At 32.7% G+C, this 72,089-nt stretch overlaps 5 protein-coding genes and 1 non-coding gene across 7 annotated transcripts in view; 3 read left to right on the top strand and 3 right to left on the bottom strand.

Moving 5' to 3' along the window:
• The first annotated feature begins 25,165 nt into the window (after nucleotides 1-25,165).
• On the top strand, nucleotides 25,166-26,528 carry LOC107954080 (uncharacterized). Its single transcript, XM_016889558.2, has 2 exons — nucleotides 25,166-25,349; nucleotides 25,515-26,528. The coding sequence occupies exons 1-2, from the start codon at nucleotides 25,314-25,316 to the stop codon at nucleotides 26,340-26,342; spliced, it is 864 nt and encodes a 287-aa protein (XP_016745047.1). The 5' UTR covers nucleotides 25,166-25,313; the 3' UTR covers nucleotides 26,343-26,528.
• A 5,459-nt stretch (nucleotides 26,529-31,987) lies between these two features.
• On the bottom strand, nucleotides 31,988-33,430 carry LOC107954082 (60S ribosomal protein L23A). Its single transcript, XM_016889559.2, has 4 exons — nucleotides 33,291-33,430; nucleotides 33,136-33,179; nucleotides 32,659-33,016; nucleotides 31,988-32,252 (listed from the first exon to the last, which is right to left on the bottom strand). Exons 2-4 carry the CDS (start codon nucleotides 33,146-33,148, stop codon nucleotides 32,168-32,170), a joined length of 456 nt encoding a protein of 151 aa, XP_016745048.1. The 5' UTR covers nucleotides 33,149-33,179; nucleotides 33,291-33,430; the 3' UTR covers nucleotides 31,988-32,167.
• Nucleotides 33,431-38,297: 4,867 nt separating this feature from the next.
• Nucleotides 38,298-43,258, top strand: LOC107954083 (zinc finger BED domain-containing protein DAYSLEEPER-like). Of its 2 annotated transcripts, XM_041097521.1 has the most exons (5): nucleotides 38,298-38,529; nucleotides 39,558-39,605; nucleotides 40,982-41,157; nucleotides 42,820-42,945; nucleotides 43,035-43,258. In XM_041097521.1, exons 3-5 carry the CDS (start codon nucleotides 40,995-40,997, stop codon nucleotides 43,076-43,078), a joined length of 333 nt encoding a protein of 110 aa, XP_040953455.1. In that variant the 5' UTR covers nucleotides 38,298-38,529; nucleotides 39,558-39,605; nucleotides 40,982-40,994; the 3' UTR covers nucleotides 43,079-43,258. The 2 variants fall into 2 exon arrangements, with proteins under 2 accessions (XP_040953455.1, XP_040953454.1); XM_041097520.1 differs by having other exon boundaries at nucleotides 40,982-42,945.
• Nucleotides 43,259-45,041: 1,783 nt separating this feature from the next.
• LOC121219410 (protein SODIUM POTASSIUM ROOT DEFECTIVE 2) lies at nucleotides 45,042-47,335 on the bottom strand. The gene is made up of 2 exons (XM_041097522.1): nucleotides 46,877-47,335; nucleotides 45,042-46,692 (listed from the first exon to the last, which is right to left on the bottom strand). Exons 1-2 carry the CDS (start codon nucleotides 47,205-47,207, stop codon nucleotides 46,580-46,582), a joined length of 444 nt encoding a protein of 147 aa, XP_040953456.1. The 5' UTR covers nucleotides 47,208-47,335; the 3' UTR covers nucleotides 45,042-46,579.
• Nucleotides 47,336-49,097: 1,762 nt separating this feature from the next.
• On the bottom strand, nucleotides 49,098-49,171 carry TRNAR-UCG (transfer RNA arginine (anticodon UCG)). Its single transcript has one exon. It is a non-coding gene; the product is annotated as a tRNA-Arg (tRNA).
• Nucleotides 49,172-71,111: 21,940 nt separating this feature from the next.
• Nucleotides 71,112-72,089, top strand: part of LOC107954084 (exocyst complex component EXO70H1) — a 2,612-nt gene continuing 1,634 nt past the window's right edge. The window contains exon 1 of the mRNA XM_016889561.2: nucleotides 71,112-72,089. This exon is cut by the window's right edge and continues 1,634 nt beyond it. Coding sequence (XP_016745050.2) covers nucleotides 71,670-72,089 — 420 coding nt within the window. The 5' untranslated portion in view covers nucleotides 71,112-71,669.

Here is a 72,089-nt window from a genome sequence, read left to right as displayed (position 1 = left end):
CTCTGAAGCATATCTTTTGTAAAGGGAACAAATGCTCCGATGTATTGGCTCGGCTAGAGAAATTTTCAACTTTTTTCTCCCTCATATGGTTATTGCTTTTTTACTTTATTTAGGCAATGTTTAGAAAGCCACCTAGTAATTAGATTTGGGTGTAATTGTTCATAATTAAATAAGGGTGGCATGTTTGGTTAAACATTGTAATTTGTGGGTCTCACCGAATTGGGTGTAATTCGTGTCACATCCCAAAAATTAGGTTAGTAGATCCGAATTAGTAAATAGAGGGTTAGTGAACCAGAAACAGTAATAAGGTTAGATAATTAAATAATTAAGAATAATTAAATAAAATAATTAATATTTAAAAAAAGTAGGTTAAGAAATTTAAAACAGATTTTAAAAACGAGACTTGATTTGAAAATAATTTTGAAATTGGCTTTAATTGAAAAACAAGGACCAATTTGGAAAAAGGGGAAAACTGTAGGTGGTCAAATGGGAAAATGCCCATTTTTTAAAAATCTGGTTGGCTATTTAAAACCACCCGCATTCTTTCCCTCCCATTTATCATCTCTTTCAAAAATTTTGCCAAACACAAATCAAAGCTTTTCTTCCAAAATTAGTTCTTCCTTATTTATTTCTAAACTCTCCAAACACAAAATCTTCTTTCAATTTCAAAGAATACTTATGTTTTCAACCTCAATTTCTCTAAAGTTCTTCACACATTCAAACTCGAAATAGCTACATAGCACGTCGATTTTGCAAAATTAAGGTAACAATCTGACTTTTCATCATCAAACTAAGTGTGTTATCATTTTAAACTGAATTTTAATCGATTAAATCACGATTTCAATAAATCAATTGATTTTATGTTGATTTTAAGCTTGAAAATGGTGTATCTCGTAGTATTAAGTTAAACTACTATTTTCAAAGCTATTTTCAACTTATTTTGGTCCTATTAGAAGATTTTTAATCCTAATTTAACAAGTCTTTAAGTAAATTTGAAAGATATGAAAGATGAGATCCACGTAATTAGACAAATTGAAGGTTTAAATTTGCAATTAGGTGATATTTAGGAAGATTGGGATCTAAATTAAGGTTTAGAAACAAGATTTGAGTGGTGAAATCATATTTTCGGCAAAACTAGCTAAGTTTTCGGTATAGAGATCTAAAGGCTTTGATCTGTGATTCAAAATGTATTAATCTTCTTTGATACTGTTTGTAATGCCTTTGCATTGTATTTGATGTGTATGTAAAGTGCCAACTCATTTGGGAGCCTCTACAAGCAAGGACAAAGGCAAACAAAAGCTTACTTGAGCTTTGTGGTGGAAGCTAGTTGTTAAGGTGAGTGATCTTGTGTGCTATAATTAATGCACAAAACAATGAGTTAAAGTGGGCTTAGGTGATAAAATCATCTAATCTACGTCCTATAAGTAAGTGTTCTTACTTTAGTTTTGATTATTAAATAAACAATATTATACGTGTCGTGAAAGGCTAAGTGTGTGATGTAATTATATAAGTTGAATATGTGACTGAATATGTCTTGTGAATAGCTGGATTCATGTACACACCTCTAATATGAGAGTGAGTTTATCTCAATGAGCAATATGTAAATTTGATATGTTGAGTAATTTGATTTGACATATCCTTAAAGGAGATCTTTTGCTTCATGACATCCTTCATCTCTGAATCCACACTCTCATTATTCTCAATATCTTTATTCCTTACCTTTTTTGTAGCCCTGTAGCGACCTAAAAATTGGGCACGGGCGCTAGTCGAAGTAATTATTAAAAATTTGAAAACTGAATCTCGATTTTATTTGAAAAAGGAGTCGCCACCGATCTTTTTTTTTCTAGGTGTGATCGGACACCTAATAAATTCTCTTTTTAGAAGAAAATTTTATTTTTAAATTTTCTAAAAAAGAGGTAATTTTAGGTCTACGTAAGAATCCAGAGAAAATTCGAGTTCGGGAGTCGGTTACGCGCGAGGAAGGTATTAGCACCCTCGCGACGCCCAAAATTGGTATCTTGTTAAACGCGTTTATCTTAATTTTCAAAAATACGAGTTCAATTTAATATTTAATCGTGATCCGATTGAAACACGAGAATTTCTTGTTTTGAAAACACGAGAATTTTAAGACATAATATTTTTTTTAAAACCAAAATTTATGAAACACGAGATTTTTTTTTGAAAACACGAAAATTTTCAAAACACCGAAATTTTTGAAAACAAGAGGATTTTTGAAATACGAAAAATTTTGAAAACACGAAAATTTTTGAAACACGGAAATTTTTGAAAACGAAAATTTTTGAAACACAAAAATTTTTAGAAGACACTAAAAATTTTGGAAAATGGATTTTTTTTTTGAAAACACTGGATTTTTTTACACAAAATTTTTGATTTTTTATTAAACACGTATCGTATTTAACACGAATCAGTGATATTCACTCAACACAGCAATGAAATCAACGAATTAGTGTCAAATCGATTCATTGTCTTATTTTTAAAAACACGAATATATTTTTTTTGAAACACGAGAAAAATTTTTGAAGGCACGAAAAATTTTGAAAAATAGAATTTTTTTTTTGTAAATATGAGACTTTTTTTAATATTTTTTATTTTAAAAAGGGCGTATCGATTTTAACGCGAACCGGTGATATTCACCCAACGTAGCGATGAAATCAACGATTTTATGTTAAATCGATCTGTTGCCTTATTTATTAAAATTATCTAAAATAAAATAAAATTAAAATTGAATTAAAAATATAAATACCAAAATATAAAAATATAAAGATGCATAAAATGTTAATAATATTATAAGGAAACAACATAAAAATACGATGGTTAAATTTAAAATAAAATAAACGAAATTACCGAAAAACTCCCGAAACACGAGCTTCGTCGAACGGGTTACACGAATTGAAACTCTTTTTTTTTCTTTTTTCTTCTTTTTTCCTTTTTTCCTTTTTTTCTCTTTTCTTTTTTTCTTCTTTCTTTTTTTCTTTTTTCTTTCTCTCTTTTTTTCCTGGCCTGCTTCAGATTGGGCTGGGACTGCTGGGCCTGCTGGGATTGGGCCGTGCAGGCTGCTGATGCTGGTGGGCTGCTGTGGCCTGCTTCTTTTTTCTGGGCTGTTTTTTCTTTTTTTTTGGGCCTTTTCTTTTTGGGCTGCTTTTTTTTGCTTTGGTTTTTTTTTGGGGCTGATTTGTTTTTTTTTGTGTTGTTTTTTTTAATTAAATTTTTTTTTGGGGTTGTTGGGTTTGGGTTTGGGTTGCTGCTGGGTCTTCTTGGGTCACGGGTCGGGTCGGGTCGGTTTGACCCGATTGTTAAATTTTTTTTCTTTTTTTTCTTTCTTCTTCTTTCTTCTTCTTCTCCTCCTACACGAACCCTAGCCGCCACCACCGCTTGCGCCGCCGCTACCTCCTCCGACGCCGGTACTCTTTCTTTTCTTCTCCTCTTTCTCTTTTCTTCTCTTTTCTTCTTTTTTCCTTCGAAAAATCTCTCTTTTTGCAAGTTTTTTTGATTTTTTTCGTGGGTGTGGGTTTGATTTTGGGGTTTTAAACCCATTTTATAGTTGATATTTGCTTCTTTTTTTCAGGTGGTAGGTGAAGAAGGACCAAATCACAAATGCAGCAAAACTTCTGGGGCTAAATGTAATTTTTAGAAAATTTAGGATTAAAATGAAATTTAATGAAAGTTTAGGGGTCTAAGTGAAATTTAAAGAAAGTTTAAGGGTCAAAATGAAATTTAAGAAAAGTTTAGGGGTCAAAATGTAATTTTTATTTTTTAAATTTTTTTTTGAAATTTTGAAAATTAAAAACAAATTCTAGTCGGACAAAAATTTAGTGCTTACAACTGCCCTTCTTTGCTCATCATTGTGAAACAAGGATAGTGCAAAGACTTAAAAGCACTAAATTTTGTTTAATTGTCCAATCTTTATTCTTTACTCGGCATGTGATCCTGAGCTCAACTCATTTCTCGCAATATGAATTGACTCTTTAAAACTAGACATTAAAAATAGAAATTGAAAATAGCTCAGCACGTGAGCCAAGGCTCAACTCACTTCTCGCAATATGAGTTGATTTTTGAAAATAGAATTTGCAAAAGGCTCAACTCACCTCTCGCAATATGAGTTGATTTTTTGAAAAATAGAAAAAGGCTCAACTCACCTCTCGCAATATGAGTTGGTTTTTGAAAAATAGAAATTAAAAGGCTCAACTCACCTCTCGTAATATGAGTTGATTTTTGAAAAACAGAAATTGAAAAGTAGAAATTGAAAATACCTCAGCGTGCCCTGAGGCTCAACTCACCTCTTGCAATATGAGTTGATTTTTTTTGAAACACAGAAATTAAAAAAACAGAAATTAAAAACAGAATTTGAAAAGACCTCAGCGTGTGGCCTGAGACTCAACTCACCTCTTGCAATATGAGTTGATTTGAAAAGTAGAATTAGTAAAGCAGAAATTGAAAATACCTCAGCGTGCCTTGAGGCTCAACTCACCTCTCGCAATATAAGTTGATTTTTGAAAAGCATAGATTGAAAAAAACATAAATTGAAAATACCTCAGCATGTGAGCCGAGGCTCAACTCACCTCTTGCAATATGAGTTGATTTTTGAAAAACAAAAATTAAAAGGCTTAACTCACCTCTCGCAATATGAGTCAATTTAAAACATAAACTAAAAATACCTCGGCGTGCCCCGAGGCTCAACTCATTTCTCGCAATATGAGTTGATTTTTTTTTTAAAAATTTAAAAATACCTCAACGTGTCTTGAGGCTCAACTCATTTCTCGCAATATGAGTTGATTTTGAAAAACAAAAATTAAAAGGCTTAACTCACCTCTCGCAATATGAGTCAATTTAAAACATAAACTAAAAATACCTCGGCGTGCCCCGAGGCTCAACTCACTTCTCGCAATATGAGTTGATTTTTTTAAAAAATTTAAAAATACCTCAACGTGTCTTGAGGCTCAACTCATTTCTCGCAATATGAGTTGATTTTGAAAATCAAAAATTAAAAGGCTTAACTCACCTCTCGCAATATGAGTCAATTTAAAACATAAACTAAAAATACCTCGGCGTGCCCCGAGGCTCAACTCACTTCTCGCAATATGAGTTGATTTTTTTAAAAAATTTAAAAATACCTCAACGTGTCTTGAGGCTCAACTCATTTCTCGCAATATGAGTTGATTTTGAAAAACAAAAATTAAAAGGCTTAACTCACCTCTCGCAATATGAGTCAATTTAAAACATAAACTAAAAATACCTCGGCGTGCCCCGAGGCTCAACTCACTTCTCGCAATATGAGTTGATTTTTTTAAAAAATTTAAAAATACCTCAACGTGTCTTGAGGCTCAACTCATTTCTCGCAATATGAGTTGATTTTCCTTGGAAAGCATGAATATTAAACATCAAAATACCAAAACCAGTCCTTTGGTAGAACTCGGGTATCTTTTCCTTTGATTCAGTGCGACTCTCATTCAAGATTTCTTGCTTTACTGGATTACCTGTATATGCCATGCATGATGTCATCATGATATGCACATGTTTGTCTTAAATGCCTTTATGCCTACATGATTATGCAGTGCTCCTTAAGCACATTGGTCGTATGTCATTTTCGCCATGATTGTTGAGGATCTGCGTTCATTGCTTTGATTCTCGACCTTCTCTTCAGGCCTCATACCTGTCTTCGAGCTTTACGAGTAATCGACGTTTCTCAGATATCACCCTTTTTGCCCTTGGTTAAACTTTGTTCTTGCTTTGAAGATCTTGCACTTATCAAATTCTTATCCGGGTAATGCTTGACATTTCTTTTGTTTAGAGTATGCCATTTCACTATTTATCATTAAATAAACACATAATGAGATGCATGAAAATGGTCAGGTAGGGACACAAAGGATATCTCATATTCCTTTATTTCAAGTGTGGCAAACAAAGAAAGTTAACCAATGAGAGTAAAAATGTCAAAAAGAAAGAAAAGGTCGTATTCAACGGATACAAATGCTCTAGATATTCAACACATGAACTCTTCCACGTTCCTCAATCAATAATCTTTTCGAGCATGGCTTCTTGCGTAGAAAATTTCGAGCTTTCAGAAGTGCTTCAAATACTGTAGTCTCACTACTTGACCTATCGTTCGACCGCCAGGTTTGTTTCATTAGGACGCCCTCTCGGGTTTTCATCCTAATCTTTTTGTACTAATCAAGACGCCCTTTTCGGGTTTTCGCCCTTTTTTTTTAGATGCCCTTTTCGGGTTTTCATCTTAAGCATAATATTTCTTCACCGCATCCGAATTCACCGGATTCGGTAACTCCTTCCCATCCATCTCGGTAAGGATTAAAGCTCCTCTTGAGAATGTCTTTTTTACAACGTATGGTCCTTCCCAATTTGGTGCCCATTTTCCTCGCAGGTCTTTTTGTATTGGGAGAATCTTTCTCAGAACAAGTTCTCCTTCATGGAACTCTCTTGGTCGTACCTTCTTGTCATGGGCTGCGATCATTCTCTTTTGGTACATTTGCCCATGACAAATTGCCCTTAGACGTTTTTCTTCAATGAGGTTCAACTGATCATATCGAGCTCGAACCCATTCTGCTTCTTCTAACTTTGATTCCATCAATACTCGCAGAGAGGGGATCTCAACCTCGATAGGTAGCACAGCTTCCATTCCATAGACTAGAGAGAAAGGAGTTGCTCCCGTAGATGTTCGCACAGATGTGCGATATGCAAACAAAGCAAATGGAAGTTTCTCATGCCAATCTTTATATGTCTCAGTCATTTTCCCAATGATCCTCTTAATGTTCTTGTTAGCTGCTTCAACAGCCCCGTTCATCTTTGGGCGATAGGGCGAGGAATTATGATGCTTTATTTGGAACTGCTCGCACACTTCTTTCATCATCTTATTGTTCAGATTCGTGGCATTATCTGAGATGATTCTTTCAGGCAAACCATATCGGCAAATGATTTCCTTTTTCAAAAACTTGCACACTGCAGTCTTCGTCACATTGGCAAACGAAGCGGCTTCAATCCATTTTGTGAAGTAATCGATAACCACAAAAATGAATCGATGTCCATTTGAAGCTTTTGGAGAAATTGGCCCTATGACATCCATGCCCCACATAGAAAAAAGCCACGGAGAAGTATTGACATGAAGGGGTGAAGGGGCTACATGAATTTTATCGCCGTAGATTTGACATTTGTGGCATTTTCTGGCAAAATTGATGCAGTCACTTTCCATTGTCAGCCAATAATAACCGAGTCTCATGATCTTTCTAGCCATATTGAAACCATTGGCATGCGTTCCGCAAATTCCCTCATGGACCTCTTCAAGTATTTTTCTGGCTTCAACATCATCCACACATCTCAAAAGCATCTGATCCTTTCCTCTTTTATACAGGATATCCCCATCAAGAACAAATCCCGCTGCCATTCTTCTAATTGTTCTTTTATCGTTCTCATTCGCTTGTTCGGGATACCTTTGATTCTTGATATATTCTAGGATATCATGGAACCAAGGCCATCCGTCTACTTTTTTCTCAATGCTACAACAGTGTGCAGGGACCTCGTATATGCTCATTTTGAGGGGCATTATTTCTGCTTCTCTACTTACTTTGAACATTGAAGCCAAAGTGGCCAGGGCATCAGCCAGTTGGTTCTCTTCTCGTGGGAAGTAATGAAAAGTTATTTCTTTGAATTCCTTGATCAATCCAGCCACTAAGTCGCTGTACTTAATCAATTTTGAGTCTCTCACTTCCCACTCTCCACGGATTTGGTAAATCACTAGGGCTGAGTCCCCGTACACCTCCAAGATCTTGATGTTTCGTTCGATAGCTGCACGAAACCCCATGATACAGGCCTCATATTCTACGATATTATTGGTACAGAAGAAGTTCAGTCTTGCAGTGAACGGATAATGATTCCCGTCTGGTGATACTAGGATTGCTCCAATTCCATGCCCTAAAGCATTTGACGCACCATCAAAGCACATCTTCCATGACTTCTCTTTTGATGACTCGGATTCTATTTCTGTGATGCACATTAAGTCTTCGTCTGGGAAATCGAATCTTAAAGGCTCATATTCCTCTGTCGTTCGAGTTGCTAAGAAGCCAGCTATTGCGCTCCCTTTTATCGACTTCTAACTTACATAGGCAATATCATATTCCGAAAGGAGGATCTGCCATCGTGCCATTCTTCCTGATAGTGCCGACGATTCCATCATGTATTTTATTGGGTCCAGCTTTGAAATTAGCCATGTCGTGTGATACAACATATATTGTCTGAGTCTCTGAGCTGCCCAAACCAGAGCGCAACAATATTTCTCAATAGACGAATATTTTGCCTCATATTCAGAGAACTTTTTGCTGAGGTAGTAGATCGCTTTTTCTTTGTTTCTTGACTCGTCGTGTTGCCCCAGTACGTAACCCATTGAACTTTCGAACACAGTCAAATACAATATCAATGGTCTTCTAGGAGTTGGCGGTACTAGCACTGGAGGACTGGACAAATATTGTTTTATCTTATCAAAGGCCATTTGGCATTCCTCGTTCCATTCTCCCGGGTTATGTTTTCGAAGAAGCCGAAAGATTGGGTCGCATTGGTTGGTAAGTTGAGTGATAAATCGGGCGATGTAGTTTAATCTCCCTAAAAATCCTCTAACTTCCTTTTGCGTGCGCGGAGGTGGTAATTCTTGGATGGCTTTTATTTTATCTGGATCAACTTCGATACCTCTTTCACTGACAATGAAGCCTAGCAACTTTCCCGAGGTAGCCCCAAATGTACATTTGGCTGGATTAAACTTTAGCTGAAACCTTCTCAGCCTTTCGAACAACTTCTTGAGGTTCACTACATGCTTTTCTTCCCCTCGGGATTTAGCAATCATATCATCGACGTAGACCTCTATTTCTTTATGCATCATGTCATGGAATAACGTCACCATAGCCCTCTGATATGTTGCCCCAGCATTCTTTAACCCGAATGGCATCACTTTGTAGCAGAACGTTCCCCACATTGTTATGAAGGTAAATTTCTCCATATCCTCAGAAGCCATCTTGATCTGATTATACCCCGAGAATCCATCCATGAAAGAAAATAATGAATGTTTTGCTGTGTTGTCCACCAACGTGTCAATATGTGGCAAGGGAAAATTATCTTTTGGGCTTGCTCGATTCAGGTCACGATAATCCACGCACATTCGTACTTTTCCATCTTTCTTTGGTACCGGGACTATGTTAGCCACCCATTCTGGATATTTGGAGGCTTGTAGGAAGCCAGCGTCAAATTGCTTCTTGACTTCCTCTTTTATTTTCAACAGCATTTCGGGCCTCATCCGTCTTAATTTTTGCTGGATGGGCTTGCATTCTGGCTTTAATGGGAGCTTATGGACCACTAAATCTTCATCTAGCCCTGGCATGTCCTGGTATGACCACGCGAAAACATCTTTGTATTCGCGGAGTAAAGTGATCAAACTACGCCTGGTACTTTCTGAAATAGAAGTCTCAATCTTCACTTCTTGTTTCCTCTCTTCAGTGCTCAAATTTATTGTTTCTACAGATTCTTCATGAGGCAGAACCTGTTTATCCTCTTGTTCCACCATTCTTAACAATTCAGGAGACGAGACATAATCTTCAGCATTTTCTTCGGCTTCAAATTCTCCTAAGCAAACAGCCTTCTCAACATCAATTTCAAGATTCGTAACGGGCTTATTCATGTCGTCAATATCTGAGCACCTGAAAGTTGAATGGAAAAGGAAGCTATCGGGGGACATCCAAGTATTGAAAACAACAAACAAAATGTTATGTCATGGCAATGAGGCAAATGTAAGGATAGGCTATGAAATGAGAAAATGATTATGAAATTAGTGATAATGCGAAAAATCATGACAAAATACATCTTCATTGAAATTCATTTAAATGATAAAGAGCGAATACAAACTCTTACAAAAGAACTCTATTATATCTAAGGACACAATAGAAGGTTAATGTTTGGCATTACTCTGAAGGCTTATAAACTACAAGAAGCTCCTCAGCAATCCAATTGTTCAACATGAAACCAGGAGGGCAAGGGCGTATCCTCGAGACATCTTTACTTGCACCAGCTTCTTTGTCAATGACATTTATACTAGCATTCTGAAAATCCTTTTCAATTAATCCCAGCATGTTTCGTGGATCCTCTTGTCCAGGGTACATCATTCCCGCAGATGTAAATGTTTTTGACAAAGGAGGGTACTCTATTGGTTCCCATTCTGGTTCTCGGCCCAAAGTTCTTGCAATTCTTCTCTCTTGATCCTTCTTCCACTGTCTTCTTCTTTGGCGCATGTCAGGCTGGAACCCCAAACTGTATCGGGCCTTGTGGTGCACTGGCTTTAAAGCCCTCACTATTCCTTGCAGATGTCTCCCTAAACCTCTTCTCGCACGAGCTCCCCTTCCTATGGTCAACTTGACACCCATTCTGGTATTTCTCGACAGTTTTGGCATCGGAATTCTATTTCCCTCAGCGACGAAAGTGGCATTGATGAATTCAAGGGATCGAAAGGAACATTCCACTGCATCCTTGCTTACTTCCAGGTATGGCGCATCAGCAGATATAGATGCGATGATGTCTTCTTCACCCTTGACTGTGACCAAACAGCCATCCATGATGAATTTCACTTTTTGATGGAGGGATGATGGGACTGCTCCAGCAGAATGAATCCAAGGTCTTCCCAAAAGGCAGTTATAAGAGGGTGTAATGTCCATGACTTGGAATTCGACCTCATAGATGTAGGGGCCCACTTCCAAAGGGATTTCGATCTTTCCCATGACTTCACGCCTCGTCCCGTCGAATGTCCTTACCGTGGAATGACAGGGCTTTAAGTAGGACAAATCTATCGGTATTCTGGAAAGTGTAGCCAATGGCATAACATTTAATGCTGACCCATTATCGATGAGTACGTTCGGTATTATGTAGCCCTTGCAGCGGGTCGTGATATGCAGCGCTTTCACCGAACCTCTACCATTTAGCGGTATCTCATCATCACTAAAAGAGATGAAATTGTCCGCATTTAGATTATTTACCCACCTATCAAGCTTCTCAACGGATATGTTGTTGGCCATATAAGCTTGATTTAACACCTTCAATAAAGTATTCCGGTGTGGCTCTGAATTTAACAGTAAAGATAAAACTGAGATTCGTGCTGGCTGCTTACTCAATTGTTCCACCACACTATACTCGCTGTGCTTGATAAATTTCAAGAATTCCTGAGCTTCTTCCTCATTCACAGGCTTTTTAGTTTCTTGCACGGGTGGAATTTCTTGCTCGACTTCGACTTCGTGCATCACTGTTTTCCCTTCGTGCATCACTGTTTTCCCTTTTTACTTCAAGTCGCTACTATTCTTTACCGGTTAAACTTATTTAGAATAGAATCGTCCACTTCGAGTAGAATGACCTACCTCCCCAACATCTTTAGTTATGGCTTTGGACTTTTCAACTTTCGGTGTAACGATATTAACATCATATCTCCACGGTACTGTTTTGTTGTCCTTATACGGGAAAGGAGACGGTACTTCAATTACCATCTGTGGTTTCAATGGCTCTCTCATCGCATCGTAATAAATTACCAACGGTCGATCAGCACTATAAGGGGGCCCTGATGATTGGCTATCAGAGATGCATACTTCTCTTTCGTTGGCATCTTCCCTCTTGTTAAGGACCTTGATCTCCTTATTATCCATCCGGTCTTGAAGTAACCTTTTAAAGTCCTCACATGACTGAATGTCATGTCCAACAATCCCATGAAAATTGCAAAAACTTTGACCTTCTTCTCCAAGAATTCTATCAGAGTGACAGAGCAATCCTTTCTTAACCAATACCTCCCAGATTTTCTACAGAGGCGTCCTTATTTCTGAAACACATCTTCTGACCTTCCATTCATCCTCTTTCCTAACTGTGCTCACATTCCTTTCGGTATGGTTAGGGAACGGGTTCCCCGTGGCGTTACTGGCACTATCAAATCGTAGGATACCCGCGTCAATGAGTCCTTGAACTCTCCTTTTGAAAGCAAGACAGTTCTCAGTAGAGTGCCCCTGGTTCCCTGCGTGGTATGCACAACTAGCGTTTGGATCGTACCACTTTGGGTATGGAGGTTTAAGGGGTGCCATGTAATGGGGAGAAATTAGCTGTTTTTCCAAAAGTTTTGGGTACAATTCCCCATACGACACAGGGATGGGGGTAAATTACGGTCTCTCGAGATTATGCCTTGCTGGTCTTGGTTCGTTTCTGGGTTGGCTTTGGGCGGGTATCGTGTTTTATGAGAAAGTGGTGACGGGTGTTTGGTTGTTCGTGGCGTATACGGGGTAGGACGGATGTGGTACTTGGTAATAAGGGTTTTGAGGGGGATAATAGAAATTTGGAGGTGGATAATTTCGAGGTCGGGGTTGGTTCGGATATGGATTAGAGGCATAACGGCTTCCCATTCCCACCATGTGGGCTTCTGGTTCTTTCTTCTTCATAGGTGCTGCCCTTTTTGAACCTTCTGAGCCTTCCATTCTACCGCTCTTGATGACATTCTCTATGAGCTCACCAGATATTACAATATCCGCAAACTCTTTCGTGGCACTTCCCACTAATTTGTCATAAAATGGCGCCTTTAAGGTGTTGATAAAGAGAACGGTTATCTCCATTTTTGTTAGTGGGGGTTCCACTTGGGCCGAAACGTTTCTCCATCTCTGTGCATACTGTCTGAAGGTTTCTGATGGCTTTTTCTCCATCATTTGCAAGGTCATCTGGTCTGGCACCATATCCGACACATGCTTGTACTGCTCGCAAAATGCTGACGCCAAATCCTTCCAGGATCGAATCTTTTCTCTACTGAGTTGGTTGTACCACCGAAGAGCTGACCCTGTTAGACTATCTTGAAAGCAATGTATAAGTAGCTTATCCTCGTTCACATAACCGGTCATTTTTCGACAGAACATGATGAGATGTGCTTTTGGGCACCTTGTCCCATCATACTTTTCAAAATCAAGTGCCTTGAATTTCGGAGGCAACATTAGATCAGGTACCAAACTGAGTTCTTTGGCACCTAGTGCGGAGAAGACTTCAGTGCCTTCTATTGCTTTGAGTCTTTCCTCTAGACTTCTATATTTTGCATCATGATTATCCAATTTCAACTTGGCTACCTCTGCTGGGTCGTCCAGATCTGGAACTAGTGGATCAGCAGGGCTTGCCCCTGGGTTCGACACGAATATTCCTTGCCCCAGATTAGTGGGTGGAGCAGGTGGCATAGGTCGTTGTTCCAAGACTGTGGGTTCCCCTTGAGTATACCCTCTTTGTGTTGTATATGCGGGTGGTGGAGTGAATCCCGGGGGATAGAGTGGATCCTGATCGTGGTGAATTCTTGACTGAGGTTCCATAACATCGGGGTTCTGCACGGGTCCTTTTCCTTTGACCAAAGTTGTCATCATCTCCATCATTTTGGCCATCTGATCTCTTTGCTCGAGTGATTCCTCTCGAGATCTCACCATTAGGTCTCTCGTTTCTTGTTGCGATTTGGCCAGTTGCTCTTGTAATTCCTTTTGAGCCCTTTCCATCCTTTCAATTCTCTCATTGAATTCAGCCTCCATTACTCTAGCTTGTCGGCGCGTTTTATACGGATGACGTGGTTCCAGTCTTGTGGTATTACAACTGCGAATTATATATTTTATCTTCAGCGACCGAGTATGGGATATGCAATGTATGAATGAATGCATGAATGTCAAATGAATGTCAGTCATGAATGAATAAGCAAAAATTTGGTGTTAATTTCAAGATAGCCCCTATTTAGGCATTTCCTTAATCAAAGGAGTATTACACAACGTTTCGGTCACTCGTATAATTGACTCCTCCATTAGAAACCCGTTTTTGGCAACCAATCTCTAATCAACACCTTCCTAACAAGATGCCTTCGATGCATGATGAAAAATAAAAATACAGATAAACGACTTTGGTTAGCGCAACACATATAAACAGAGAAAAACTGTGGAAAATCTAACAAATTAAGCTACTTGGTCCAGTGGACTCAATTCCCTTGCTTAGAAAGCACAAATGTAAAAGAAATAGAAGGTAAGATGTGCTTTTCCCGTGTACTTATTTCGGTGACTACTAAACGAGCGGAGGTTCGGCATGGCTCTAGTTGGGTGGCTCGTATGGTTCACTATATGCGGTTTTGGTTCTAGACAGGTACTCGAATTGCTCGTACTATCATCTGCTAAGATTAGCACGAAGCCTCGGTCATAACCCATCACAGGCTCACGAGTTCAATTCGAGGGATTACATTTACTTATGCCTATGCGGAGGGACAAGTTAACTCACGAAAGCATAAGTCATATGTAACCCGAAAGTATTCACTAGCCTGTGCGGAGGGACGAGTTAACTCACGAAGGCATAGCGTTTACTTTCACTTAAACGGACAGAGCCCGGGTAGAGAGCTTATGTTATGCAAAATGCAAGTGCACGGTGTGTGGGAGAAACTTGCAATCCTTCCATTTATTTTAAAATGACAAAACTAAAACGAAGGATAAAACAAATTAGGAGATACGTATGTATGATTTTTTCGAAAACCAAACTTAAGGATCATGATTAAATATTAATTTGAACACGAAAATTTGAAAATTTTGACAACACGCGTTTAATTCAACTCGACTCTCAAAAATGGAGGTCCCCAGCGGAGTCGCCAGCTGTAGCGACCTAAAAATTGGGCACGGGCGCTAGTCGAAGTAATTATTGAAAATTTGAAAACTGAATCTCGATTTTATTTGAAAAAGGAGTCGCCACCGATCTTTTTTTTTCTAGGTGTGATTGGACACCTAATAAATTCTCTTTTTAGAAGAAAATTTTATTTTTAAATTTTCTAAAAAAGAGGTAATTTTAGGTTTACGTAAGAATCCAGAGAAAATTCGAGTTCGGGAGTCGGTTACGCGCGAGGAAGGTATTAGCACCCTCGCGACGCCCAAAATTGGTATCTTGTTAAACGCGTGTTATCTTAATTTTCAAAAATACGAGTTCAATTTAATATTTAATCGTGTTCCGATTGAAACACGAGAATTTCTTGTTTTGAAAACACGAGAATTTTAAGACATAATATTTTTTTTAAAACCAAAATTTATGAAACACAAATTTTTTTTTTGAAAACACGAAAATTTTCAAAACGCCGAAATTTTTGAAAACAAGAGGATTTTTGAAATACAAAAAATTTTGAAAACACGAAAATTTTTGAAACACAGAAATTTTTGAAAACGAAAATTTTTGAAACACAAAAATTTTTAGAAGACACTAAAAATTTTGGAAAATGGATTTTTTTTTTGAAAACACTGGATTTTTTTACACAAAATTTTTGATTTTTTATTAAACACGTATCGTATTTAACACGAATCGGTGATATTCACTCAACATAGCAATGAAATCAACGAATTCGTGTCAAATCGATTCATTGTCTTATTTTTAAAAACACGAATATATTTTTTTGAAACACGAGAAAAATTTTTGAAGGCACGAAAAATTTTGAAAAATAGAAATTTTTTTTGTAAATATGAGACTTTTTTTTAATATTTTTTATTTTAAAAAGGGCGTATCGATTTTAACGCGAACCGGTGATATTCACCCAACGTAGCGATGAAATCAACGATTTTATGTTAAATCGATTCGTTGCCTTATTTATTAAAATTATCTAAAATAAAATAAAATTAAAATTGAATTAAAAATATAAATACCAAAATATAAAAATATAAAGATGCATAAAATGTTAATAATATTATAAGGAAACAACATAAAAATACGATGGTTAAATTTAAAATAAAATAAACGAAATTACCGAAAAACTCCCGAAACACGAGCTTCGTCGAACGGGTTACACGAATTGAAACTCTTTTTTTTCTTTTTTCTTCTTTTTTCCTTTTTTTCTCTTTTCTTTTTTCTTCTTTCTTTTTCTCTTTTTTCTTTCTCTCTTTTTTCCTTGCCTGCTTCAGATTGGGCTGGGACTGCTGGGCCTGCTGGGATTGGGCCGCGCGGGCTGCTGATGCTGGTGGGCTGCTGTGGCCTGCTTCTTTTTTTTGGGCTGTTTTTTCTTTTTTTTTTGGGCCTTTTCTTTTTGGGCTGCTTTTTTTTGCTTTGGTTTTTTTTTGGGCTGATTTGTTTTTTTTTGTGTTGTTTTTTTTAATTAATTTTTTTTTGGGCTGTTGGGTTTGGGTTGCTGCTGGGTCTTCTTGGGTCATGGGTCAGGTCGGGTCGGTTTGACCCGATTGTTAAATTTTTTTTCTTTTTTTTTCTTTCTTTTTCTTTCTTCTTCTTCTTCTTCTTCTTCTCCTCCTACACGAACCCTAGCCGCCACCACCGCTTGCGCCGCCGCTACCTCCTCCGACGCCGGTACTCTTTCTTTTCTTCTCCTCTTTCTCTTTTCTTCTCTTTTCCTTCGAAAAAATCTCTCTTTTTGCAAGTTTTTTTTATTTTTTTTGTGGGTGTGGGTTTGATTTTGGGGTTTTAAACCCATTTTATAGTTGATATTTGCTTCCTTTTTGCAGGTGGTAGGTGAAGAAGGAGCAGCCACCCATGTTTGTGGCCTGAAAATCTAGGAAGTGGGTGCCCCAAATCACGTAACCTGTCTGAAGGACCAAATCACAAATGCAGCAAAACTTCTGGGGCTAAATGTAATTTTTATAAAATTTAGGATTAAAATGAAATTTAATGAAAGTTTAGGGGTCTAAGTGAAATTTAAAGAAAGTTTAAGGGTCAAAATGAAATTTAAGAAAAGTTTAGGGGTCAAAATGCAATTTTTATTTTTAAATTTTTTTTTTGAAATTTTGAAAATTAAACACAAATTCTAGTCGGATAAAAATTTAGTGCTTACAAGCCCTCTCCGAATCAGCCAGCAAAGAGAGCTTGGTGGTTCATTACTCGCCGGAGACCTTATATTGACCTCCGTCTCTAGTTTTACTTACTTATTTGACTTTTATTTTAATTCACTTTTAATGTAAGTTTTTTTTACCATTGGAAAAAATTCAATAAAAGGGATTTTATATATTTTTTAATTTGGAAATTTTTTTAAAAAAAAATTACAAGGTTAGCATTATTGTAGATGTAATTTCATGTATTATCTTTTTAAGGGCATTGTTTGTCATGTCACCTTCCATTAATGATCAAACCAATGGATGAAGTTTTGTTAAGGAGAAGACTTATTGATTTTATTTTTGTTAGTGAAAGCTCAACCAAGTGCATTTAGAGATCAATTAATTTTTTAATATTTTTACTAGGAATTTTTTAAAACTTCTTGGCCTAAATTAAATAAATAAAAACCTTTTTTAAAAAATAAAATAATAAATCATATAATTTTTAGCTTGACAAAAAAAAATCCAGGAAGTCTATGTTTATGGTCTAATACGCAAAGCCCCGTTTTTGGTCATCCCCATCAGTACATTTTCCTTTTCTTCTCAAAATAAGGAAACGCCTAAAATAACACGCTTTAACCAAAGAAAAAGAAGAGGAAAATTGGGATTTCAAATTGACACATGCACTTAGGACTCTCTTTTCTCAAAATTTATTGTATGGAACATGGATGGATTGGCTTTGCTTTAAAACGTTATAAGAATGAGAGGAAGTTTGAAATGCCTGCCTTGGGGGCTCTCTTTTTTCATATTGGATGGATGACCAAAGCTTTCAAAAACGTTACCTGTTTATGTTAAATTATAAAATAAAAATTTAAAGGTTTAAATATGTTTATACTCTCTATACAATTTGTATTTTTGAAATCTAGTTTCTCTACTTTTTTAAATTTAGAAATTCAGGTCTAGTTATTACTACTGTAGAAATTCTTTTGTTAAATTCACTGGTTTGACATTTTAAATTCTTTTTAAAAATCATTTGACAGTGATACGGCGAAAAAATTGTGTTGAAAATGTTTATGTGATTTTTTGATTGAAAACATCTATTTGAACTTGCACGATAAAATATTTTTTTTGTTGGAATAATATTCTTAAGAAAAAATATAGGCGTTAGCATTGTAATTAAAGTAGTTAACAATCTTAACTATTTAGACTAACTAATGACATTATAAGAAATAGAAAGATCAAATTATATAAACAAAAATTTTAAAGTATATGGATTCAATTCAAGTTTCAACATAGTATAAGGGCCAAACTCAAAAGACGCGTCCAATCTCTAAAACTCTTAGTACATTCAAATTGTAGAGTATACAGGCCAAACTCAAAAGACACGTCCCCTAAGGAAACAATTATATGTAACCAGTAAAGGGAAAAGAGAGAAGACTTTTCAGGCCTTCCTTTCATATATAATTTATATAAATCATAAAAGTAAATTATCAAGTTAAATTCAATTAAAATAAGAAATGAGGATTAAATCCAAAATGTAATTATAGTGGAGAGATCAGGATTGGAATTTCATGAGGAAAAGAAGGTGTCATGAAGGAAGGCCCTTACATAGATGATAGTGTATGCATGAGCTGGCTTGGATTTCCAGACTTTCAAGTTTCTGCTTTCTAGTGTGAATTGCCTTACTTTCTCTTACATTACTACTTTTGGTTTCTTTTATCTTAACTTGGTTTTGAAATTCTTTTTCCTACTTATACTTTCTATAAAATTTTGTATAACAATTATTCATGTACCTAAATTATCAGGTAAACTACAATATCAATCTCATTAAAATTTTAATACTTCTAAAACAATCATTTAAGATGAAAGATTAAAAAATCAAAAACAACACACAATTAGTGCCTAAATAAAAGAATGGGTAAGCGTTTAAACGTTATATTTGCCTTTTCATCAAATAAATATATAATCATATAATATTATTAAATTTTACATACCAAAATGAGATTAAAAAAATTATAAATATGTCGATTGAGCCTTAATTCGGTTGGCATCAATATTGTTATTAGTATAGAAATATAAGAATTCAAGTGCATTAAAATACGTTTTATCTTAGGAGTAGTTTTAGACATTATGTCAAACGAAAAAAGAAAAAAAACTATAAATATCAAATTGGGATAAGATTTGAAGTTGAGAGACGGAATGATGGCTAAATTAGTTGAATATGCCAAAAAAAAGTTAATTGGCCAAATAGACTTTTTTTTTAAAAAAACATTTAAGGAAATAGGTCATTTTTCGAGAGAGTGTGTGAAAGCTCGTCTAATTAAGTGCACTTTCTGCACAGTTAGTATGAAGCGCGTTCAGTTGAACGAGTTTTTTTACTGATATATCTTTGTATTTATCAGAAAACGCACCCAATTGGGCACGCTTTCACACACTTTCTCCAAAAAATAGTCTATTTCCATACATTTCAAAAAGTTTACCTATTTTACCAATTATTTTTTTTTGACATATTTGACTAATTTAGCCTAGAATGGCAAAGTGATTTGCTGCGTGCGGATGTGAGCCTGCTTGATAAAATAATATGAATTAGCTTATATTTCCCGAACATTACAATGACACTGCATTTATATTCAGCTTAACCTGTGGATTTACAACATTTGCTTGGTGTCACTGTGCTAATGATATAGTTTACAGATTTATAGTAATCTAATAATGGCTTTAAAACAGGTGTATTGCCTGATTAAATTGATGCATAATTTGCAGAAATGATGTTTGGTGAATTGATACATAGCTAACTATAGTTGTTACTTTATATATATGGGTAGTTTTGTTGAATTAGGGTAGTACTCATCTGGATAAGATTTGGACTTCAAAAATTTATTTTGTTGTCCCTATTTTGTGGCTAACAATTCAATCACGTTGATAAACAGTGAGGTGATAATGAGCAAGGAAAATACTTTTCAATAATAGAAATCAAATTTGAAGTTACTCAGTGAGACACAAAAATTAAACTGAAAGATTAGTAATAGAAATCAGAAATGTGGACACATTTAAGAGTTGAAGAAAAGCTTGAAATCCAATGAACCCATATATGTATGTCTCATCAAAATTCGTCATGTTGACCTCTTAATAGCTCCCAAACAAAACCCATTTTTTGTTTCATATGAACCAACGTGATGCCGTCTGTAGACTGTATTCCTTGAATCAGGAAAACAACCCCATAATGCCAACACACATCAATCACCTTTCTTTGTTTTTCATGCTGCTCTCCACCTCAGCTTTCTTTTTTCTTTTCTCATTTTTTTTTTGCAAGATTTTTCGATATCCATCAGCTTGACTATTTCTGAGTCGAGCTGAATTCGACCTTAAATATTAACATACTTTGTTCAAGTAATTTTTTACACACTCTTTATTCTTTTATTTTTAAAATTCTTATCACTGAAGTTTATTTATATTAAATTTTTGCCAAGTTCATAATTATCTTTTCTAATACGAAATTTATAGTTATTTATCAACAAGCTATTTGATGCAATAACAAATCCCGAAAAAAATTAATATCTATACACTATAAATCGATCCTACTAAGAAAGTTTGTAGTTACATGATGGCTGAGTCACGTGCAAGTTACTATTTTTGGAGATAGCATAGATTCTATAGAATAGCACACCATTGACATGTGCCTCGCGGCATGGTCCTCATGCCAGATGTCGTGCAAACAACGGTACAACGTTCGTGCAGCTTCGGTCGGCGTCGGCGATGGATACATCTTGTATCCTTATTATACATTATCATATAACTTCCGAAGCGTTGCACATGACACGTACCTAACGGCCATGTGCCAAGCCATTCGCTAGTACTTTCCATTCCCAAGCCCCACCTTTTGATATGGAAATACACCCTCGATTTCTTTTCCTTTTCTAATTTCATCTCATCTGGCTTACCATGCAAAAGCCAAAAGGTGCTTAGAAATAGATGCCGTTGGAAAAGAAAGAAACTCAAGTTTATGATTCTTCAATAATTTAAACTAGACTTTAACCAATAAATATTGGTAACACATATAAGAATAATCATGAGCCTTAAATATAAATAATAAAACCAACGTAAAAAAAAAAACTAAAATTTGGCTCTATCATAATGAGTTAAAAATAATAATTTAAAACCAATAAATATTAGATACAATGTTAAAATACAGTGTATTTTCAAAGAAAGAACACATATTAAAATCTTGGAGATACATTTTTAGGAAACATAGCCACAAACTCCGAATATTTACTGCAAAATAGACATAAAAATATATTTAATAAGTTAACAGATTTTATATAGAATCGATAGTTCTTTTAATAAACTCAATAATTTTTATACATTAATATTATATTTATATTTATTTTTTTATAAGTTTACCAATTAATAACACTAAACTCAGTGAAAAAAAATATTATTAACGCTAGTGTAATTGAGAAACAGGCAGGGGTAAAAGCCTCATTAACTAAATAGGAAATTTGTGTTTAACCTCTCAAAAATTAAAATATCTAATTTAAACATTTTTAGCCTTTGATTTAATATAAAATTATAGTTTTTTGCCCCTCTAATATAATTAATAATGCTATTTAAGCATTTTTAACAAAATTTTATTTTTGCACCCCTCACTCAAAATTTTGTAGTTTTATCCCAGCACCTTAAACAAAATTTTCTACTTAAATTTATTTTTTAATTAATATTTATAGACCTTTATAATTAAATATAAAATGGAACTTCCTTTTAGCAATTAAATAACTATCTTGATCAAATTCATCTAAATAATATATATATACTATTATAAAATTTACTTTTGATTGAGTTGGCGTGTGAAGTTAGCTGAGCATCAACTCAACTACGAAATGACTTAAAATTACATTTTAACAAAGTAATAAATATTATTATAATGATATTTTTTGTCTTTTTATCATGTTTTTTATATATAAAATATTAGGTAAACTACTAGAATAATCACCCAACTATGCCTTTAGTTCACCTATTAATTTTTTTATAGTCACTCAACTTTTTTAAAATTAAATATATTAATCACTCTCCTAATAGTTGTTGTTAGATGAGTGATGGAAAGCTGCTGTGGACTTATTTTATTGACTTATAACAAATTTAGCCTTCAATGTTAATGCATCCTATCAATTTGATCCTAAATCTAAAAAATTTAACAATTTTGACCCTTAACGTTTACAAAATTTTTCATTTTAGGTGTAGTTCTAAAATTTCAATAAATTTAGCCTTCAACATATATAAAACTTGTCAATTTAATTCTGATTCTAAAAGTTTAAAAAAAGATATTAAAAATTCAATTTTTTATAAAGATTATAAAGATTTTTTAAATTTTTAAAAAAGTATAAATAATTTTTAAATAAAAAAAACCAAAACATATGTATTAAAAAAACAAAAAAAATCAAATGATTTAAAAAGAAAAGAGCATGAAATAGAATGATGGATATTAGAGAGAGATGAAGTTGGACATCCCCATGGGATAGAGAATCAACAAAGTTATCTCCCATATTTCAATTTCGCTTATATTTTCAATTTCTTTCTAGGACTTCGGTCGCTTGGCCGACATACTTGGACCACCCAAGTTTGGAAGTATATGAAGACATGTCTGAGTTGAAAAAACAAGGCCAAAAAAAAAAAAACTTTTCCTAAATTTTAATTTCAAGAAAGATTTCACATAGTTGTTTTCTCTACTCGAAGATTAGGTCTTTGTATATTTTTAAAATTAAAACTAAAATAATTGTTTTGTGATAGTTTTAAAATGTTAGTTTTTAGAGGAATTTAATTAAATAATGTGATATTAATTTAAATATGACGCTTAGATAGTTAGATTTAAGTCAGCTTGTTTTTTTTACCATATTCACGAAGGTGGCATTAGTTTAAAATGAGTACAATACGAATGATGTTAAATACTCTTATTGTTCAGCGGGTTCTAGAGGTACATTAAGGATTTTTTTTTAAATATGTAGAATTATAATGAAAATGACAAATTTTATAAATGTTTAGGGCTAAATTTATTGAATTTTTAGAATTCAAACTAAAATAAAAAAAATTGTAAATATTGAGGGCTAATTTTTTTATTAGGCTAAAAAAAAAGTTCATGTTAGCTTTGCGTCACTCATCTAATAGCAGCTAATTACGAGCAAGTGACTAAAATATTTAATTTTAAAAAAATTAAGTGACTAAATTGAAAAGTTAATAATTGGAGGATCAAAATAAAATCAAAAGCATAGTTGAGAGATTATTCTTATTATGTACCCTAAAATTTTTAACTAAAAACCATTAGTTGAAATGATGGGTATTAAATCTCCCAATTTTAAATTTCACGGCGAAAAGCAAAATAAATTCATGGATAAAAAAGTAGTGCAAATCCAAGGAAGACTAAGTAACATAGAATTAAAATTTGTTGTCACCAAGGTAACATGCAATCCTATAAGAAATATGTGTATATATATATAAAGTCGCAAAATAATAGAATAAATACAAGCATAAATATAAATATAGATAGAAGAATTGATAGAATGTAAATAACAATAATTCGAAATATTCAAGAATAAACTGATATTACGAGAATTTCAGTTTCAAATGTGATGTCAAAAATGATTATGATTTCATAGCATACCTCCATTGATTTTTCAATCGAATTATATTAATTTATTCTAATTCTTAAAATAAATAGATAATTAAAAATTAATAGTTCATCATCCTCAATACCTAACAGTAAGAGATGAATCCTATATTTTTCATGGAACAGAGAATGAGCAAATATTAATGAATAAGAAAAGAAGGATAAACAATTCTAATAAAATCGAGCTTCTATCTAGAGAAAATGGAATTAACTAAATCGCCTAATATAATAAAATATGTTTAAAGAGAAAAATAAAGTACAAATATGAAAGTAATTAAGTTGAACTGCCCAAATTTCCTCAAGTGCAACAACTACCGTAACTTGTGCTCCTCACCATGTGCAATTGCACAAAATTGGCTTAACCTCTAATGTCTAATCATGTACAAATATGATTAGAATTAGTAACCAAAATGGTATGGAATAATGTTTCCAAATTAAACTCCATATAATTTAATTCATCAATTGTACTGTTATATTTCCTTTCACCATTGCCACCGTGACATAATCTATGATGTATACATTTCAAACCAGTCCCAATTTGAAGTCGAGTCATTGTTAAATTTCCACAATATCACGTGATTGGATTGACAGGTAAAGTCGTTACCATTATGAAACTAAAAGAGAGGTCTCTGCCTCTCTCTCTCCACGTTATTGCTACCTTTGCTCAGCTTAATTGTATATTTAATATAGGTTTAGGCCACCATTAGTCCGACGTATCCTTAATGCATTGCATTTTCCCATGTCCTTAAACCTCAATAGGTGCTAATTTAAGTTAATGGGCATGTGTTCAGATCAGTAAAACCTGATTCAGGGATTCATTGTTATTTTGTGTGTGTGTGACAATTAAGTTTTGTTATCCTTTTGTCATCAAATAGTCTAAATTGAATTACTAATTTAATAATTATGGGGACTGTTACGGATGATTTAGGAAAAGTTAAGATTGGGAGGTGTTGTTTTGTTGTAAAATTATGGGGTCATTTTAAGGAAATAAACTGCTTCAGATTTCTGCTCCGCAATTTGTACTCTATTCAGAAGAACCTCAAATGTACACCTTTAAACTGCACGCGTATACACTAGCTCCTGTCTCCACCATCTTTTTGATCTTCCAACTACTCCCTGCCATACTTGTCGCACCCAAAAAATTAAGTGATCGAATCTCCAAAGTAAGGTTAATTGGTTCTTACCAAATTAATTGATTTTATGTTTAATTGGAGTCATTAAATGCCTGCTTATCATTTTAGTTAAGAAAACAGTGGGCAAAACTTCTTACACTCGAGGTCTAATTTAAATATCCCTCCCTCCTCAACCAAAAGCTTGTTTAATAAGCATTTAAAAGCAGTAGACTCAAATTACTATAGTTCAAAGAAACTAAAAACAGACCTTTTTCTAGGCTATGGGTGGCAAACAATTCGAATTTCATCCAATTTGGATTTCACATGAAATCGATTTTAAAAGTAGACCTATTAATTCTTATTTAAAAGTTCTAATATTTTCTATTTAAAATAACATTTGAGGTTTTGATAGATCGACCTAAAAATAATAGGAAGCATATAGTAATAGTAATAAAGAGGAAGAAATGGAAGGAGAGGAAGCTGAGTACTGAAAAGGTGGGAAAGGGTTTAATGGGATTTAGTTATGTATTATCCAATAGGAAAGTTTTAACATTGCGTGAGTGAGAAAAGGAGAAAAAAGAAGAGCCATCTCTTTCTCTTGTCTTTATTTGCATTCCATTGCTCTATAAATGTCTGCCTTCTCTTAACTCCCTTTCTCAGTATTTCTGGTCTTTTCCTCCTTTTTCTTTTCTTTGCATTCATTGGGTTCATTTTTTTCCCCAGCAAATGGAAGACTTGGTTCCCTTGTGGAACTATCAAGAGGTGGTCTTACTTGCTTTATGTTAATATTTCTGGTTCAGTATTCTATGATTTTTTTAAATATAGGTCTATTTTGGGTCTACATGTTCCCACCCAAACCATGGCAAGTGCAATTTTGATGAAGTCTGAAACTAACCCTTTTTCTTTTTCTTTTTTCTGGTTAAACAGGATTTTGATGAACTGAAACTCAAGCTTCAATACACTAGTATTGAGCTAGAGTCGGTGAAAATGGAAGCATATGAACAAATAAGGAAATACAGGGATGAAGTGAACCATTTGGTGAATCTTGTAAAACTTGCTTGCCAAGAAAGAGATGAAGCAAGAGATCAGTTCCAAAAGCTAGTTAACAAGTTAATGGCTTCTTCTTCTTCTTCTTCTTCTTCTACAATCCTCCCTCAACCCCAGCCTGAAAATCTGCTTGTGATTGCAGCAGCAAAAGCAAACTCAAGCATAACTGAATCAAACAGTTTATCTGAGACGTATAATCATCACCCCTCACATGGGTCTTCCCCAGTAGATTCCTTGTTTGATGCAGTCACTTCACCAGATTTTTCAAGCATTAATAATAACATGGTTGACAACAGTTTGATTCATAACCTTGGAAAGGGGAAAACTTTGCCTGAAAAAGGGAAGCTTTTGCAAGCTGTAATGAAAGCAAGCCCTCTTCTTCAAACACTTCTCGTTGCTGGGCCCCTTCCTCGATGGCGAAATCCCCCACCGCCTTTGCAAACTTACAAAATCCCACCTGTTTCCATCAGAGCTTGTCATTCTAAACTTGATAACCAGAAACCAGATGCCTATCCCAATCCCAGTTCTACTGTTGTAAAACAATTGAACAACTCATCACCAATGTGCCCTCAAATGATTCGTGGGTCTGGTCAGTCATGTTCAGTCGCTATGTTGGATTTTGCAGCTTCTGCTTCTGCCTCTGGGGTGAGCAATGGTGCTAACTCTCAAATCTCATTCCTAGCAGGAAAGCGCCAAAGGCTTCAATGAGTTGAAAGAAGGTTTCCTTCAGTTTTGTAAAGGTTAAAATCAATGTGAGGGTGATGGTGTACATTGGATACGCTTTTTAGAGGATTAATTTGGATGATTTTAGAGTAGTACAGCTTTTTAAACACTTTTAACTTCTGGTTTATTACTTTATTTGAACCAAAAGCTTATATACGTATTTATTATTCATGATCCTCTTCGATGAAATTTAACCTTAAAAAACCTTGCAGTTAAAGCTGAATATGCAAAAATTGAAATACAAAGAACTATGACAGTGAATATATCAATAGAAAGTACGTTGGGACTACTTATTTTGGGACAAATTAAGAGGTATGAATGAAAATTTTGAAAAAGTGAGTACGGTAAAGGAAACTGATGGTAAATGAGTAATGAAAGCGGTTGGACTGGAATGGTTGGTGATTTGATGATGGACATTGTCTTGGGATGGCGGCCCCAAGTTTTTGATTGTTAGGCACACTTAGTGATGTTGACTGAATGTGGTATCGTTTTTATGTATTGCTATTGGTATATTTATAGAGATGACTGTTATAGAGAGGTTTTTAAAAATAGATGTAGATATATGTTAATGCTCAATTTATAACTGCTAAAAGTAATGCTCAATTTATAAGAGCTAAAAGTAATATATTTTAATCTTATTTTTAATGCGTTTTTTGGTGATTATTTTATGTTAATGGTGAATTTTATATTCCTATTCCTTTGAATTTATGTTTTAATGCTTAATAGAGCACTTGAGAGCAAAATGAGTGAAAAACGGAGCAAGTTACGAGAGCCACACGGGTTGACCCATTCCACACGACCTGGCCACACGACCGTGTGACCAACATGAGCTACTACACGACCATGTGGTAGGCCATGTCGATTGAGCAGATTTGTACTCTGAACTGCGAAAAAACACGATTTTTAGATTTTTCAGGCATTCTAAGACGTGTATATATGACAAAAGAAAATGGAAGAGAGCAGTTATAGAATATTCAAGAAAACAACTCAAAAAATACCATTGAAGCCGATTCTGAAGTAAATTTCCTTTAAGATTGAAGATTTCTAATTGATTTCTTAGGAGATTATAATGAATTTCTTTATTTATTTTGGTTATATTGTATCTTGGTTGTTTTTATTTTCAATCATAAACTAATTTTCTAAATACCTAGGGAGATAAACCCTATGATGAATTTTGTCATTTGGTTTTTATTTTACGCAATAAATACTTAAATCTTATTTTCAATTATGGTTGCTTAATTTTTGGTTTGATATTTCTTGATTATTGATTCATATTTAATGTGCTTAAATCAGAGGAGGAATAGACACTGTTTAAGAGTAGATATTGTGTAATTGAGTGGAGTTGCATGCAATCTTAGAAATAAGACAACATAAATTTACCGGATTAGAGTCAAATCTGACAGGGGAATCTATAGCCCAAGTTAATGCGATAATAGGGGTTTTAATTAGAAATAAATTTCAATTAATCAACCTAGAGTTAGTTGCTCTTGCTATCGAAAGAGATATTAGCATGACAATGATAGATGAGATTTAGATGAATTCTTTCCTGGGTATTATTTATCTTCTTGGTTGTTAGTCGTTTATTTTCCTAATATGTTCTTTGTTGTGTTCATTAGTTAATTAATTTAGTTAATTTTAGTTTTTAATCAATCACTAAAATTATTCAACTAAATAATAGAAAGACAGTAATTACTAGTATTTTTAGTCTTCGTGGGAACGATATCTTTACTCACTGTTGCTATACCATTAATTGATATGTGCACTTGTCTTAGTCAAATTTTTAGTTAATTCATGACGCATCATCAATCTAGTAGAAAAATATATACATTCAGTTCTCTAACATTATGTCATTATAACAATCTGGTTTGTTGAAGGATCTGTTTTTTATGTATTATTTTTACCCTCTATAATAACTTTGTATCTAAAACAACATCAATGATAAAGTATGAAGTACACTCTTTACTAAATTAGTTCTCTATAACATCCTCTTATGTTAAATTTTAATATAATTAATTATATTCCTAAATAAAATAGAAATAATAAATTTTAGTTAGAATGTTTAAATTTTATATAAAATATTAATATTATTTTATTCAAAAATTGTATTTGGAAGTTTAATTAAATATATTATTTAATTTTCATTGATTAATAATATAATTTTAAATTTTTAAAAGAAATTAAGTATGAGGTATGGATGTATAATAGTCTCCACTATAATTTCCGTTATAACTATATTATATTTCTTTTAATTTCCGTGTAAATTGACTATAATCCTTATTACAATTGCTACGCAAACTAAATGCAATTTTTTTTTATAAAAATTCAATCACTACAAAGTAATATTGAATATTACTATCTAAATTATACATATTTCTATCTTCATCTTTAAATTTCCTTTTTTGTCATTAATTGTTTCGTTAATCAAACCGTTAAGTCTATTAAAAATAGTTAACCTTTAAATTGGTACTTAAACTATGCTTTTTTTCCCATTTTGGTACCTAAATATTTTCAAAATAGAAAAAACCAATTCAACCAACCTATAACAATTCATAAGTCAATCGGTTCAACCCCTATATCTGAAGTAGTACCTTGGTTGATTCCCAGTCAAACCAGTCTAATTGGCCAATTCGGTCTAATTCTAAAAACATTGATTTTGAGGAAGGAAAGAACTTTTTCAATCCTGTTAAGTCAAGCAATCCCGTTAAGTCGAGCAAGCAGGCGGAGAAATTCGAAAACAGAATTAATCGCCAGCGTCTAGTCTTTGGGAGGGTAAATTTTGAGCATTTTTTTTACATTGCTAGATATTATAAAAGAAGAACCAAGAAAAAAAGGGAAAAATAGAAAAAGAGAGAGAGAGAGAGAGAGAGAGAGAGAGAGAGAGAGAGAGAGAGAGAGAGAGAGAGAGAGAGAAATAAAAAAGAAAACACCAATAAAATATTTTTAAATGTTTACATGATGTGGCGGTCTATGATTGATTATTTTTTTCAATGGATATAACATTTTGGTGTAAAATAAGTAGGAATAATGGTTGAGGTACTTGTGACCAAAAATAAAGTTTAATACCAACTTGGGGAAAATGGTTTAGGTACTAATTTGTGGGTGGTTTGATTAATGGAGGCATCAATTTAAGGAAAGAAAACTAGTTTAAATATTATGATAAAAAAAATTTAATGCGAAAATAAAAAAAAAGAGTATAGTTTAAATACTAATTTATAAATTGTAGTTTTAAAGTGAGTAGTTGTAAGCACTAATTTTATGAGCTCGAATTTTATAATAAAATGATACAATATTAATTTAAAAAATGATGTAATGTATTTATCAAATTCATTATAATTTAAAAAATTCCAATAATATGAAATGGATTGGGTTAAAAGAAAATGTTGAGTTTTTTTAAGCTATAATGGGTTGGTTCAACATCATACTTACTTAAAAACACCTCATTCTATTTCAAGTTAATATCGTGTATTTTTTTAAATTAAAATATTATTAATAAGAATCATAAATAATAAGGATACAAAAGTGTAATATATAGTACAAATAATAAATAAGATAGTATAAATTGATACACTAATATCATATTTGCATAATATTTCCAAAAGATGAAAAAGACAAATTTACAGTAACCGCAATACTCAAAGCATTCAGAAACAAACCAAAGATGCATTACTTTGATCAAATCGCTGAAAATTGCAGCTTAGTCTTACCATCATCAGACCAACCTAATGATGATATTCAAAACTACTGCCAAAAGCCTCAAAAAACACACCACATAGTAATGCACAAAAAGTCAAATCTCAAATGACCTATTCTCATTTCATCATCATCTCGGATTCTAATTTTATGATCCCTATCATTGTACTTTAGCATGATAAAACTCTATAAGAATAGTTTCCCGTAAATCTGTGAAAACATGACTAGAAACTAAAAGCTAAAATTGAAACCAGTATTATTTTCAGAGAAAATAAAGTTGACCAAACAAAAATTGTAATAGTGTGAAATGGACACAACCAGCTCGAAAATTGACACCGTCACCAAAAAAAATTAAAATTTAATTTGAAAAAGTGACATCTAAATATTTTTCTAAAGAGCAAAGGAGAATTTTTTTAAAAAAAAAAATCATTTTCTTAAGTTCATTTTAATATGTTAAATAATGTCTTAACGTTTTTTGTGAACAGTGAAAAAGAAATATTTATTTTTTGCTCGTTTTCCTAATTTATATCATCATTCAAAGTGATTTCAATAGAATCTTAAATATTATCGCCAATGCCTTGCAAGGCTGTCATTACTTTATCCTCCTTAGGTTTAACCGTTCCCTGTTTCCGCGAACCAGCGAGGCTGACCTTCCTATGATCTCCGACTCTGTATGGTTTTCATTTTTTTTTTTTCAATCTGTATCAAGGATTAGCTCCAATAATAAATTCATCGCATGCTTTTATTTTTCACAATTTCTCCTATATCTTGGTTATAATTTATATATAGCATAGCATGCCACCTTCAGCTGCAGTTCCACCGTCACAACCATCGCAGCAAAATCCATGGGTAAGTTTCTCAGTTACTATAATGTGTGTCATCTTCCTGGCGAATCCCTTGGTAATTGTTTCAGCTGCTATTGTTTGTATCATCTTACTGGTATCAAAACGTAAGCAAAAGTAAGGGTAAGGTTATGTGAAGTTAGTGTGCGACTGTGATCGGTCAATTCGTCAATAAATCAGTGTTGCAGTGTTATATTTGTAATTAGCAAATGTGAGTTTGAGAATTGTGTTACATCAATTCATCTTTATTGAATCTAACAATAATAAGGTTGTATAAATAATGAGATCCTCTCTTCTGAGTATTAGAGTTATATTTTCTCAGCTGTTCCTTTCCTTTCTTTCTATCGTAACTCACTTGATTTCTTCATCATTTCAACACAAATCTGTCATAGAATCACTCTACTGTCAATTTAATGCTGCAATATTTTTTAGGAAAATCTCGCCAGGACGCTTGAAGACCTCAAAGATCAATAATAACCACAAGTAACAAATCAAATGGGATGGATTCTTTTTATGTGAAAAACTCCTTTAAAAGCACAAGGTAAAAATCACATGACCATAAATCCACTCAAAAGCTTCATTTATCACACAAAACCACAATGAAGAGGAGCATATAACTCCAACAAAGCTATATCAAAAGTAATCAAGCAAATTGTAAAGCAGACTTTTAAACTGAAACCCCAAAACTACACACCCACATGGAAAATCTAACCATATGCAATCAAGATCTTCCGAGTATACTATTCCTTGCCTAAAAATCAACTCTAGCAAGCTTGAGATGAATCCCTGAATCCCAGAGAACGTAAAACCAACATAAAAAACACCAAAAAAATTTTGATGTTCATAAAATTACCATAATTTCAAATTTGTTTAATTTAACATTAAAATTTTATTAATATGAAATAATAAAAAATTTTATTAAAATTTATTAATAAAAAATGAACTCTATTTTTTAAATATTAGTTAATTTGAATTCAAAAAAATAATACAATAATAAAAAAAATTTGGCAAGCATATCGAAAAGGAAATGGGAAGATTTTGTATAAATAGCTAACATTCAAGCAGTGAACCATTTTTAAACAAATGCCCCAAAGCATGTAAATCAAAAATCACCTTCTGTCTTAAGTTGAACCAGAGATGGCTAATTGGCAACAACAATGCAATATTACAAACTTTTAAGTGCTAATAAAAATAAAAATGCCTGCTCAATGTCTCGAAATAATTTCTCTTTGCAAAGAAAAGGAAAATAAATGCTCAACAAGGTAGCTACTAACTAGCTTAGATAATACCAATTTTGTTTGCAACGTCCAAGGCATCGTATTCGGGTGTCAACCTAACGTATGCTTTCTTTGTTCCATCAGGCCTGGATTAAGAGAAACATAACCACAAGATTAATATCTAAAACACTAAAGCTGTAAACATAAGATGAATACGAAGAGATGAAACAAATGAGTCGTCAAGAAGCCTAATTGCAGAACACAAGCAAGCAAATGTATGTAATACTGCAGAAAACAAAGAAAACCGTTGCTCTAAAGCAAATCAACAGAGAAATGATCTCAAAGTTGATAATTAGATTTCGAAAACATACACAACCAATGTGTTATTCTTTTGCAGTTCTTCACATTTAGCATACACCGAACCAAATATCCAATGAATATCAAAGATCTTACTGGTCTACGAACTTTAGTAGTAGCAATTATATCAAACCGCTGATCATTCTTGGGCTATATGAAATAAGTTGTAGTGGGTATACTATTATAAAAGATTACCTGATCAAGGTGTTAACTTTCTTGGCCTGAATATCATACATCTTCTTGACAGCATCTTTAATCTTCTTCTTATCAGCACGAATGTCAACAATGAAAACCAAAGTGTTGTTGTCTTCAATCTTCTTCATTGCAGACTCAGTCGTGAGGGGAAACTTGAGAATCTGATAATGATCAAGCTTGTTCCTTGGTGGAGCACTAATGCGAGGGTACTTTGGGGTCCTATCCTTCTTCAAGGTCCTTGGCCTGTGGAATGTAACCTTGGTTCGGATCTTCTTGGCCTTCTTCTTAAATGTGGCTCCAGATTTCACTGCTTTCGCTGCTTTCAAGGCCTGTGCCTTTGGATCTGATTTCTTCTCAACTACATAATTTACGACAATCAATATAAATTAAAAAATGCTATAAACAAGGATTACGAAGAAAATTTATGTAGAAGCAGAGTATAATGTTCAGAACCAATAAAATTCAAATCCAAAATACCTTTGGGGGCCATTGGTTGCGGCTGCCTCAAACCCTTGTAAACCCTAAACCAGAACAAAGAAAATCAAATCTTATACATAAAAAAGCCGAAATCACTTCGAAACAGAAAATAGGGAAATGAAAAACATAAGAGAAAATAGGGCAGCAAGAGAGACCTGTCGATGAAGAAGCGGAGCCGTTAGGGTTTGCTAGTAACAGGCGAAGAAGAAATTAGGGTTTATATAGATAGGATTTTCAAATTCACTCTAGTTTCCAGTGGGCTCAAAGTCACGGGGCAAGCCCACTGTATCCAAAAACAATATTACACAGATAAAGGCCTGGGTTCGTTTTATCCAGTTCAAGCCGTTTGCTTAAAAAAATAAAAGTTAAAATAGGCCATATATCCTTGTAGTCATCGTAAAATTAGAATTTAGTCATTTTACTTTTATTTTTAAAACTTTAGCCACTTTATTTTTTTAGATTTCTAAATTCAAGTCTAACTGTTAATATTATTAAATCTATTTTATCAGATTCAAGTTCATTAAAATGCCATTTTTTTAGTTATAATGCCAACAAATGAGTTTTTTTTTAATTTCAAAATGTAACACCAATAATTTTAATAGTGTTAACAATCAGATCTGAATTTTGAAATCTAAAAAGTAGAGGGGCTAAATTCCTCGAAATAAAATAATATGGATTAAATTTTAAATTTGTGAAGAGTACATAGACCTATGACATAATTAACCAAAAATATATCATAAAAGATAAGGTTTACCCAATTTAAGGATTACTCAACATCCTCTTTATCTTTGAATAATCTAAATAAAACAAAGGTTATGATACGATAACAATCCTAAAAGCTTACTTTGGATTAATTTACGTTACATTTTTGTATATAAGCATGCATGTAGGCATGGGAATCCACATGTAACAACTAAAATAGGGTACAAGCAATTATAGTCTCAAAGGGAAAGCTTTTACTATTTTTTGAACCAATGAGTACAAATGAGGCAAATTACAAGGCTATCACAGAAATGAGGGATTAAAGAAGAGAATAGAAAGCTTAGAACATCTTGTACCAGCTGAGAGAAAGGAGGCAGTAGCTATTGCTAAATGATTTCATGCTTTCACCTGGTAGTACCCTTGCTTATTTATACAACAATACCCAATGCTATTTACCAGAATTGTACCTAAATTGTGGTTAGCCCACCACGTACCCATGCAAGACCACATGTCTTATCTCACGCTGGGGTTTGTTGCTTTCTAACGGTTTGTCACGAGAATCTTCATTGATGCTCGTGCTTGGCATAAAGGCTGGGTTAAGGCCCGTTACATCACCCCCATCTGCAAGACGAACCTTGTCCACAAGGTTCGAAGTATTAGGTTCAATGAGGGGCAAATGAATGGTTTGGCTTTCGGGGTTGCTGATACATTTCTTCAGAACTGATTATAAGCCATGGTTCCAATGCGTTTCAAGACTTTAAAAGGACCAAAGTAATGTTGGCCCAGCTTCTGGTTTCTGTGCAGACAAAGGGAAAGCTGTCGATAGGGCTGAAGTTTAACGAAAAGCCCATCACCAACTGCATAAGAGATGTCTCAATGATGTTTATCAGCTTAGTTTTTTTATCGATTTTGAGCCCTAAGTAAATTGTTCTTAAGCTGCTGGAGTATAATGTCACGGTTGGACAAATCGTGGTCAAGAGCTGAAAGCTTAGCAGTGCCGGGAATATATCAAATCAGTGTTGGTGGTTCATGGCTATAAAGAACTTTAAATGGGGACATACCAGCCGAGCTATGATGTAAAGTATTATACCAACACGGTAAAAATTTAAGCCAAGAGTTGGGAGTGTCGGCAACAAAGCACCTTAAGTACATTTCCAGAACTTTGTTGACAACCTCTGTTTGCCTATCTGCCTTCAGATGATAAGCGGAGCTCAATGCTCGTGCAGTGCCCTGTAATTTATTTAGCTCATCTCAAAAAGTACTCAAGAATAAGGGATCTTGATCACTAACTATTTTTGTCAGAATTCCATGTAATTTAACCACCCAAATTCAAAAATAACTCAACTAACTTCATACTATTAAAGTTACTAGGCAATGGAAAGATGTGAGCATATTTGCATAATCGATCCACAACGATAAATATCACCGTCTTACCAAATGATAGAGGGAGACCTGTGATGAAATCCATGCTCAGTTCCTCGAAAACTTGTGTTAGTAAGGGTAAGGGCTGAAGTAAACCAGTGGGGGTCAATTGTGATACCTTCATTGTTTGAAAAATAATATACAAACGGACAAATTGTTGTACATCTCTGCGTACGGATGGTCAATAAAAGTTTGTTGCCAATCGATGGAGAGTTCGTGATATTCCAGCATGTCCACCGATGACTGAATAGTGGAGTTCCTCCAGTAATGCTTTACGCAAAGCAGCATTCGTGGGCACTACCAATATGTTTCTAAAGAATAATAACCCATTATGCACCATATAATCATGAAATTCAGAATTACAAGCAGCATAGATCAGGGTGAGAGCCATTTAGTTGTCGAAACTCTTCAAGTCGAGCAAAATCCTGAGCTGATAAGGAAAGAAAACAACATGTCGGGCATCGAGATAAGGCATCAGCCACTGTGTTTAACTTTTCGGGCATGTACAACACTTCGAAATCGAACCCAACCAATTTATATAGCCAGCACTGCTGTTCTGGTGTTTGTATTGTCTGTGTCATGAGATTTTTCAAAGCTTTTTGGTCTGTGATGATGGAAAACCGTCTCCCCAACAAGTATTGTCTCCATTTGCCCACTGTTTGGGTAATGGCAAACATCTCGCGATGGTATGCCTGGGCACCCTGCATTCGGGTGGATAATTTTTTGCTATAGAGGGCAATAGGTTTTCCTCTTTGAACCAAATACGACACCGATTCCCGTCCCGGATGCATCAGTTTCAAATGTAAATGAGGCTAAAAAATCTGGAAGGGCCAAGAGAGGTCCACTACTCAAGTCTTATTTCAACTAAATGAATGCAGATTGTGCCTTAGGGGTCCAATTGAAATTGTTAACTTTTAGAAGGTCGGAGAGTGGTGCTGTGATCTTTGCGAACCCTTTAATAAATCGTCTATAGTAATCGGCCAGGCCTAAAAATCCTCGAATACCTTTAACATTTTCTGAAATCGACCATTCACGAATTGTCATGATCTTAAAGGGATCGACCTGAAGTCCGTTGCTGGTGACGAGATGTCCCAAGTACTCAATATGAGACTACCGAAAAATACACTTGCTCTCTTTTGTAATCAATTGATGAGCTCACAAAGTTTCAAATACAATCTGTAAATGGTGCAAGTGATCATCCTGTGACGTATTATAAACCAAAATGTCATAAAAAAATAAGGACAAATTGACGGATGAAGGGTTTAAAGATATCGTTCATAGTGGCCTGGAAGGTAAAGGTTACATTTGTAAGGCCGAAAGGCATTACGAGGAATTCGTAATGGCCCTCATAAGTGCGAAAAGCCATCTTCAGAATGTCTTCGGGTTTAACTAAAATTTGATGGAACCCAGCAAGCAAGTCTAACTTTGAAAAGAATGTAGCACCAAATAGTTCATCGAATAACTCATCCGTCATCAGAATTGGAAATCAATCACGGATTGTCACGAAATTCAAGGACTGAAAATCGACACAAAATCTCCAAGTGCTGTTTTTCTTCTTAACTAGTAATACTGGTGAAGAAAAGGGGTTCGTACTCAGCCTAATGATCCTTTCTTTCAACATTGTCGATACTTGCCTCTCAATTTTCTATTTTTGGAAATGAGGATATCGGTAGAGGCAGACATTGATCAGAGCAGAATCAGGTTTAAAGTGTATGGAGTGATCTGTAGGGCGTGTGGGAGGTAAGCCTGATATTCGAGTAAAGACATCTTAAAACTAGTTAAGTAATGGGGTAAAAGCTGTAGTTGTATTAGGCTTGGTGTGAGATGGATCGAACGATATCTGTAGACTATACAAGACTGCAACAGCTCCCACTTCATGGGTATGCCACAATGAGTTTAGTTAAAACTGTTTAGGATCAGAACCATGCATTCCTTGCTAAGTAACCTTCAACGACTCAATACTAAATTGAAAGGTTGATGAAGCATAATCAGCTATGACAAGGCCAAGAGTTGTGAGCCATGCCACTCCCAATACTACATCTGATCCATGAAGAGGCAAGACATAAAAATCAGCAGCTATATCAGTACCTTGAATCTGTAAGTACATATTTTTCACTTTCCCTTCACTGTGAATAATCTCCCCACTGCCAACTAATACTGGAAAAGACACAGACGGATCGATATCAAGGCCAAGAAACTGAGCAACGCAACTCTAAATAAATTTATGCGTGTTTCTCCCATCCAAAAGTACCTGGACCGAATGACCTTTGTATCGAACCCATGAATCGCAAAGTTGCCGGTGAAAGGCAACCAGACATAGCATTATAAGAAATCATTGTGGTTGTTGTCGAGTCGGTGACGGTGGAATTTAAGGCTGAGGGTTCAATAGGAGAGGTATCTGTGGAATTTAAAGAATCAGTTATAGGCTCAAGGGGTGGTAGTGATTGTTTGTCATCATCACTAGGGTAGTCATCATCTAAGAGGAATAGTTGGGGTGTATTACATTTATGCCCCCTCACATATTTTTCATCACAATAGAAGCACAAATTTAATTCCATCCGATGCTGGGCCTCAACTTATGTTAAACGACGGGCAGCTGGTGGAAGTGGCATTTTAGTTTGGTTTTGGGTAAGGTTAATTAGGCTCGAGGATGGGTTTGGTAAAAGCCCATGAGTGAAAGGCTTGGAGTAAGGCATTTGTTTCAAGAAAAGTTTTTGGGTTTTAAATAATTTAGCCTTCTGCAAGCAAGCCAAACTAATGTCATGGTTAAGTGTAGTGGGCCGAAAGTAGAGGTGTCCATGGGCCAAGCGGCCCGGCCCGACGGCCCGCCCGAAATATGGGAGGGTTCGGGTAAAAATATAGGCCTAAAATATGGGCTTTGGTAAAAAAGAGGCCCATTTAGAAAACGGGCTAGGCCTCAGGCAAAATTGTTTTGGCCCGGACCCGGCCCGAAAATATATTAAATATATATTTTTTATGTTTAAAATATACTAGTTTAAGTTTTTAGTTTTAGTTTAAGTTTTTTTATGTTTTAAGTTTTTTATGTTTAAAATATATATTTTTTATGTTTAAGTTTTTAGTTTTAGTTTTGACTTCCCCGACAGTCTATCTTCCAAATCCCTAACCCTATCGTGCCTTGACTGCCTTGACTGCCAATCCACCTCCACCGTCAAGACCTCCACTGATCCACCTCCGATCTTCTACCCAATTCTAGAATCAAGCATTTAAGGGTTTGTTTCTTCTCGAATCGCCAACAAATTCGTATTTAAGGTAAACCGTTGGTTTATTCTTTAATGTTCAATTGTTCCCGAATCGAGTGTATAGATTCTGCTAACTAGAGGATTGATGTACTAGTTTTGAATATAATCACTGCTTCCTGCACTCAAAAGATGTATGGCACCAGAGATTATGTTGTTGGCTCCATTAGTAGAGATATTTGAACCTTGTCTATTTCAACTGGATTCTTCTCATTTTCTTCAATGGAATCCAAACCCAAATCTTCATTTTTATTTGAATCTATTTTTGCAGTCCTGCACTCAAAAGATCTTTGCTGCTGGTGCTGGGGCAGTGATTCTGAAATCTCTTAGATTGTTTGTAGTAAACAAAAATACCATACAATAAAAGGAAAGGGAAACAGAATTGATTTGAGAACAAAAATTTAGGGATTAAGGATTTTTTTATTGGAATTTGGAATTTGGAATTTTTAACGTAAAAATGGCACTGGCTAGGGTTTCATATATTGAGTTTTTTTAGCAGAAAAAAGAAATAAAAAGAAATAATTTTTTTAATTGATGGGTTGGAAGACATTAATGTTTTCTTGTTCTTCATCTTCATCTTCTCCATTGAAAACCTTGATTCCACCTCTGAATTCATCGCTCTTCATTCTAGTTTCCCATACCGGCCCAGTTGCAACAACATTGCTTTTAACACCTAGTCTTCTGTAACTCAAATCCATCCTTTTTCTTTCCAATTTATTACCTTTTCGACTTAATTCATAATTTAAGCCGTAATCTTGATTTGGAATTTCAGTTGAGTTAGCATGTGTTGGCAATACACATGTTTTAATTTATGCAGTTTGAATTTCATTCAAGGTAAAAAAAGTTTGTTTATGTGTTCGTAGCATATTTTAATTTACTGTATTTTCATTGTATTTTGCTTAATTTATGCTTTTGAATTTTTTAAGAAATCATTAACAATGGATCCCTTCTATTTTCTGTCTGTTTGTTTCTGGTTTCTTCACAAGCTTAGTTTCTTCATTTAATCTTATCTTTTTTTTGTTTTGCTTTGTTTTATTGCAGAAACAATCGACATTGAAATCGATTTGGCTTACCTTAGCTTCCTTTCCCGTAAGCTTTCATTTACATTTTCTTTTTAGAATTTAATTTGATTTGATTTTCCTTTATTTTACTTTGTACAACATTTTGCAGATTAGCAGATTTTCCCGTAAGCTAAAATTGCTTATCTACTAGTAGGAAAATAATGGGATTGAGAAATAGAGATGCTTCTATTTATGAATTTGGATTGGATTTATGCAGTTTGAATTTCATTAATTTCTCTTTTGGTACATATGTAATTTAGCTTATAGAATAAGTATGACTATTTCAATTGTTTAAACGCAAAAGATGTTTTCTAGTTTAGGTTTATATTATATATACAATAGTATGCTTTCTACGTTTATATATAAATTTGAAATCTAATAAATGTTTTTGTTCCATTCAATTCTTATTCTTTTTTTGTTTGCATTTTAATTTTGTTTGCGTTTTCCTCTACATAACGGACTTTAAAAGTTAAACTATTTTATCTTGTTTTCATTTTCAATTTCATGATATCTTTTTAAAATTATTTCAAATTTTTTTATACAAGGTAATTTTAAAGATAACTGATTGTAGCTTAAAATTATTTCAAAAGTTAGTATGAATTTCATTAAAAAAATATTTAATAACAAATTATATATTTATAATTTTTAAAAGATTAAATTAATTTTTTATTATTTTAAAGAGTTCAAAGTACAATTTTACTATTATTAATTTAAAACTTTATATATTATAAAAGTACACATCTAATCTAAGTGGATGAGTAGTGTTTTTTTGGTTAATATAAGAGCAAGTTAATTAGTAGTTTTTATGTATTTGGCTTCTGTTGGTGACTTCCTATAAAGCAGGCAAATAAAATATTATGCTCAACCTTTTAAAATGGAACATTAGCCTATTGTTTATATTCCAATCGAAATTTAGCGTGAGTAGTAAGAATTGGGTTGAGATGGGTTCTTGTTAGATTAGTTTTATTTAATATATTTTAATCTCAGTTCATTTAAAAAAAATACTTATACATACAATCACAAATAAAAGAATTACACTTGATTAACTAAAATTAAAATATATAATTAGAAATATCTCTCCATACATAAACCCTAAAATATGGGTTGAATTTATAATGGTAGTAATGATTCTTAATATGAAGTAGATGAAAGAAAATCATTACCCTAAATAAAATGTAGGTACATTAATTAGAGTCACTGCATCATCCTATTTGTTTTAACCTATTTGTTTGGCATAATGACACTGTTGTGCTCGAAATTTCACATTATTGCCTTGCTCTCCTTCATGCTTGGCTGCTCAATCGTGGCTGTTATACAATATTTATGTTCAGTTATTTAATAAAATATTTGTATATATATATATTCAATAACCGAGTTATAAATAAGATTATTTTTGGATTTCAGGACTTAAATTTTTATGACTATGGCTAGTTCGAACACGCCTATACCTGTGGACGATGAGTTTAATGAGTATGAAAGTGCTGTCAAACGTCAAAAGTCTACCACTTCAAAGGTGTGGGATGAAATGACAAAGCTTGAATGCAAGAACAAAAATGATTTGAAGGCACAATGTAATCACTGTAAGACTATCTTCTCTTCTAAGTCTTCTAGTGGAACCTCTCATTTAAGACGTCATCTAAATAGCTGTTTGAAAAAAGTTAATAAGGACATCACTCAATACATCATAGCCACTCAACCATCACCAAAAGTTGTTCCATCTATAAAAAAAACTACAAGTTTGATGCTGACGAGTGTCTTCAAGCTATTTCTACTTTTCTTGTGTGTGGCAAGCATTCATTTAGGACAGTTGAAGAACCGGGATTTAGATACATGATGAGAATTGCTAGTCCTAATTTTAAGAATATAACTAGACAAATAGTTGCTAGGGATGTCCTAAAGTATTATGCAAAAGAGAGAGATCATGTTAAAGAAGAGTTGGCTAAAGCACCTGGTTTAATTTGTCTAACTTCTGATAATTGAAATTCGGAGCATACTAATGATGAATATATTTGCATTACTGCTCATTGGGTTGACAAAGATTGGAAGCTACAAAAGAGAATCATAAGGTTTAGAGCTTTATTTCCTCCGTATGATGGTTTGAACATAGCGGATGAACTTGTTTTATGTTTATCTCAATGGGGTATAGATAAGAAAATTTTTAGCATCACTTTGGATAATGCTTCTTGTCTTAAAAATTGTTTTCGTGTAAACCGAGCTATTTTGTGTGATGGTGCTTTTTTCAAGTTAGATGTTGTGCACATATATTGAATCTTATAGTTAAAGCTGGTTTGGAACTTACCGATGATGTTGTTTGTAAGATCCGAAATGGGATTAGGTACATAAAAAAGTCAAGAATTTGTAGGGAAAGATTTTATGATGTGACCGACAAAAGTTTTCATTTGAATGTGAGCAAAAAGTTGCGTCAAGATGTGTGTGTGTGATGGAATTCTACTTATTTGATGTTTGAATCTTCTCTTTACTATAAAGATGTGCTAGATTATTGGGGCCAACGGGATAAAGATTATCAAATGTTTGCACTTTCTAATGATGAGTGGATAAATGTTGCTATTCTTTGCAAATTTTTGAAAGTATTTTATGATGTGACTTGTGTTTTTTTTGTTCTAATTATCCAACAGCTAATCTTTATTTTAAAGGGGTTTGGAAGGTTCACAAGCTCTTGATTGATACAGTTAAAGGTCCTTATTCGTTTTTAACTCCAATGGTTAAGCAAATGCAAGAGAAATTTAATAAGTATTGGGTTGAGTATTCGTTGATATTGTCATGTGCTGCAATTTTAGATCCTCGTTACAAGTTGAATTATATGCAGTATTGCTTTAATACAATCTATGATATTCATGCTTCGGATTTTGTTGAGACCATTCTTAGCAATCTTAGACTCTTGTTTGATGAGTATGTTAAGAAATCCAAATCAATGTCTTCCTCTTTGGCTGGGAGTTCTAATGTTTCGGATAAAAATCCTGTTGATTTTGGTTTGGATGAACACAATAATAATAGTGCTGATTTTGGGGGATATTTTGATGAGAGTGATGATTATAAACGGTATTTAAATGAATTTAGCACTAGGAGTGAAAAGTCACAGTTGGACATTTATTTGGAAGAACCTGAGCTTGAGTTGAATAGTCAAATAGATGTTTTAGATTATTGGAGCAAAAGTTCAGTTCGATACAATAAGCTTTCATTTTTGGCTCGTGATCTTTTGGGAATTCCAATATCGATTGTAGCTTCCGAATTGGCTTTTAGCATGGGTAAGAAAGTTATCACACCTTTGAGGAGTTCACTTAAGCCAAAAATGGTTCAAGCCGTTGTTTGCTTGGATGATTGGATGCGAGCTAAGGGATTTTCAGCAGGTAATTATTATTCTCGTTTTATTGTTGTAATTTTATATTATTTTTTTATCTATTTGATTATCTAATTATTTATTCTTATTTCATGTTAGAAATTGGTTGCAAAAAGGACAATGACGACGATGACGATGATTAGGACGATGAGGACGATAGGACGATGTTTCTTCAGTTGCTTTTTAAGATACTTTCTTTCTAAATGTTTGAAATTTAATTTAACTTCCAATTTATATTTTGTTATAAAATTAAATATGTTGATGGATTAATGTATGAATATTATGGTTTGTTGTTTATTGCTATAAAATTAAGTATGCTTAAATATTTTGTTATAAAATTTAGGTGACGGGATAGAATTGGAAGTGATAAAAATATACTTATAGCAATGATGGCCAGGGAGTTGGCATTAATGGCCGAGGTTGAGAGTTGAGAATAATGAACTACCTATGGGAGATTTGAGAATATTGTTAGTTTGTCCCACACAACCAGAAGTTTTGACTGCTGACTTATTTCACAAGAATCTAAATGAGAAAGAAAGCACCAAGAAATTAAAGAAACATCTATGGAGAAAAACCACGAGTGTACTACATGAAATGATTTAAATAGTATTTATTATTATATTTAAAATGTATGTTTTATGTATAATGATATTAAATTATTTAAATTATTTTATTTTTTAATTTCTAACATTATGTCTAAAATGAATATTTTAACTTTTGATCGCAATTTTTGACCGCAATGTTAAATTAACCCTTAAGCACTTTGCATTAAAATGTTTTGTGGTAGTAACAATTAATACAATTAATACAATTAACAATTAACAATTAATAATTTGATATAATTTGATAATTTTACTAACAGTTAATACAAGGGTATTTTACTAATAAAAGCCCTTTTTTTAAAAATTTACCGAAATGGGCCAACTATTTAATTATTTACCGGAATGGTCTATTTTCCGCGAAATCGCGTCCACGTCAGCGCGATGTCAGGGTACGCGCCAGGAAATCGCGTCCACATCAGCGCGACTTACTGACGTGGACGGAAATCGCGCCCTAGAGGACGCGATTTGCTGACGTGGCATGAATAGTTTATGTTTTTTAGCTTGAAAAACTTTGAAAGGCCATAACTTTTGGCTCGGTTGTCTGATTGAGACGATTTTTTTATTTCGAATAACTTTTCGAGATCTACGCGCTGACAAACTGCTTAGAGATGAATAGGGACTAATTTGTAAAGTATAATTTGTTAGTTACGAGCATAGGGACTAAAGTGTAATTATTTCAAAATTAGCATGAAATTTTTGTATTTAAGAATATTTGAATGTTATGGAAGGATTAATTTGAATTTGAATTGAAAAACGAAGCTTAGATTTGAAAATATGACTATTTAGATTTTAGGGACTAAATTGAATAAAATGGAAAATTTTAGGGAACTTCTCAAAAGTGGAATGAGCTGACTTATACCTATAACAGGATGATATAAGACAATTCTGTAAAAAAAGATCCGGTGTTTACTTCAAATAAATAAGGAAAATAATGATTTGAATGTTTCAAAATTTAATTTTAAACTGAAAAAATCAAAATTTAGGGGCAAAAAAGGATCTTTTTTGACGAAAACTGAGGCAAACTACCTTTGGCTGTTTATCAGCGTGTAGATCTCGAAAATTTATTCGAAATAAAAAAATCGTCTCAATCGAACAACCGAGTGAAAAGTTATGGCCTTTCAAAGTTTTCCAAGCTTAAAAACATAAACTGTTCATCCACGTCAGCAAATCGCGTCCTCGTAGGCGCAATTTGTGTCCACGTAAGCAAATCGCGCTGACGTGGATGCGATTTCACGGAAAATGGCCCATTCCGATAAATAATAAAAAAATCGGCCCATTTCGGTAAATTTAAAAAAAACTGCTTTTTTTAGTAAATTGCCCTTAATACAATTAAAAATTAATATTTTACTAACAAAATGTTAGATTTTACAAAATGTTTTGACTGGTGTAACAATTAATAATTTGATATAATTTGATAATTTTACTAACAATTAATACAATTAACAATTAATAATTTTACTAACAAAATGTTAGATTTTAAAAAATGTTTTGACAGGTAAAAAAAATATAATTTGATATAATTTTAATAACAATTAATTTTAATAACAATTAGTTTTAATTTTAATAAAAATATAATTTTAATTTTAATCAAAAAATGGATCGGGCTAGGCCGGGCCTGGGTCCCGTATTTTTTCCCCGGACCGGGCCTAGACAAAATCCCATGCCTATATTTCGAGCCGGGTCAGGCCCGGCCTAGGAAGCGGGCTGAAATTTTTTTGGGCCTCGCCCGACCCGGCCCATGGACACCTCTAGCCGAAAGGACAAGACCTCATTTTTAATGTCAGCTCGGAGCCAAGATATAAAACAATCCACAAAAAAGAGAAGGGCAAATCAGTTGTTAAATTAGAAAGAGATTCAAACCGGCTTTGGTACTCTTCAACGGTGGTTGTTTGTTGAAGTTTCGATGGTAAGCCATGGGCTTCTTTGAGAGTTGTAAACTTAAAACGCTCGATCATTGCTCGCGTATAATGGTCCCAACACGAGAGCTGCTTGTTAGTTTTCATCCATCTATACCAGCGCCAAGCCTTGCCTTCAAAATGAAAGGCTGCCATTGTTATCCGAACAGTGTCATCGGTATCATAAAAATCAAAGAATTCGTTGGCGTTGAAAATCCACGATTATGGGTCAAAACCGTTGAATTTTGAGAGCTCAACACAGGCTGGTTTGGGCTTAAATGGAAAAACTTCACGGTCAGAATCATCATCATTGACCTGGCGCCGGCGATTGCCAGTAGCGGAAGATTCATTAGTTAACCCATCGATTTTTGGGCGACGGTTAGGGAAGGGTTGTTTTTCAGTAAAGGTTTGGTTCAGGTTTTGTAACTGTTGGTTTATATATTTCATGGTGTTTTGTTGGCTAGTAACGATGGATTGAAGAGAGCTCAGGACGGTGGATTGGTTGTTTAGGACGGTGGCTTAGGCGGAAAGGTCATGTTGTATGGTGGTGACAGCTGTGTTGAGGCGAGCAAGACAAGTGTTGTCTACTATGGGAAGGTGGAGATAACGAGAGCACCAAATGTAACAACTAAAACATGGTACAAGCAATTATAGTCTCAAAGGGAAAGTTTTTACTATTTTCTGAACCAATGAGTACAAATGAGGCAAGTTACAAGGCTATGACAGAAATGAGGGATTAAAGAAGAGAATAGAAAGCTTAGTACATCTTGTACTAGCTGAGAGAAAGAAGGAGGTAGCAGCTATTGAATAATTTCATGCCTTCACCTGGTAGTACCCCTGCATATTTATACAATAGTACCCAATGCTATTTACCAGAATTGTACCTAAATTGTGGTTAGCCCACCACGTACCCACGCAGGACCACATGTGTCTTTATCTCACGCTGGGGTCTGTTGCTTTCTAACGGTTTGTCACAGGAATCTTCATTACTGCTCGTGCTTGGCATAAGGGCTGGGTCGAGGCCCGTTACACCACACCAACTACAAATTCTAATAGCATTATTAGAGTTTACATCTAGCAAGTTTGGAATTCGAGTAATTTTAATCAGTAATTGGTTTGACCACGGTGGAGATACAGATGGAGATGACTAGAGCTGTGCATTCTTCACCTTGGACACGCTTGCTAGAACGCTTGAAGGTGTTACATCGCTAATTACCGTCACTTTCTTTGTGGCCAAATCTATACTAAATGATATCAATCCTGCAAACAAAATAAATGTTGAATAACACCATGTCTACCTAGATTCAAATATGATACTGCATTTTTCTTACGACCAATAATAACTACTTAAAGTTTATACTTTGCTTTAACATTAACAAACATGTTGCAAAAGCATGGTCAGATAATATAAGCAAAAGCTTTTCAATCTGTTGCTGAAACTGACCTTTCATTTTCGAGATTTGTTTCTTTACTTTTCCTTCACATCCTTTGTAGTGGATTGATACCCTCAAAACCACCACATGCTTAGGCTTTGCTGTGACATGGTCAGAGTCTGATAAACAATCGATAAAAGGCCTATCACTTAGAAGATATCTTGTGGAACCGTTGGTTGGAGGATTAGTTAGATCATGAATATGGGCTGAGCGTTTACGATGTACATCGCTTGGCTTAACAGACTTGTTTCTAGTCGTAAGAATTATAGGCAGTTGTGATGAGCAAGGTGAATATGGCTTAGACTTTTGAGGATCAAGAGGCCTATGGCCATGGCGAACCATGGAGCGATGGTCCAAGTGTGATCAGGTGGCTATGGAAGTTGGAAAAGCACAGAAAAGATGCATTCCTTTCATGACACACTGAAGTTTTGTTGAGGTAAATATGGTATAGTTTTGAGGAAGAAAAGCTGAAATAGAGTTACAAAAGAGTAATAAGGATCTTTCTTATCATTATAAGGCCAACTAATCCGTTTTTATAATTGGTGGATTAAGGAGAGAGAAAGAGAAAGAGAAGGGAAAAAAAATTAAAATTAGGGTAAATTACGCCCAATGTCATTAAACTATTAGTAAGTTTACGTTTTGATCACTCAACTTCAAGAAGTTACAAAATGGTTGCTAAACTATTCAAAAGTTTTCATTTAAGTCACTAAACTATTTAGAATTTTTATTTAAGTCATTGAGCTATTAAGGTTTTTTTTTTCTTAAAAAAAAACTCTAGTTAGTAAGCTCCAAGCGACGATTCGATAATCGATATAGTGGATCAGTATCCATTGAAAATAGAAGAACATTCTTTAGATCCAAGTCGATCCGACAATCAATGTTAGAGATAGGAGAAGAAAGTTGTTTAGATTTTGGTTCACAGATTTTAATGTTTAAAGTTGTTTCATGGAAAAAATAAATTGGAATGTAAAAGAGAATGGGAAGGTGAGCACTTTTCTAGTAGTGTAGGGAGTGTAAATAGAGAAAGTCATACGACATCTATTTTAATAGTCCAGTGACTTAAATGAAAACTTTCGAATAATTTAATTATTATTTTGTAACTTATTTAAATTGAGTAATTAAAAAGTAAACTTATTAATAATTTAGTCAAATTTGATATACCTATAAATAAATATAAGGCATATTTAATCCAATTTATTCATATACAATTATTGTGTACCAGGTTCTTAAAGTGGTGATATAATCCGATTCAGTCTATTAAAAGAATATCAACATTCGAATCGCCATAATGATTAACAATAGAGCGGGAAATATGGGATCGGCACCGGCAGAGAGGCAGCAGCTTCACAATGTGTATAAATTAATCCAAGTTTATTTCAATAAACTAAGATATCTCTAACTTATTCATAGTAATTAGTATTAAGGACGACCCACTTCATTTGTTCTCAGTTTCATTGCCGTATTCTTGTGACCTCTATCACTGGTCAACAAGATGTTGTTTCTCGTACGTGCAACAATTATACTTGTCTGTTAATCATACTTTTAAACAAAAATTAAATTCTTTTATTTTTGTTCTTGATTAAAAAAGTGTTTTTTTGTTCCAAAAAAATTTTAAAAAGTTCAAAAATATTTTATTTAACAATATTTTGATTTTAAATGTGTTATATACCCAAAAATCTTCCTAGAAATAACGTTAAAACTGCTGACATTCATTATGAACAAATGTTAACAATTGACTTTGTTAATGTGAAAAAGTTGATTTTATCTTTGTTTGTAATTTAATTCCATAATTTTACCTGAGAAAGCAGCTCATACACACTTAATGATTTAGCCATAAAAATGGAATTAGAATCTTTATGATCGCTTTTCCTCTAATATTTTCTTTCTAGTATCCCATTGCCCATCACATTCATTCGGGATTGCTAAACCTTAATATGTTAAACTCTTTTCTGAAAGTAAAAGATCTTACCATCAAATACACACTTTAGTCCAAATATTTGATCAAATTGGGTAAAAAGAAAATTGTTTAAAGTCGAAAGCTAGGCTTCACCTTGTGCTTCACTATAAAATTTGGGTTTTTCCACTGGTTTCCTCCCCAAAATGAAGATTTAAAGCCCAAAATTCACACGTGTGGAGTAAGATGTTGTGTTTTATTTTGCTGGATTGGGTCAGTCCAACTCTCACAAAATTTATTCAACCCAAAATAGAACCCAATTAAAAATAAAATCAAACCGACCACAGTGGGAGTCGAACCCACGACCTTTTGATCCGAAGTCAAACGCGCTAATCCACTGCGCTATGCGGTCTTTTTTGTTCATTCAATTAGATAAAATTATTTTAATGATACAATAAAGAACGTTTTGAAAGCTGTCAAACCCCATGAGAATATTTAAGGCAATTTGACTTTGAAATGATGGGAATTAGTGCTTCAACCCGCCTCTAGGCTTTTCTCGGCATTTCCACGTTGGAATCAACAAGTTTGCTTTGCGCAGATATGATTCTTTGCGTAAGATCATCGATATTTACTATATTTATATCAACCATACATGGGAACATTTGGTGATGGAATGCATAGGGTGAAGAAATTCCATCTCCTATATTGTGGAAGGTAAGCACAACACTTATGGAGAGGTACAATTTTAGGCACGAGGGATTCTGTAATGTTGCTATTCACTTCCAAAATCTAACCAAATTTCCCACATGCAACGTTGCTCAATAAGCTTCTTTACTTTTTAAAAGTCAATCTTTTCCCTAAACTTTTCCTTCATGTATATGGCTACAATTATTTCCAACAAATCAAACAAGGGATGAGGTAATAATCTTGTTGGATCGAATAATAAAAAATTTTAATGTCTCCTTTTTAAGTATGATTTTAGTTTTAAATTTTGTAAATGAGAAGAACAATATTACAAATTTTTTCTCCCCTTCTAAAATATACCCACTTAAATTTGGATTTAATCAAAACAACTAAAAAAAACCGTGTGATATGAGTTATTCATCAACTACTTTTGATGGCAATATAGTTATACCCTAGAATTTGGTATCCCATTAAATTTCAAACCATAGAGCACAACATCAAGAGCGATTCTAAACAATTTATAAGATTTTAAATTAATATAGGTAAATGTAATTTCATCCCAAAAATGATAATTTTGATTTAGTCTTTTATAAATTATTAAAATGGAGAAATTATATTTTAACTTTTATAAAAATATATAATTTAATTTTAGTTCTTTCTAACAAATTTTTTTTAAGTTTACCCCACACAACAAGATGAAAATTTCAGATTTTCAGCATGTATGCATGTAAGGTAGTTTAGTGAGAAGCCATTACTTGTTACAACCAAATTTCAGTGAAGGTATGACTTACAATGAAGTGATAATAGGCGTGTATACACACCAGTTGGAACCATAAAAGTCAACTACCTTCCATTACGTAACTCCTATTCACACCTGTACTAAGAAAAATAAAAACTAAAGTAAAAGAATGAGGCTATGGCTAGCGTTTCACGGAAGTTTGTTCCGTTGACTGAAACTCTTCCATACAGTAAAAATATAAATTCGAAGAAGTTTAGGTAAAAAATAAGATTTGTTTAAAAAATGAGACAAAGTCTTGGAAAAGGCTTTTTTGGCCCCGAACCCAGCCCGGCCCCAGTATAAAAAAATTTGGTGCTTTTCCTTGCTATTTTTTACTGTTATTTTTTCACTATTATGTTATTACTATTTTGTTGTTATTGTTTGGATATGGTATACCTCTTGTTTTATTATTAATTTTTTTACTATTTTAGAGACATTTGCTTGTTAAATTACACATTAGTGTTATTTAAATATACATATATATTTATTTTCAATTTATTAGGAAACATTTACTTTAATGTATTTAGTATTTTTGATGTATTATATTTTTTAAAAATTATATAATAAATAATATAAAAAAATTAATACGGGTGGGGCAGGCTAGACCCGAGTTTTAGTATTTTTATCCGAGCTGAGCTTGGACAAAATCTTAGTCCCATTTTTTGGACTGGGCCCGAACTTAACAAAAGGACCTAAATTTGACCTAAATTTTTTATTAGGCTCGGCCCGCGACCTATGAACACCTCTACTCCTCCATCTACTATCTACTTTTTTATAAAAAAAAAACATAAAAATTAGTAGGATGGAAAGATGGGGAGGGAGAGATGACACACTACTCCTTTCTTAAATTACAATGTTAGAGAAAAACAATTTTTGTAAGGAAATGTCAAAAGATTAATTCGGATAAAAAATTTAAATTTTAATGTGGGAGTAATTATCAAATTTAAAGATTAATTTAGGTAGAAAAAAATTTTAAGTTCTAATGTGAAAACAACTGTTAAGTTCAAGAATTAATTTGGATAAAAAAAGAAAAAAGATTTCAGTCTCAATAAGGGGTGTAAATGAGACATGGGTGCTTGCAAGCTACTCGAGTTTGACTCGAAAGAAAATTCAAACTCAATTCGGTAATTATTAAGCTGAGCTCAAACTTAGTAATACTTAGACCCAAACAGCTCACAAGTCTTTTCAAGCTTTTATATTTTTATATTGTTAAATTAAGTTATTGCCCTTGACATATATTATTAACCTTAAACTTAATTATTGAGTCGAGCTGGAACTTAAGTACAAAAATGAATAAACAAACTTAATTGAGCTCGAACTTAAGAGAATTAAGTTTTTAGTTGATTTAAATTTAGGTGTTCTGTTTTTTTAATTTATTTGAATTGACTTGAGGTGACTGAATTATATGAGTTGTTTTATGTGAAGGCAAGTGGATTATATATCTAATCCATGGTTCAACTTAATTTATTATCCGCAAATGTAGTCCAAATTATAGAACTATATATTATAATAAGGAACTAGATTTTAGGCTTTACCCAATACTCTGCCATGGTGTCCTGTTAGGTAAGGAAAACAATCAAATTGCTAAAATACAAAAAAGACCAGCATTTTTAGAGTGATTATTTACGCTATAACTAATGTTTGCGTTAGAGATTGCCTTTTCTTATAGACCCTTAACCTAAAATGTTGAAGCTTTTTCAATTATTTTGTTAGCAGGCACAATGAGACGAAGGCAATTGAATCATTAATCAAATTTTCTTTCATTTCAACAACTTTGGGGGTTTTCCGCGAATGGGGTTGATGTTTAATTTCAATGTAAACGAGGAGAAGAAGGCAGCACCGCGTAATAAGACTAGCAAAGGAGAGTTGGAGCATCAACATCAACTTCTATACATAGCAAGTACATTTTCTTTCACACTCCCCCACTCATTGTCACGTATCTGCTACTGCCTTCAAAGGCTCATAAAAAAAATAATAAATTGACAGAAAAGATAAATATTAGAGCTTAAATTTACCATTATACCAACTAAAAATAAGTTATTCTCTACGGTACTTGAAAAGCCTTTTAATGACTCATGATGGGGATGTAAGATGTTTAGGTACATTGGAGCAAGAATACTTATAAATAAGGAGATTTAAGTTAAAAACAACTCACACATGATTTACACAAAATAAGAATTAAACTTGGGACATCAAAATCTCATAACCTCAATCTTTACAAACAACGTCAAAATTTCCTAGTTGGCACATTATACATTTAAATTCACTCGCAATTTTAAAAAGATATTCAATAATATTGATGTTAATTGATTAAATATTAACTCATAAAATTGATTTTTTTTTATGAATCATTAAAATTAAAATTAGTATATTAAATGGATGAAATATGAACTTAATGATTAAGTGGAGAAGCAATAAGGTATGGATTAAGTTAGAGTAGATAATAAAGACAAGAACCAAATTCTGAAATCTGGTGCCCTAACCACAACCCAATTAATTAAATTTTGATGGCTATAAAATATTTAATTAATTCTTTATTCAAATATAATATTGCATTCACTTTACTTTCTCTTTTGGACATTAATTAATCAAACTCGTTAAAGTTAGGAGCCAATAAGAGGTTAATAACCTAATAATTAACTGTTTGTTATTAATTAGGATAAATTACACATATAGTCACTTAATTATCAAATATTTTTATTTTAGGCATCCAAAATAAAAAAAAATTGTAATTTAAGCACTCACATTACATAGTTCGGTCATTTTATCACTCCTCTTAAAATCACAAATTGCAAGATGACGTGACAGTTAAAAAAATTGGTATAATAACAAATTTATCCTTCGACTTTTAAATATTATATCAATTTAGTCATATTTTAAAAAATTAGCCCTCAAAATTTACAAATGATCTCCTAATTCTAAAAAATCAAATAAATATATAAAAATACATAAGCATTTTCAAAAAATAATAAATCTAAAAAGTATCTAAAAAAATATTGTTGATAAGAAATAATAATATATAAATATTTAAAAATACATATAAATAAATATTTAAAAATTGTAATAATAAAATTTAATTTTATATTATTATTAAATAAATATAACTATATTAAAATAAACATTAAATAAATTAAAATAATTAATATTAATATTAATATTAATATTTATAAATATAATGATACTGGTATTAAATAAAATAAAAATCTCCCATCGTCAGTTGAAAATGATGATGAACGAGAGGAAAAAGGAGAGAAGAGATTAAAGGTGAAAATGAGCACCGAGTCATTTGAGTTTTTGGGACTGTCTGAGCCTACTTTTAAAGTTATTAAAGAAATGGGTTTTTATTTTATTATAAGTTTTGATTATATTTTTTTTTGTAATACAATGTTGAGAATTATCTCAACGCATAAATAGTAGGACAATGCGCTTCAGCACACTTAAACTCATGTTCTCCTGTATTTACAACAATACTCATACCAATCAAGTTAAGATTCAATCTACATTTAGGTATATTCTTAGTTGAATTATTTGTGTAAAATTTTTTTATTGAATTTGATTGCTTCTATAGTTAGTTTAGTTCAATTCATAGCAAGCCTTGAAATATAGTGGATTATGTTTTTTTTCTAAAATAGCCTGGTGTTGATTCAAGTATAAGTTGAAAAGGAAAAAAGGCATCCATTGTTCTGTCATTGGATTCAATACTAAAATTGAATGATAATCATTGTAAATTTTATAGTTTTGGGGATATACAGTAAATTGATGTTAGAAGTATACAGTGTTTCATTTTTATTTTCAGAAGTTCGGTGTGGCTAATTATGTAAGACTTGCAATTATATTTTTTTAATATTAATATAAAATTTAAATTTATTTTTTTTGAAAATATTTTTTTAATATTTTTTTAAATTTTATATATTATTATTTCTTGTCAACAATATTTTTTTATATTTATTAAAATTATTATTATTGAAAATATTTATTTTTTTGTACATTTCTTTGAATTTTTTAGAATTAGGATCAAATTGAGATCATTTGTAAATTTTGAGATTTAATTTTTTAAAATTATGACAAAATTGAAATAATATGTAAAAGTTAATGAATGAATTTTTATTATACCAATTTTTTTAACTGTCTCGTTATCTTGTTGTATTTGATTTTAATAGGAGTGACCAAAATGATCGAATTATGTAACGTAGGTGCTTAAATTGTAAACTTTTTTTTTTATTTTCGATGCCGAAAATAATTTTTTTTATAATTAAGTGATTATCTGTATAATTTACCATATTAATTAATGACAATTTGAGGCTCGATAATTATTATTATTATTATTATTACAGCTGGAAAAGCATGCTCATAATTAAATAGTCAATACGACAATTAATATGAGTTGATTTAGTCAAAGAAATCCACATCATAATAAATACATATAAATAAATATTTACAATTTTTTTTGGTTATCATTAGAGTGCAATTAACTAGTGATTTAATAGTATTATTTAATATTATTTGATATATCATTTATAGCAAAATATAAATGAAATTTATTTCAAAGTAAACATGAATTTTGGTATAATATATAATGTTATTAATAAATGTTAGATTTTATGTAATTTTATATATGAAATCTTTATTTGATTTAATTCTTGTAAATTATTAATATCATTGTCGATGTAATACCATTTTATGTTTATATGTTGCATACACAAATAATTATATTATTCAATGTAAAAGTAAAATGATATATTTTTTCTTTAAATGTGTATAATTAAATCAAAATCAAATTTTCATGTATACATTTCTACCTAAATCAAAGTCGATGTATCAAATTCTACATTGTATCAAAATTCATGTATAATTTTAAGTATTGTCCATATATAATTAGAACTTATGTTTAATACATCCACGATTTATAATTTTATATACTATCTCGTATAGTTTGGTTACTAGTGTAATAATATGAGGAAAAAAACTTATTTAATATATGTGGTTGGTTGTAGGGGATTTCAACGAGATAACCTACTCCTTTCAAAAGAAATGCGGTAGGTTGAGATTAGAGAGGATCATGGAAGCTTTTAGAGTTTTGTTGCAAGATTGTGACTTGAGTGATTTGGGGTTCATTGGTTGATGGTTTACATGGGAGAAGGGTAGATTCGCGGCAAGTAATATCAGTGAAAGGCTGATAGGGGTATAGCAAATTCAGATTAGTGGAGTTATTTCTCTAAATTTTCTGTAAGGCACTGGACTCATTCTTTCTCTTACCACTGTATGGTTGTAATTGATACGATAGTTTGTCAAAGTAGACAAAGAAGGGGTTTTGATAATTTTCGGTTTGATGCTAATTGGTGTCTGGAGCCCTCTTACGTGGATGAAATTTCTAGATTTTGGTCCTTATCTATGAATGCCTTATCGACTAAGTTTAATGCATCGGGGAGGACACTACGTGATTGGAGTCATTGGGTTAAGAGAAATAGAGTGGCTACTTAAAAAAAAACTAGAGTCCAGAATGAAGGAACTTTACAATAAAGAACCTGATGATGATACACTCACAAAATTAATGAAGATTCAACTTAGCTTGAATTTGGAGGTTGATAAAGAGGAGTTGTTCTGGGAGTAGAGAGCTCGTGTTAACTAGCTTTCGTATGGAGATAAAAATATAACTTTTTTCCACAAGATAGCTAGTGGTTGTCAGAAACAGAACCGAATTGTTGGTATTGAAGGGGAAAGGACAAGTTGGGTAACTAATGTGAAAGTAGTCTTGGATATTGGCTCCAAATATTTCCTTAACCTTTTCACGGCTTCGGATGAAGGTGATGCATCTAGGATTTTTACAAATGTTCAAATGAGGGTAAAGTTAGAAATGAATGAGGACCTATTATGTCCTTTTCGACATGAAGAAGTGTGGACTACAGTTAAATCATTGACACATTTAACGGCATTAGGTATTGACGGGTTCCCTGCTTTATTTTATAAAAAATATTGGCATGTCATTGGATATGAGGTTACAAATTATTGTCTTGTGATTCTTAGTGGAGAGGCTACAGTTGAGAAAATCAATAAGACTTGCATTGTGTTGATTTCGAAGGTTAATAATCCCTGTAATATCACACATTTTCGAACTATTAGTTTATGCAATGTTTTATACAAAATTGTTGCTAAAGTAATTGTTAATAGAATGAGTAGTATGTTGGATGACTACGTTGATGAGGCTAAGGAGCTTTTATTCTTGGTATACAGATTTGAGATAACGTACTTGTGGCTTACAAAATTCTGCACTCACTTAAGGCGAGAAGATCGAGCAAATAAGGAAATCTTGCACTTAAGCTTGATATGAGCAAAGCTTATGATCTAGTTGAGTGGGACTTTTTAGTAGGGATGATGCTTCAAATGGGGTTTCATGAAAAATAGGTGACATTGATCATGATATGTGTATCTTATGTTTCCTATACTGTAAAGGTTAATGATAGGATCGAAGACTCATCTCTCCCTTCACGGGGTTTGTGACAATGTGGTCCCCTTAGCCCTTACTTGTTTTTGCTATGTGTTGAAGGGTTCTCGACTATTCTTAATGAGGTAAAAATTATGGTGCGAATAAAATGTGCTTGAATTGGAAGGGAGCGATTAGCTTTAAATTACCTCTTCTTTGCGGATGATTGCATCCATTTTGGGGAAGCTTCTACAGAAGATACTTAAAATGTCCAAATTGTAATCTTCAAATATGAAAAGGATTCGGGCCAAAAGGTTAACTCTGATAAGTCTCTTATCTTTTTTGGAACTAATGTTAGTCTGCTTGACCAAGACAATGTGGGTAGACTATTGGGAGTTCGGGTTTCGACAAGCCTTGAAAAGTACTTGGGTTTGCCCATGATGGTTGGCAGGAGTAAGAAGCAAGCGCTTGATCACTATTTAGACTGATTTAATAAAAAAGTCTATAGATGGAGTATGCGGTTTTTGTCAATGGGTGGAAAGGAGATCGTCATTAAGGTAGTTCTGCAGGCATTGCCCGTCTATGCCATGCAATGTTTTATATTCCATAAGATGTTGTGTAATTAGCTAGAAAGTATATTGAATAAGTTTTGCTGTGAAAGAACAAGTCGCATCGTGGCATACATTGGTCTACATGGCAATCTCTTTGCTTACCTAAAGCGTAAGGGGGGTTGGGGTTTCGTGACTTGTCCAAAGTTAATATAGCATTACTGGCCAAGTAATGTTATCACATTATTACCCATCCTGAATGTTTATTAGCCAAAGTTCTAAAAGCTAGATATTTCCCTCATTCAAATTTTATGTCTGCAAGGCAAGGAACTTACGCTTCTTTTACCTGGAGAAGCATCTTAACTGCTCGACACTTGATTGAGATAGGAGTAGGTTAGAGGATTGGCATTGGGAATAGTGTTAATATTTGGAATGACTCATGGATACCTGGACCAAGGGATTGGATGATTCAGTGTCAAAATATAAACGCTCGTTTTACATCTGTCTTTCAATTGATCAACTCTAAGACATGTACCTAGATTAAGGAATGCATTAGGGCCATTTTGAATGATAGTCAAGCTGAGAAGGTCCTTGCAATCCCTCTAGCTCCAACGGAAAGGGCAGACACATTGATCTGGCGCTATAATGGTTCGAGTGAGTACTCGCCAAATCATGGGTACAAGGTATTGATTGATCAAGACTTGCATTCTGGGATTACCCAACCTATGCCTACTTCTGATATGCTTACAATACCTTTTACAAATTATGGTATCTACAATTACCAGGGAAAACAAAAATTACTTTTTGGAGACTTATACATAATTTCCTACCCACATATGCTAATTTAGCGAGGCGTAGGTTGCCTATTGACACTCTATGACCTCTATGTCAAGTAGCAGAGGAATCAGTGGATCATTTGATGAGATTTTGTATTATCTCTAAACAAACTCTAGTTGTTTTACAAATACAGGTACCACTCGAGTCACAATGTCAAGATTACAAGTAGTGGTTAACGATGGGTTTTAATCAGTTATTTGTTAAAGAAAATGGGGGCACTCTTGATTACATACTTGGCTGTTTGGCATGCTCAGAATCGACTGGTGCATGATGGTATCAAACTGTATATCCAAGAATTGGTGGTGTTCATTAAGGGTTACATTCTGGAACTTGAGGCATTTGAGGAATTGAAACCTTGCACTATTGTTCCTAAACAAGAGATCTTGGTGCCTCCAGATCATAACAACATAAAATTTCACTATGACGCTTCATTTATCGCTAATGCTAATACGTCTATCTCAGGTGTTTTAGCTAGAAATGATTTAGGGGAAATCATGGTCGTATGTACTTACCTATATTTTGGTGTTGTAGATGTGTTTACAAGAAGTAAATGCATGTGAACAGGCAATTATCTTTGCCTAGGAGCTCAGGTTCCGATCGATACAGGTGGAAAGTGATTCACTTACAGTTGTGAAGACGATTAATTCTACAAGTTTTGATAAATTAATATTGGGTCCGATCGTGCAAGTTGTTCAGGCAATGATAGGAAATTTTGAGAACTTTACCTTTGGCTTTGTTGGTAGACCGGTGAACTCCGCAGCTCATATTCTTGCAAGCACTGGACGCATTTACAAGCACCACAATTTTGGATAGAGGAAGCTCCGTAGGAGGTAGAGTGCGCCAAAACGATGGATTGGATGAAATAGATTTCATAGGGCTATTCAAGTAATACAAGCTGCTACTGACTTTGGACCATGGAGCTTTCAATATCTTCCACTCCAAATATCTTCCGAAGCAGAAGTTTCCTGTGATTTCTTTCACTGTGATTTTTATGCAACTCTTTGTTAAGTCGTGGTTGTAGGGAATTTCGTTTATTCTAGCTTCATTTGCTGCTCACAATTAGGGAAAAAGTTTCTAGTTTAGGGTTTCTTTATTTGCTTTATGTGGTTTGTGATTTGTTGTTTGCATTTTGTGTTTTGTTTATTTTGTTTTGTTGAGACTTGATGGAACGACTAAGTTCCTTTTGTGTTGTCTTCTCCTCTATCTTCTTTTAATGCAAGGGGCAGGTTTTTCTCAAAAAAAAAATTATAGTTGGAAAGATAAGTAAAAACTATTGGAAGCAATGTATCAACTTAGGTATGTATACTTTGATGATCACCTTAATTATAAATCCTAGATCCATTAATAACTAAAATAGATTTCCTAAGTACTACATATTTTGGGGTCCTAACCTTTATTGAAGAAAGTTTTGAGTTAATTTATCCAATAAAGGAATAGTATAGTTTCCCAGTTTTTCATATTCTAACAAACATCAACGTAAACAATGGCGATGCCATTTCCAAATTCCATCTATGATTGGATCAAAACTTGGATTCTTTGGTCGCAATCATTACAACTAGAACAACTACATCCTTAAATGTATGTCACTGTTAGCCTTAATAAATAATAATGCATGTATGGATGGTCCCCCAACCCTAAAGCTTTAGAATTGATTATCATCAAAACAACAACTTGCCAACATTGATTATGATGCAACTGGAATTGTAATCTCTTGAGTTTTTATTTTGATCATCCAAATTTAAAATTTTTTGTTTTAGTTATTAATAGTATCAAAATCTAATATTTTGGTCGCTCTTTCATTAAATCACTAACGGGATGTTGCAGGGGCAAAGGCAGAAATTTTTTTTAGAGTGGCCGAAATTAAATTATATTTTTTTATGATAGTAAAAATATAATCACTATTTTAATAGCTTATATATTTATAATTTTTAAAATATTAAATTAAATTTTTATCATTTTTGGGTGGCCAAAATATGATTTTACCATTACTAATTTAATATTTTATAAATTATAAAGGAGCTTAAATGAAAAATTTTCTATTTTAGGGGCCAGCCCCCTGGCTTTGCCCTTGGGATATTGGTGTGACTTTTTTTATTAGCATAATAACAATTTTAACCCTCCACTATTTACAGTTTTATCAAATTGGTTCTAATTCTAAAAAGTTCAACAAATTTAACCTTCAATTTTATACACTATATCAATTTAGTCTTAATTCTTAAAAATTAAAAAAAAACTTTAAAAATATAATGTAATTAAAAGTTCATTTTTTGATAAAATATACTTAAGATTTTACAAAATACATACAATGTTATAAAAGTATTCATAAATAAATGAATATCTATTTTTCTCATTTTCTAACATGATATTTATTTATTAAAATAATATTTTTATAAATAAAACAATTTAAGGGAAAAGTACAATGAAGAAGACTTGAGTAGATTTAGCTTTTCCCTTTTTTTCAACATTAATTACCACCATATTTGGGTTGGGTAAAAAAATATAGCCTAAGGTTGAAAAGGGTAAGATTTGATGTATTTACGTTGTTGTTCAAATTGATTTTGTTGTGTTTGAGGTTCTGTTTAAGGGTGAAAATGATTGAGGGTATATAAGTGAGGCTAAGGTCTTGAAGATCTAGTAGGTGGAAAGCTATGTCAATAACTTCATAATCGATTCCTAGCTTGATGGCAAGACGACCGAGGACATGAAAATCAAGGAATTTAGAGTAAGAGTTATTGGTGCCAGTGGTTGAAGGCAAAGATGGTGCGCAACGCTCAACAAATTTGGTGAGGACCAAAGAACAATGCTAGAAATAAATTATTATTTATAAATAAAACTAAAAAAATGAAAAGTTTGACTGATTTAAGTATTGTTTATGGATTTTTAAAAGAAATGTTTTATTTATAAAAATATTATTTTAATAAATAAATTCATGTGAGAAAAAAATAGATATTCATTTATTTATAATTGTTTATGCCTTTTTATTGAAAAATGAACATTCATAATTAAAACATAAATACACTAATAATTATATGAGTTTTTAGAAGTTTACCCTAATCCTAAATATATCCACTTAAGGTATAAACCGTTGACATATTTGCCTCAATAATTCCCAAATTCTGACCACAAAGAACAAAAACCTCAATAATTCCCAAATTCTGACCACAAAGAACAAAAATTTTTTGATAGACAATTCATAGAAGTTTCATGCAAGGGCTAGTTTAGCATTGCTTTTGAGAAGTACTTTTGAAAAGTTTAGTTTAAAATTTAAGTGTTTAGTATTGCTGTCAAAAAAATGCTTTTGAGAAATAAAATGTTCATTTTAGACTTAGTGTTATAAGGTAACAAATAAGCATTTAAATAATATTCAAATTAGTTAATATTGTGATATTTTAATAAGAATATAGAAAACGATTTATTATAATTTGTTGTTAATATTTTAATATATAAAAAATAAATTTTAAATATTTTTAAGCAATTAACTAGAGAAGAGAAAGTACCATGTTTTAGAGGGGTGAAAATGTAATTAAACTGTCAAAAGTACTTTTGAGAAGTTAAAAATTTCCTTCAAAAGTTGTTTGTTTAGCATACTTTTTGCTTCAAAGCATTCCTTTTGCTTTAAAAGTGCTTCTAAAAAGCACCACTAAGCACAACCTAAATCAAATTTTCAAGCTCGGGTAGGCCCAAAAAATGAGTTTACTTTTTTGACCAAGTCTAACCCAATTTAAAGAAGGTAAATCCGGTCTCAGCCCAACTTGCCCATATTTGACTTTTTTTAGATTAGTTTTTTATTTAAAAAATAAACTTTTTAAAAATTATAATACACTTAATGCACTAAAAAACGTTAATATAAAAGTTTTCTAACACATTAAAAAATATTTACATTAAAAAACACTACGATGAATATAATAAATGTTTTATTATATTAAAGCACACAAATAAGTATGATGAATGTTTTATTGTATTAAATATAATTTTTAAAATTTTATATTTTAGGTTGGATTATTTAGTTGGGTAAGTTTTTTTTAAATTTAGGGTAATATATTTAATTGTTGTTGGGCTAGTGATTTAATATAAATACATAATTATCATTTAACAAATATAATTAATATAATTAATTTTATAATATAATATATTTGGACAAGCTCGAGTCAAAAAATTTTACCCAAGACTAGACCCATGTAAAAATGAATCTTAAATTTTATCTAAATCTATTCTTCGGACAAATCTGGATAAATAGCCTACTCATGAGTAAATCTATTTCGGTGTACGAATTATTTAAACATTTCTCCCAAATCGTATTGGGAATTAGAAAAAGCTGGAGGTAATTGGGTCAAATGTCAAATTCGTACACTTTGATATCAGTTTGGTGTGTGTTAGGAGAAGAACGCATTGGATTTGCTGGTTGGCGCCCACCATTCATGAATTTTTAAAATCTTTATATTCTCATAATTTATGTGGCTTCCCCACTAAGAATGTGGCTTAGAACGTAATTTTTTAAAAATTTAATTTATTTATATTTTATATAAATTCAATTATTAATATTTAAAATATTTTTATTAAATTTTAGTTTATTATATTGTTATTTTTTTATTATATAGTCATTAAATGAGTATTATTTTTATCCGTAAATATTATAATAACAAACTTTCTTTTACTTTGTTTAAATTTATACTAATCATATTGATTTAATCTTAGTTCGATTGATATGAGTATTATTATCAATGTAAAAAAATATAAATTCGAATACGTTGAAGTATAATATCATTTTATTAATACGTTGGAGAGGAACTATAAATAATTTTAGTGAAAATTTAAATTGGGGAAAGAAAGCAGAGGCCTGAATAGGCGTAAAATAAAAAGAAGGTGATGAGTTATATGGGAAGAAATGTTAGTGGAAACATGACATGTAAAGGCAAAGCATTTGTTAATGATTTTTGTTTTGACCATCTTCTCCTGCTTTTGTTCATGCACGTACTACTTCATTTGTTTTTCGATGCTTTAATCATTTCTAGGAAAAGGTATATATATATACATCTATTGCTATAACAAGCTATACTATATCATTTCAGTGTTAGTTTGGTTATTAGTATAGTACCATCTTAGATATAAAATGAAAAATAATTAATATAATTTTAAATTTGAAATTAAAAATGAGTAAAAATTCTTATAAAAATAAGTAAAAGCATTTCGTTTTCTTTGCTAAAAATAAATCATAAGAGTTTTATGTTGTCTACTTTAAAAAATAAAATGGTTGATATATAGTTCGTTTTTTGAACTTGTCCAAAAGTATTTAATTGGTACTTAAACTTATATTTCGTCACCTAAGTTATTACCTCCACACTAACATCGTTAGTTTATGTCAATGTGACATTGATGACTAATTTGTTGGTGACACGTGATAGCCTTTCAATATACCATGTGATAAATATAAATTTTAAAATTAATAAAAACTTAAAAATATATAAATTAATAAAAAAAGTATATATTTTGTTCACATTAAAAATGAACCTAGACAAAAATTTAACTCTTTATTTATTTAATTTTAAATATTTTTTAAATTTTATTAATTTATGTTCATTATATGGTATAATGAAAAGTTTTCATATGTCACCACTAGATTGACTATCAGTGCCACATTAACAAAAACTGATCGTGTTAATTTAGAAGTACCAAAATAAATGGCAAAATATAAATTAAGGTGTCAACTAAACATAAAAAAAAATTTAAATAGCAACAAAAATATTTTGGAAAGGTAGATATTAAGAAAGCAATGAGGTGGCAATTGGCAATGACATATTTTGTGATGTAGTAGAAAAGGTACAAATATTATGGACTGCTTTTACGCCCACTTGGCCGACCATTCGTTTTCTTCTAGTAATCACTTTTAGAACATCAATTCATATGAAGCAGGTATTTGCTCAAAAAAATATACATCATATGTTATAAGTTAATAGAAATTATAAAGACGAAAAAGAAAATGTAAATGCTTTTGAAACGATTCATGCTTCGACAAGCGAAGTTTCCAAAGGTAAAAAGTTTCATGAATGCCAATATTCTCCTAATCCAAATCTCAGAAAAACCAGGGACAAGCATGAGCTGGTTCGTATTCAAACATTCCTCAATCCCCTTTGATTTTATTATTATATTCAAGCTGGGTTTTTTGCACCAAAATGGCTGCAAAACCAGACGCAGAAAAGCTTTATCGCAGCCATCACCATGCATTTTGTTGTTGACTGCATCAGAAACAAGAGAAGATCTGGCTGCTGGAGGAATTCCATGACTTGTTCCCACATTGCACACCAACTACAATCATTATTTTTATTATTAATATTGTTTTTAAATATTAAAATAAAACAGTTTTTTTTTATTTTATATTCTCAACAATGTCGTGTAAAGGTTCAAACATTCATTTCTTCCCTAAAGAGTACAATATGTCTTACTATTATTGTCGAAACTATTTTTTGAAAAAAAAAATTAGTTTAGTTTGTCGACTTGAAAATGAAAATTAGAGTCGCCACCGATCTTTTATTGAGGTGTGATCGTATCACCTTGAAAATAATTTTAAGTCTGCGAATTTTGAGAAAACAAGTTCGGGAGTCGGTTACGCACGAGGAAGGGTTAGCATGTAATAGCCCGATTTTAGGCTTAGTCGGAACAGTGGTTTCGGGACCACAAATCCGACGAAAAAAAAAATGTAATGGCTTGAATTTTCAGAGGTGTCGGAACGGTGATTCGAGATCACTAAATTCGACAAATGGGTAGAAAATATTATTAATTTAGCAAGTATAAGTTAAATATGAAGTTAGGAAAATTTTTGAAATAGTGAATAGTGCACTAGAAATAAATATTAAAATAATTAGAATCGAAATGAGGTATCAAGACCTCGGGGATTTTAAACTGAGCCATAAATATTTTTATAAATATTTATGGAGTGTTAAAAAGTTAGTATTAAAGTTTCGTTAAGAAATTTTAAAGTTCCGATAATTAATTGAACAAAAAGGACTAAATTGTAACAAATGCAAAATTTTGGAAAATGATTAAATAGCTTAAATGATAAAAGGAAGAGGGCTTAAAAGCAAATAGACCCAAGGTCTATTTGGGCTGGACGGCAGAGGCATGAAATCAGCAAGAAAGTAAGGAGAATTAAGGGCAAAATTGGAAAATTGCAAAATTTGCTTAATAAAGTTAGGACCCAAGTGGAATTATCTAGATTTCTCTTCATTTTTCTGAATTCTCATCAGCTAAAACACCATGGAAGGGCTTCTTCAAGCTGGTTCTTCATATTTTTATTACAAGTAAGTTCAATTCTTTACTATTTCTTGAAATTTTTGTATTTTTATGACTTTTACAACTAGGCCCACTTGTTAAATTCATTAGTTTTTGATTTTATGAAAGAAGTTGAAAGTTGATATGAATATGTGCTGGAAGTATATGATGATTTAGCATGAAATTAGAGCTTTAAATTGTTCATATGCTGATTTTATTGAAAGAATTGAATAGAAAGTGAATGTTTGGGACCTAATAGTAAAAGAGTTTGAAGATAGAGTTATATGTGGCAATTCTGAATTTCAATAGTTGTGTAACAACTTATAATGTCTAGTAAAGTACTAATTGAGAAAATTAGATTAATTGAGGGGTTAATTGAGAAAGGACCGAATTGTATAAACTGTGAAATTTGGGGCAAAATGGAAATCAACATTTTGCACTAAAGCAGTTTTGGACAGTAGCAGTAGTGTAACTTTGAAAAATCACCAAAAATTGTAGAGATTGAATTAGAGGATGAATAAAATATGAAATTAAAGCTTATTGAGTCTAGTTTCTTATAAAAGAAATGATGTGAGCAATGGAATTGTAAATCATGAGATATAATAGATTTTGTGAGACAAGGTCAGAATGAATTCGGGTTCCCCTGTTCTGACTTTGGAAAATCATTAAAAATTGTACAGAAATGATTATGAGTTATAGTTTATATGGTTAGAATCCTTAATGAGTATATTTTTAGAAGAAACAAGCTAAAACATCATCCGAATTCTGTACAATGAGATAATTAATTTTTAGTGAAGAGTGGTCGGAACTGTCAGACAGCGAAACAGGGGAAACTTTAAAGAATAAAATGTACTATTTTGCTGAACCAAAAATTCTGAAAATTTTATGGTATGAAGATATGTTAGTCTAGTTTCAGGGAAAATTAACGGATCTTAATTTGGAGGTCTGTAGCTCCGGATAAAAATAATTTAGTGACTCTGACTCGGATAAACAGTTTTGAATATACATGTTAGTGAATATTGAAATTATGGTTAATGTTGTTTAAGTGTGTTATACACATTAAGGATGTGGAATGGAGAGGAGGAGGAGGAAAATTGGGAAATATATGAATGATTCGTGTATAAATGGTCATATGTTTGATTATAACTCATAAACGATGAAATATGAATGATGCTTATTTTTGTGCATTATTGGTCATGGTTTAAGCTCATGTGTGAAAATAAAGTTTCATAGTATGTGTGTATGGTATATTCAGTATATGATTTGGCATGAAATAATACCATGAATGGTTTATGAATTAACACATGTTGGTAAGCCTGATATATGAATAAATGATCAAATTGAGCGGAACGCCGGATTTGAGTACTTCTGATCAGGTGACAAAGTGATAAGTGATAGCTTCGGCTATACTTATCTGATCAAGTGACAAAGTGATAAGTGATAGCTTCAGCTACACTTATCTGATCAAGTGACAAGTGGAAAGTGATAAGTGATAGCTTCGGCTACACTTATCTGATCAAGTGACAAGTGAAAAGTGATAAGTGATAGCTTCGGCTATACTTATCTGATCAAGAGACAAAGTGATAAGTGATAGCTTTAGCTACACTTATCTGATCAAGAGACAAAGTGATAAGTGGCTACACTTATCTGATCAAGAAACAAAGTGATAAGTGGCTACACTTATCTGATCAAGAAACAAAGTGATAAGTGGCTACACTTATCTGATCAAGGGACAAGTGATAAGTGATCATATGTAAGACCATAGTTATACTATGGCAAAGTGAAAGTGAAGTACTCAATTTTCCGTGACCGTTCCCTAATTTGATTAAGGATGGTAAGTGACAAATGGGCCCAAAAGAATTAAAGTAAATGGATAAGTGGTAGTGTATTTATATCAGGACGATGTTGTTATTCAAACTAAAGTGATATTTTCATTGCTAAATTGAGAATTTCATAAATGTGTTATTGAATGGTATAATCAATAAACATTGAGTTAAATGGTAAATACGTATTAGTTTTGAATTTGATGTCATTGAATTGTACGTGAATTAAACGGAAATTTCTAGTGATATGATTTAAATTATGAGCATGAGAAATTGCGAATTGAATGAAATGGAAATGAAGCATTAAATTGCATGAGTATGTATCGGGTCTCGCAGGCCCTAATTATTATGATTATAATATTTTGAGGATATATTGTGAAATGCATGAGTATGTATCGGGTCTCGCAGGCCCTAATTATTATGATTATAATATTTTGAGGATATATTGTGAAAAGTTATAGAAACATGTTAATTATTTTTGAAAGTTTTAATTTTGATGAAATTTTATAACTCGGTTAAATACGTTTACAAGTGTATGTGTTTTGGTAATGCCTCGTACCCTATTCCGGTGTTGGATACGGGTAAGGGGTGTTACATAGCACCCTCGTGATGCCCAAAATTGGTACCGAATTGATTGTTTAATGTCTTAATGTCGAAATTTTGAAAAGATTTTAAAATACGATCCTTCGAAGTTTAAATTTGAATAAACCAAATTGAACAATAAGACGCACTTATTTTGAAGAAATAAATTGCCACACTCAGTGAGTTAGGGTGCAACAATTCAATCGTCAAAATTAAATATGCCTTTTTATTTTTTTATTTTAAAATTCATGTATTTTGAGAAGGTTATTTGGTCATTTAGGTCAAACAAGAAATCAGAATCCAGTAAGTTAGAGTTCAATTTCTTGGAATTTCTAAACACCAAATATTGCCTTTATTTCAAAATCGAGATAACAAAATGTCATATCCAGTAAGTTAGGATCCAACATTTTGAAGTCTCAAAAGCTTTATTTTAAAATTATTTTAAAATTGTATGGTATTAATAAAATAAACACTTGGCTATCTAAATTCGTCGAAAAGAATTGAGGCCCAGTAAGTTAGGGCACAATTCTTTCGAGAGCTATGAACACCAGGTCTTTTTGAAGATTATGAAATAGAATGATTGTTGTGTTTTAAAATGCAATCTTACAAATGGAACATGATTGAATAGCAATACATAATATAAAAGATAAATAGCAACAATAATTTTACTCACATTATACAAATACCAATATAAATAATTGTAAGTTAAAAGAATTAGTAATCAATTTCAAAAGACACATTAAGGTAAAAAAATAATAACCTAAAAATATTATCTCTACAATGGTTTATTTTGTTTTTAAAAAGAAATAGCAATGTATATATGCGCTTGGAAATGGATTTAAAATAAAATTAAGAATAATGTTAAATAAAATAAATTTATTTGAATGAAATTTGAAATGAAGATTAAAAGATGTATAAGCATGGATCTAGAATAAATATTTCATAAACATATCATAAATAATAATATGCAATAATATACATTGGAATGAATACAACATTGGAATATTTTGAATAAGTAGAATATATAGAAATTGGTACAAAAGAATATAATTTAAAATCATTGATAGATTATACAATACAAATACATAAAAAAATATTAATGTATTGTAATAAAACAACATTTTAGCAATAATATATAACAAATTAAAAAAACAAATGTATGATAATAAATTTAAAATACTAAAGCAATGAATTTAATATACAAATAGAAATACATAAACAAAATTGAGTATTATCATCTACAAAAGTTTTGAAATCATGTAATATAATAATAAATATGAAGAGAGATAAATAAAAGATATAACTAATATAAAAACATAAGAATACTAGTAAATACTAAATTTTTTTTTATAAAATTAAACAGAATACTAAAAATAATAGTAAACATAGCAAAAAAGGATTTAAATTAAAATGTAGATATTTGAAGGTTTAAAGTTGCAACCGATTCAAATTCAATGGACTAAAGCAGCAATTAAACTCATAAATCCAGGCACTCAAACCCAATCATCGAAAACGATGCCGTTATATCATGGATCAAATTGAAATTGGAACTAAATATGAGGTAACAATTAAAAAAACGAAAAAAAAATCGAATTGAAATGAAAACGAATGCAGACGGGCCAGTTACGCAATAATCCCGTCAGACCCAAAACGCGCGGATCCTTCCCCTGGGCCGGGTCACCGCGCGGGTTGAGGGCTATCAGACGACGCCGTTTTATGCTTTAGATCTAAATGAATAAATAAACAAAACCTAAAAATAGAAACAAACTAAAACCCTAGCCCCCTTTCAATCAGAATCGCGCTACAATCGACCTCCGTCCCTTTCGATCTTCGACCACTGCGAAGCGGCCTAGGATTCGATGACTCGACGGTTCTGATACACAGGTAAGCCCCTTTCTTCTCCGCCGCCTTGAAAGCCAGAACTCTCCTCTCTCTCATTCCGATTCGGACAGAGTAGAGGATGGCTCCAATGGCACGCAAAGGTGAGATTCCTCTTCCCTTTTTCTCATTTATTTTATATATATTCTATTACATATAATCAATAGCAAACAGAGAAGGAAAGAAAAGCAGCCGAAAAAAACAGAATAGATAAGAGAAAGAAGAAAACCTTCTTTTCAAAATTTTTTATATTGATCTCCTCCTTTCTTTTTTTCTTTTTTTTTACAGATTTTGTAATGGCTTTATATAGCCAAAAAAAGAAAATACAAAAATCCCTCTTTTTTCTGTTTTTCCTTTTTTCTCTCTGCTATTACAATTTTCACTCCATTTGTTGTGCTATTTTCTATTCGTTTATGCCTGCTTGCTCGTGTGCAGGTACGGTGCTAATGTAGCGGTGTGCGTGGCAGATGCGGAGGGTACGGAGGCGCACGTGAGGGTAGAGGGTTGACACGCGCAGACGAGTGGAGCTATTGCGGTGCTCGGGTTTGCCTACTGCCTTAGGGTTTTTGGAATTGTTTCGGGTGTTGGGCCTCATAGTAATTGGGCCACTATTTTAGGAATTAGGTCTGGGTTAAATTTGGGTTTAGGGTTTCAATTGTATGGGTATTGGGTTAAAAACGATTTGGGCCATGCTGGGCCCATGTGTTTGGACTGAGGACTTTTAAATTTGGATTGGTTTATTTTATTACTGGCAGGGCAAATATTGGGCCTTACAATTATATCCAACACTTAGTTGGTACTAAACTATAACGCTTTAAGATGAGCATTAAACAATTTTAATTTCCTAATCATATTATTAATGTGACATGCCAAATTTAAAAATAAATTATACAAATAATTAATATTATATTTTAATTGATACATACAAACAGTTTGTGCATTGTTAATGAATCAAATGATGACATATTAAATAAATTTTTTTTAAAAAAAGACAGATTTATTTGACCTTCAAACTTTACACAAAAAAAGTTATTTTAGTCCTTTATTTTATTTTTCGCCACTTTTAACATTTAAATTTACGTTGTTTATCAAATCACCCGAGAATAGATGAAAAAGTTAACGCTTGTTAACTTGTTGAATATATTTCACATTAACAATTAATTAAAATGTTAAGAAGGTTTTTATAATTTTTTAAATCTTTAAAGTGTAAAAAACTAATTAATTTCTAATGTGACATGCACATGTATGCCACATCAACAATGTTAACAAAACGCAAGTATTTCCATCTATTTTAGAGTGATTTGACAAATAATACAAATTAAAAATTAAAAAAAATAAAAATTTAAATGAATGACTAAAATAATTTCTTTCTATAAAATTAGAGGACCAAATAAATCATCATGCCTTTTACTTTAAAACAAGGCTGGACAATGCATATAAGTATAGAGTCTTCGATCATAGAGAAAGGATATTATATTTGAAACTTAGAAGACGTTATTAAAACCAAAGCTTAAACATCAACCATAAAAGTAAAATAAAAAAAGTATGATAGATAGTTTTCCATCAATAATTAAAGGTGGGTTATGTTAATTGAAAAAATTCCGAAATTGGTGGCTTGAAATTGACAAAACAAAAAGAGAGGCTGCCCTACATTGGGAAACGATAATGCCAAATACTTTTCACAGTTTCGAGATGTAGGACTCTATAAGCCGATTGAACTCATGGTAAAAGAAAAGGAGATCATCTCCTTTCTTTGATTACCGGTCACTATCAGCTCCTCAACCAAAAACTCATTAAAATACAAAAGAAACAAAGGACGCTACAGTTTGATTCGTATACCGCGTGGACTCCATTACGCATAACAACAGTGTTCTTAGTTTAAGTTACCTTCCGACCAGTCGTTCTGAACCGCTTTTTAACTCATATCCTCACGCTTTCCTGCGTCCCTATTTCTATAAATATACCCCCCCATCTTTCCTTCCTTCAACATTTTTCTTGTTTCTTTGTCTTCATTTTTGCCAATCTCCCTGCTTTCATACAATTACTTGTCTGTATTGTCTGAAAAAAAAAACAAAAACAAAAACCCCAAGGGAATGAGGACCATCTTCTCGAAATCTCCATATCCTCCTACCCGTCACCATACTTTCACCGAGTCATTAATTGAAGAAAATATTGAAGCTGCTGAACTTAGCATCACTAAATGGGATTCCTTATATGGCGACGACCATGTCTCCTACTGTAACATTGCTTCTCTTTTCTCCGAAAACAATCGTGATGAAGCCAAACAGTATCTGAGTTCCATTAAGGGTTTGCAGAAAGCTATGCGATACTTGGCTTCGCTTGAATCCACTTCCGATAAACTTGTGCGAGCTCAAACGCTGATGCAAACCGCCATGAAACGCCTCGAGAGGGAGTTTTACCAGATTTTGAAGTCCAACCGGAATTACCTTGACCCAGAGTCTGTTTCCAATCACTCATCTTCTAGACTATCGGTTTCCAGGTCGAGCTTTTCA

This window comes from Gossypium hirsutum, chromosome D07 (genome assembly GCF_007990345.1).
Source record: "Gossypium hirsutum isolate 1008001.06 chromosome D07, Gossypium_hirsutum_v2.1, whole genome shotgun sequence".
Taxonomy (NCBI): Eukaryota; Viridiplantae; Streptophyta; class Magnoliopsida; order Malvales; family Malvaceae; genus Gossypium; species Gossypium hirsutum.
This window is presented reverse-complemented; position numbering and strand designations above follow the sequence as displayed.

What these genes read in the sequence shown, in the direction of transcription:
- LOC107954080 (XM_016889558.2), top strand. Translation starts at nt 25,314, where the DNA reads ATGGAAGACTTGGTTCCCTTGTGGAACTATCAAGAG. An exon ending in CCTTGTGGAACTATCAAGAG is followed by an intron (nt 25,350 to 25,514) that starts GTGGTCTTACTT and finishes CTGGTTAAACAG; the next exon opens with GATTTTGATGAACTGAAACT.
- LOC107954082 (XM_016889559.2), bottom strand. An exon ending in AAAGTTAACACCTTGATCAG is followed by an intron (nt 32,253 to 32,658) that starts GTAATCTTTTAT and finishes CTCTTAATCCAG; the next exon opens with GCCTGATGGAACAAAGAAAG.
- LOC107954083 (XM_041097520.1), top strand. Translation starts at nt 42,297, where the DNA reads ATGGTTAAGCAAATGCAAGAGAAATTTAATAAGTATTGGGTTGAGTAT. An exon ending in AGCTAAGGGATTTTCAGCAG is followed by an intron (nt 42,946 to 43,034) that starts GTAATTATTATT and finishes ATTTCATGTTAG; the next exon opens with AAATTGGTTGCAAAAAGGAC.
- LOC121219410 (XM_041097522.1), bottom strand. Translation starts at nt 47,207, where the DNA reads ATGGTTCGCCATGGCCATAGGCCTCTTGATCCTCAAAAGTCTAAGCCA. An exon ending in ACAAATCTCGAAAATGAAAG is followed by an intron (nt 46,693 to 46,876) that starts GTCAGTTTCAGC and finishes TTTTGTTTGCAG; the next exon opens with GATTGATATCATTTAGTATA.